We start from the raw sequence: 71,680 nt of genomic DNA, 5'->3' as shown, positions 1-71,680 counted from the left end.
TTATCGTTGATGACTTTTCCCGCTTCACTTGGGTGTTCTTTTTGCAGGATAAGTCTGAAACCCAAGGGACCCTCAAGCGCTTCCTAAGGAGAGCTCAAAATGAGTTTGAGCTCAAGGTGAAGAAGATAAGGAGCGACAACGGGTCCGAGTTCAAGAATCTTCAAGTGGAGGAGTTCCTTGAGGAGGAAGGGATCAAGCACAAGTTCTCCGCTCCCTACACACCACAGCAAAATGGTGTGGTAGAGAGGAAGAACAGGACGCTAATCGATATGGCGAGGACGATGCTTGGAGAATTCAAGACCCCCGAGTGTTTCTGGTCGGAAGCCGTGAACACGGCTTGCCACGCCATCAACAGGGTCTACCTTCATCGCCTCCTCAAGAAGACTTCGTATGAGCTACTAACCCAATGTATCTTACTTTCGTGTATTTGGGAGCAAGTGCTACATTCTAGTAAAGAAGGGTAGAAATTCTAAGTTTGCTCCCAAAGCTGTAGAAGGGTTTTTGTTAGGTTATGACTCAAATACAAAGGCGTATAGAGTCTTCAACAAATCATCGGGTTTGGTTGAAGTCTCTAGCGACGTTGTATTTGATGAGACTAATGGCTCTCCGAGAGAGCAAGTTGTTGATTGTGATGATGTAGATGAAGAAGATGTTCCGACGGCCGCTATACGAACCATGGTGATTGGAGAAGTGCGGCCACAGGAACAAGATGAACGAGATCAACCTTCTTCCTCAACAACGGTGTATCCCCCAACTCAAGACGATGAACAGGTTCATCAAAAGGAGGCATGTGATCAAGGGGGAGCACAAGATAATCATGTGTTGGAGGAAGAAGCGCAACCGGCACCTCCAACCCAAGTTCGAGCGATGATTCAAAGGGATCATCCCATCGACCAAATTTTGGGTGACATTAGCAAGGGAGTAACTATTCGATCTCGATTAGTTAATTTTTGTGAGCATTACTCCTTTGTCTCTTCTATTGAGCCTTTCAGGGTAGAGGAGGCCTTGCTAGATCCGGACTGGGTGTTGGCCATGCAGGAGGAGCTCAACAACTTCAAGCGCAATGAAGTTTGGACACTGGTGCCTCGTCCGAAGCAAAATGTTGTGGGAACCAAGTGGGTGTTCCGCAACAAACAGGACGAGCACGGGGTGGTGACGAGGAACAAGGCTCGACTTGTGGCAAAAGGGTATGCCCAAGTCGCAGGTTTGGACTTTGAGGAGACATTTGCTCCTGTGGCTAGGCTAGAATCAATTCGTATCTTGCTAGCATATGCCGCTCACCATTCTTTCAGGTTGTTCCAAATGGATGTGAAGAGCGCTTTCCTCAACGGGCCAATCAAGGAGGAGGTGTACGTGGAGCAACCCCCTGGCTTCGAGGATGAACGGTACCCCGACCACGTGTGTAAGCTCTCTAAGGCTCTCTATGGACTTAAGCAAGCCCCAAGAGCATGGTATGAATGCCTTAGAGACTTTTTACTTGCTAATGCTTTCAAGGTTGGGAAAGCCGATCCAACTCTGTTCACTAAGACATGTGATGGTGATTTGTTTGTGTGCCAAATTTATGTCGATGACATAATATTTGGTTCTACTAACCAAAAGTCTTGTGAAGAGTTTAGCAGGGTGATGACGCAGAAATTCGAAATGTCGATGATGGGCGAGTTGAACTACTTCCTTGGGTTTCAAGTGAAGCAACTCAAGGACGGCACCTTCATCTCCCAAACGAAGTACACGCAAGATCTGCTAAAGCGGTTTGGGATGAAGGACGCCAAGCCCGCAAAGACTCCGATGGGGACCGACGGACACACCGACCTCAACAAAGGAGGTAAGTCTGTTGATCAAAAAGCATACCGGTCAATGATAGGGTCTTTACTTTATTTATGTGCTAGTAGACCGGATATTATGCTTAGCGTATGCATGTGTGCTAGATTTCAATCCGATCCTAAGGAGTGTCACTTAGTGGCGGTGAAGCGAATTCTTAGATATTTGGTTGCTACGCCTTGCTTCGGGCTCGGTCTACCTTTGACTTGGTTGGATACTCAGACTCCGACTATGCTGGATGTAAGGTCGATAGGAAGAGTACATCAGGGACGTGCCAATTCTTAGGAAGGTCCCTTGTGTCATGGAACTCTAAGAAACAAACTTCTGTTGCCCTATCCACCGCTGAGGCCGAGTACGTTGCCGCAGGACAGTGTTGCGCGCAACTACTTTGGATGAGGCAAACCCTCCGGGACTTTGGCTACAATCTGAGCAAAGTCCCACTCCTATGTGACAATGAGAGTGCTATCCGCATGGCGGAAAATCCTGTTGAGCACAGCCGCACAAAGCACATAGACATCCGGCATCACTTTTTGAGAGACCACCAGCAAAAGGGAGATATCGAAGTGTTTCATGTTAGCACCGAGAACCAGCTAGCCGATATCTTTACCAAGCCTCTAGATGAGAAGACCTTTTGCAGGCTGCGTAGTGAGCTAAATGTCTTAGATTCGCGGAACTTGGATTGAAATGTAGCATACATGTGTTTATGCTTTTGATCATGTTCCTTTTTGCATTTTGTTGCTTATTATGGTGCTCAAGTTGTACAAACACTCCCTGGACCTCACAAGTCCGTTGCAAAGTGATGCACATGTTTAGGGGGAGATATGTTACAACTTGACCCTTTGAAGACTAACCATATGCTTGAGTTTGATGATTTAGTCTCGAAGATGGATTGAAAGGGAAAAAGGTGGACTTGGACCATGAAAGACTTCCATTGCACTCCGATGAGAGGGTAACTTATTCCAAGTTCATCTTTAGACTCTTATTGTCTATTTGCTCTTAATTGAAAATTTTGGTGAGGCAATGGGGTTAAAGGGCCAAGATTGATCCCGTTTTGGTGCTTGATGCCAAAGGGGGAGAAAATAAAGGCCAAAGCAATAAATGGATCAGCTACCACTTGAGAAACTTTGAAAACAGTAGGATAGAGCTCTTGGTTTGTCAAAACTCTTGCATTGTCTCTTTTGTCAAAAGTTGGCCTCTTGTGGGGAGAAGTGTTGATTATGGGAAAAAGGGGGAGTTTTTGGAATCTTGAATCAATTTTCTTTGGAAAACCTCTCTTTATGTCTCTACAAGTGGATTTGACTTAGAGATAGGATTTTGTGTTTGATTTGCAAAAACAAACCAAGTGGTGGCAAAGGATGATCCATATATGCCAAATTGAATCAAAATAAATTTGAGTTTTTATTTTGAAGTGATATTGCACTTGTTCTAGTTGCTTGAAGTTGTGTTGGCATAAATCACCAAAAAGGGGGAGATTGAAAGGGAAATGTGCCCTTGGGCCATTTCTAAGTATTTTGGTGATTAAGTGCCAACACAAGTGCTTAAATGTGAATCTATGCCCATGAATGGACAAAGTGCAAATCAAGAGCAAAGGTATGTTTCTATGTCTTAGTACATTGGTTTTGTGTACTAATATACTTGTCTAAGTATCAGAAACAGGAAGAAGAAGAAAAGAGGAGAGTTGGCTGTGTACAGCCAAGAGGCTGTTTCGGTCTGGGGCACCGGACTGTCCGGTGCGCCAGGTTGCCTCGAGCGAAGTGGCCGCTCTCGGGAATTTGCCGACGGCGTACGGCTAAAATTCACCGGACTGTCCGGTGTGCACCGGACTGTCCGGTGAGCCAACGGTCGGCCGGGCCAACGGTCGGCCGCGGAATCTGCGCGCGACACGTGGCCGAGCCAACGGTCGGAAGGGGGCACCGGACTGTCCGGTGTGCACCGGACATGTCCGGTGCGCCAACGGCTCCCAGATCTGCAACGGTCGGCTGCGCTGTTTAAGGAAGGAGATCGGGCACCGGACAGTGTCCGGTGTGCACCGGACTGTCCGGTGCGCCCGATGACAGAAGGCAAGATCAGCCTTCCTGGATTGCTCTCAACGGCTCCTAGCTGCCTTGGGGCTATAAAAGGGACCCCTAGGCACATGGAGGAGCACACCAAGCATTCCTACAACATTCTTAAGCACCAAGACATCGATTCCACGCATTTGGTTCATTGTGATAGCATCTAGAGCTCTTGTTGAGTTGTGAACTCATTGAGTTGTGTTGCGAGCTCTTGTTGCGACTTGTGTGCGTGCTGTTGCTCTGACTTTGAGTCTTGTGTGCGTTGCTAGTTTCTTCCTTACTCCGTATTTCTTTGTGAATCTTAAGTGTAAGGGCGAGAGGCTCCAAGTTGTGGAGATTCCTCGCAAACGGGATATTGAAAGGCAAAGCAAAACACCGTGGTATTCAAGTTGGTCTTTGGACCGCTTGAGAGGGGTTGATTGCAACCCTCGTCCGTTGGGACGCCACAACGTGGAGTAGGCAAGCGTTGGTCTTGGCCGAACCACGGGATAAATCACTGTGTCATCTCTGTGTTTGATCTCTTGTGGTATTGTGTTTTGTTGAGACTCCTCTCTAGCCACTTGACAATTATTGTGCTAACACTTAACAAGTTTTTGTGGCTATAAGTTTAAGTTTTCACAGGATCACCTATTCACCCCCCCCCTCTAGGTGCTCTCACCAACAAGAGTTGGGTACCTAAAACCCAAGCCTAATTTGCCTTGCAGGTTTATGCATCTGGGGGCTCAAGCTGGATTATCGACAGCGGATGCACAAACCACATGACGGCGGAGAAGAAGATGTTCACCTCCTACGTCAAGAACAAGGATTCCTAGGATACAATCATATTTGGAGATGGGAATCAAGGCAAGGTCAAAGGTTTGGGAAAAATAGCCATCACTAGCGAGCACTCTATTTCTAATTTATTTTTAGTAGAGTCGCTAGGCTATAATCTCCTGTCTGTAAGTCAATTGTGCCACATGGGCTATAATTGTTTATTTACAAATGTTGATGTATCTGTCTTTAGAAGAAGTGATGGTTCATTAGCGTTTAAGGGTGTACTAGATGGCAAACTCTACTTAGTTGATTTTTCGAAAGAGGAAGTCGATCTAGATGCATGCTTAATCGCTAGGACTAGTATGGGATGGCTGTGGCATCACCGTCTAGCACATGTTGGGATGAAGAACCTTCACAAACTTCTAAAGGGAGAGCATGTGTTAGGACTAACCAATGTCTGCTTCGAAAAAGATAGACCTTGTGCAGCTTGCCAAGCAGGGAAACAGGTGGGAAGCGCTCATCACAACAAGAATGTGATGACAACATCAAGACCACTGGAGCTTCTCCACATGGACCTCTTCGGACCCGTCGCCTACCTTAGCATCGGGGGAAGTAAGTATGGTCTAGTAATTGTTGATGATTTTTCCCGCTTCACTTGGGTATTCTTTTTCCAGGATAAATCAGAAACCTAAGGGACCCTCAAGCGCTTTCTAAGGCGAGCTCAAAACGAATTTGAGCTCAAGGTGAAAAAGATTAGAAGCGACAACGGGTCCGAGTTCAAGAATCTGTAAGTGGAGGAGTACCTTGAGGAAGAAGGCGTCAAGCATGAGTTCTCCGCTCCCTACACACCACAGCAAAATGGTGTGGTAGAGAGGAAGAACAGAACGCTTATCGACTTGGCGAGGACGATGCTTGGAGAATTCAAGACGCCTGAGCGGTTTTGGTCAGAAGCTGTGAACACAGCTTGCCACGCCATAAACCGGCTCTACCTACATCGCCTCCTCAAGAAGACCTCGTATGAACTTCTTACCGGTAACAAACCCAACGTCTCATACTTTCGTGTATTTGGGAGTAAATGTTACATTCTAGTGAAGAAAGGTAGAAATTCTAAATTTGCTCCCAAAGTTGTAGGAGGGTTTTTACTAGGGTATGACTCAAATACAAGGGCGTATAGAGTCTTCAACAAATCATCGGGTTTGGTTGAAGTCTCTAGCGACGTTGTATTTGATGAGACTAATGGCTCTCCAAGAGAGCAAGTTGATCTTGATGATGTAGATGAAGATGATGTTCCAACGGCCGCAATACGCACGATGGTGATAGGTAATGTGCGACCACAGGAACAACAAGTGCAAGATCAACCTTCTTCCTCAACAATGGTGCATCCCCCAACTCAAGATGATGAACAGGTTCCTCAAGAAGAGGCGCGTGATCAAGGGGGAGCATAAGAAGAACTAGCTATGGAGGAAGAAGCACCACGGGCCCCTCCAACTCAAGTCCGAGCAACGATTCAAAGGAATCATCCCGTCGACCAGATTTTGTGTGATATAAGCAAGGGAGTAACTACTCGCTCAAGATTAGCTAACTTTTGTGAGCATTACTCGTTTATCTCTTCTATTGAGCCTTTCAGGGTAGAAGAGGCCTTGTAGGATCCGGACTGGGTGTTGGCCATGCAGGAAGAGCTCAACAACTTCAAGAGGAACGAAGTTTGGAGCCTGGTGCCTCGTCCCAAGCAAAATGTTGTGGGAACCAAGTGGGTGTTTCGCAACAAGCAAGACGAGCACGGGGTGGTGACAAGAAACAAGGCTCGACTTGTGGCAAAAGTTTATGCCCAAGTCGCAGGTTTGGATTTCAAGGAGACTTTTGCTCCTGTGGCTAGGCTAGAGTCTATTCGAATATTGTTAGCCTATGCCACTCACCATTCTTTCAGGTTGTTTCAAATGGACGTGAAGAGTGCTTTCCTCAACGGGCCAATCAAGGAGGAGGTGTACGTGGAGCAACCCCCTGGCTTTAAGGATGAAAGGTACCCCGACCATGTGTGTAAGCTCTCTAAGGCGCTCTATGGACTTAAGCAAGCCCCAAGAGCATGGTATGGATGCCTTAGAGATTTCTTAATTGCTAATGCTTTCAAGGTTGGGAAAGCCGATCCCACACTTTTCACTAAGACTTGTGATGGTGATCTTTTTGTGTGCCAAATTTATGTCTATGACATAATATTTGGTTCTACTAACCAAAAGTCTTGTGAGGAGTTTAGCAGGGTGATGACACAGAAATTTGAGATGTCGGTGATGGGCAAGTTGAACTACTTCCTTGGTTTCCAAGTGAAGCAACTCAAGGATGGCACCTTCATCTCCCAAACAAAGTACACTCAAGATCTTCTCAAGAGGTTTGGGATGAAGGACGCCAAGACCACAAAGACACCAATGGGAACCGACGGACATGTCGACCTCAACAAAGGAGGTAAGTCCATTGATCAAAAGGCATGCCGGTCTATGATAGGGTCATTACTTTATTTATGTGCTAGTAGACCGGATATTATGCTTAGTGTATGCATGTGTGCTAGATATCAATCCAACCCCAAGGAATGTCACCTTGTGGCCGTTAAGCGGATTCTTAGATATTTAGTTGCTATGCCTTGCTTCGGGATTGTCACACCCGGTTTTGGAAGGCAAACCGAATGCGAACTATGTACGTGCCAGGATCAGAACTCACGTACACAGCGATTACATAAATGAACATCATCACACAATGCTCGAATAATAACATAAAAGGGGTACTTATTACATCATAGAGTCATAGACATCCACATATTCATTGTCTTAACAAGTAAATCAAAGTACTAGCGAAACGCAGTAAAGATAAGGCCTCCACAGGCAGCTGACTGGGGGTTGCCGCCAACCCACACCTAGAACTCGTCGTAGTCTTGGAACTCCTGGAAGTCTCCTTCCACGACTTCATCTCCTCCTGAGCAGTGGTTGCAATGCGGACAACCTGGTGTTTTGTGGTAAAGCAAGGATGAGTACACATCAACGTACTCAGCAAATGTCCCGTTTGGCTGAAGTGGACTAGCTTTATGTGGGGTTAGGCTCCAGCAGTTGCTTTTAGTTGGTCAAGTATTTATCATTAGTAGAAGCCAGATTTTAGCATTTAACAACCCATAAACCATTTCCTCATCGAGGAACAACATCATCATAGTCGAACCAAAACCATAACATAATCCTTGGCAGGGGGTACTTGTTCTTGACAGTGACTTCATTCAAGGCTCTGTAGTCTATGCACATCCTTTTGGTACCATCTTTCTTCTCTACAAACAACACTGGAGCGGCCCAAGGCGAGGTGCTTGGCCTGATGTAACCCTTCTCTAACATCTCACCTATCTGCTTCTTGAGTTCCACCAATTCTGGTCCCGACACTCGATAGGCTCTCTTGGAGATGGGGGCGGTACCAGGGATAAGCTCTATGGCAAATTCGACTTTTCTCTCGGGTGGCATGCCCGTTAGCTCCTCGGGAAACACATCCGGAAAGTCCGACACAACCTTGATAGTCTCGAGCGGGTTGGGCTCCTTACTATCAACTGAAATCTGGTGACAGACTCCCTCTTCTGATTTAGGCATCCTTAGCTCGGCCACTACCTCTTCTCCTGACAGGGACTTCAATGTTACGGTCCTCTTGTCACAACTAACATTTGCTTCATACTTCATTAACCAGTTCATCCCTAGGATGATATCTACCCCAAGGGTGTCTATTACTATTAGATCACTGGGGAACCCTATCCCCCTTATTTCCACCCTTACATTTGAGCATATTTTATCTGTTTGCACCTTGCCACCAACCGAATTAATCCTCATGGGCGGCATCATTGCCTCTACTGAGATGTTATGCAATTCTACCCATGTTGTAGTGACAAACGAATGAGTTGCACCAGTATCAAATAGCACTTTTGCGGGATGAGATTCGACTGAGAACATACCTACTGCCACATCTGGTGCATCCTGGATCGCTTCAGCCTCCAAGTGGTTCACCTTTCCACGGTTGTACGCTTGGTTACGATTGCCTGCTGCTGGCTGCAGTACACCTTGCCTTGTTGGAGCATTGGGGTTGGTCTGCTGCTGCGCCAACTTCTTTGGGCACTGCATCGCCCAGTGGCCTTGATCTCCGCAGTGGAAACATCCTCTGCCTCCTCCTTGTGCTGGGGCTGCTTGGTTGCTCTGATTCGCTGCTGGGGCAGGAAGGCGACGTGCCTGGTTGTTCTGCTTCTGATACTGATTACTTCCCTGCTGGCTGTGCTGACGATACTGCTGCTGCTGCTGCGGGTACTGCCTCTGAAACTGCTGCTGATGCGGACGCTGATTCTGATTCTGATATCCCTGTGGGTGACCAGGCCTGCCTTGCTGAGACGAACTGCCTGAGAAACGTGGACGGCTGATGCCTCCGGACTGGGGTCCACTCATCTTGCGCTTCCGATCTTCCATATCCTTACGCTTCTTCTCAGTCATAACTTCCCTATCGATCAGGTGCTGGAAGGTGGGGAAGGTGTGATTCATCAGCTGGTAATGCAGGGGATCCACCAAACCTCTCATGAACCTGTACTGCCTTTTAGCATCAGTGTTGACGTCCTCAGGTGCATAACGAGACAGCTGCAGAAACTTATCTCTGTACTCACTAACAGACAGGGGTCCCTGCTTCAGAGCCAAAAAATCCTCCTTCTTCACGATCATCAGTCCCTCCGGCACATGGTACCTGCGGAAACTCTCGCTGAATTCCTCCCAGGTGATGGCTTCGGGGTTAGCATGGGTGGCGAGGTAGGACTCCCACCAGGACTGGGCTGCTCCCCTCAGCTGACGGTGGCCATACAGAACCTTCTCCCTGTCGTCACATTGGGCGGTGCGCAGTTCCCTTTCCACTGCACGCAACCAGTCTTCTGCATCCATGGGGTCGGCAGAATGGGCGAAGGTAGGAGGGTGCCCTCTCATGAACTCACCATGCTTATCTCGTGGCATCTGGGGCATCTGCACTTGCAATTGGGGTTGGGGTTGCTGTTGAGCCTGCTGCATGGCTGCCAGAGTCTGCCCAATGGCCTGCACTGCCTAGGTCTGCATCAAGAACATCTGCTCCACTGACATCGGGGGTGGTGGAGGAGGCTGCCTCTATTGTTCCTCCTGCTGGTCATGCTGCTCCAGCTGAGCACGCCTGTTGCATCGGCGCCTGTTGTCAGACATCTGTGGAAGACATTCATACATCAGCATTGATCTTACAACCCTTCAGCATAAGAAAAGAGAATACAGAATCCTTCATGACACTGAGTGAACAAAGAGCTTCACTAATCCTCATTATGATTCAACACAGCTTCTCAGATAAGAAAGGAAAGTAAGAGTAAATGGTTTCCCAACTAAACAACTGACTTCATTAACATTACTAGCTAGGCCAAACTGCAGGGGAAACCCACAGGTTGGCAACAGTCATTACAAAGATTCAAATTCAGCACAAGTTCACCATAACAAGCAATAAAGCAACTGATAAGCAAACTAAACTAAATGGAAGCAACTGATAAGCAAACTAAACTGACTACCTAAGACTGAGACATCTGACTTAAGGATTATTACAAACTCCGACGCTAACGGTCTAAGGATCCAGATCTATCCTGGTCTTACAGACAGGGGAACCATAAGTGTGGTGACCACGTGGCGGTGAGCGGTATGGGTGCTGAGTCCCAACAGGAGCGGGGGAACCACCCTCCTGGTGATGGCGTTCTGCCAGCTCAGCACGCAACTCCGCAATCTCCGTTCGAGCCCTGCTTAGCTCGTCCAGAGAGTGGTCCAGCTCAGTGTTAAGCACTGCGACTAGGTTGACTGTGCTGCTCAACCTAGGGTTAGCCTCACCAACAGGTGAGACAACCACACTCTCTGTGCTGCCAGTAGGGCGGCGGGGGTAGTACCGAAGGTTAAGACCGTCGGCCACCCCACCGAACAAGGAACAGTACTGGGAGAGTGCACGTCGTGCTGCATCCTGCATAGCCGCCTCTGCAGTGTCCCTCTCGGAGATGGAATAGTGCTCTGAAACGGCCTCCGCACCCCGGAGGTCATCTTCCGGACGGCGAACTAGGCAGGTAGCCTCCCAGCGGTCCGGGTACCTCCCGCGACTGTGCTGGTAGACTACACAACGATACTCGATCGACCAGGTGTGCCGGTCGAAAGCCTGGCGCAGCAAGGTGTCGAGTGCGTCGTGGAAGTGACAACCGCGAGCGGCGTCACGGGTGATGGGTCGGGCGACCCATCCTTCCGCCTCCTGCGGCTCAGAAGACTCCATGCTGTGGTCTGAGTCGTCGTCGTCAGGGTCTCCTCCAGGATCTCCTCCAGTAGCTCCTCCAACAGCCGGGACGTCCCGCGGTGGTGCAGGGGGCGCCTCCAGCTGGGCAACAGAGGAACGGGGCCTCACGGACTCCACCTCTCGCTGGGGTGGGGAGGAAGAGCCCTGCTGCTCTCTGTGCTGACGCCGGCGCTCCTGCTCCTCACGCAGGCGGTGGTGCAGTCTCTCCAGGTGACTCGACTGTCCGGACACGGTGCGGTGCAGAGGACGCTCCGCAAGTCGAGACGGCAGGAAAGGAATCACCGACTTACGTGCAGTGTGTCTAAGACGAGCCATCTACAAAAGACACCGTAAGCACAAGAGTAAGAACAGAACTAATATGACAAGTGAGTAAACCATAAGCAGAATGAGATAAAAAATTTTAACAAGGTATAGTATATATAGACAGTAAAACATAGGGTTGGTCGAGGTGACCGACTTTTGAAGTAACAACAGAGGTCAAGGTGAGGGGGAGGGTCAATAGTCCTTAGTATGACCAGGGCTACTCTAGGTCAGCGGTCCTACAGTCAGCATGGGTTCTGATACCACTTATGTCACACCCGGTTTTGGAAGGCAAACCGAATGCGAACTATGTACGTGCCAGGATCAGAACTCACGTACACAGCGATTACATAAATGAACATCATCACACAATGCTCGAATAATAACATAAAAGGGGTACTTATTACATCATAGAGTCATAGACATCCACATATTCATTGTCTTAACAAGTAAATCAAAGTACTAGCGAAACGCAGTAAAGATAAGGCCTCCACAGGCAGCTGACTGGGGGTTGCCGCCAACCCACACCTAGAACTCGTCGTAGTCTTGGAACTCCTGGAAGTCTCCTTCCACGACTTCATCTCCTCCTGAGCAGTGGTTGCAATGCGGACAACCTGGTGTTTTGTGGTAAAGCAAGGATGAGTACACATCAACGTACTCAGCAAATGTCCCGTTTGGCTGAAGTGGACTAGCTTTATGTGGGGTTAGGCTCCAGCAGTTGCTTTTAGTTGGTCAAGTATTTATCATTAGTAGAAGCCAGATTTTAGCATTTAACAACCCGTAAACCATTTCCTCATCGAGGAACAACATCATCATAGTCGAACCAAAACCATAACATAATCCTTGTCTCTCGAACCATCTGTATCTCTAATCAAAGAGGATCCCAAGGCTGCTCTTAACCGTGAGCACGGCTGATATACCAGTTTCACTACCCTCTGCAGAGGTTGCACACTTTACCCATGAGTCATGATTCCCTTTCTACCTGGGGAGAGCTAATCCCCATTGACCACTACCTAGGTGGTCCGGCAGGGCATCACTACGTAGCTTTTACAAAGATTCCCTAGAGATCATAGCTGCCCGTTAGGTTTCTCCAGTTTGATAAACACAGTACCCCTCCCCGCAGGAGAGTGACTAACAAAGAGCAAAACGAAAGAACCTCGGCACTCAGCCTCGGCAGAGCAAGCACTGTGCCTGGACCCCATTGACGGCACGACGGCTAAGCAACTACACCTCTAGTTCATCCAATTAATCAGCTAAGGGCATCCCATTTCACCCTCATGGTTGCACTGTTATCCCGGGTGGTCTCTCAACGAACCAGTCCTTACGGAGAGGTACTCAGGAAACAGCCTGAGCCCCCTAGGGTATCACAAGATCATCAACATCATCAGGATAACAGTATCATAAATAGTCACATCATGTTCATTGATTAAGTTAAGGCAATAGCAGAGTGCTAACCATAACAACCCATATGGTCATCAAGGATAAAGTAAAGTGTAAAGCTAGTCAATCCTTAGGTCTCAAGTAAGTAATGCGGGGTAGTAAGTTATAAATGAATAGGACATAATGGGACAGAGGACACTTGCCTTCACCAAACTGCTGATCAGGGACTTCCTCTGCAACTGCCTCGGGAAACACAGACTGCTCGTTGTCTACGTAAAGCAATCATTCACACTATGCACTTGGGAAAATAACAAACAAAAACAATATACCAAACATATGCAGCAGAGAGAGGTCACATGTTCATAACAGAAAAGGGATAGGCACTCTAGTGTTCCCTAGGTCTGGGGTAGAGGACTATACAAAGTGATTCATTATCCACTAATCAGGTTTAAGCCAGTGGTGGAATTAAATCATTACCTGGTTTTAAGTTCCTAAACTTAAGTGTTTGAGTCCATAAACTTAAGTGCTCCAACTTTTATTAAAGTCTACTATCTTTTATTTATCTCAAATAGGGTTCCCATAACATTAACTTTATCCTAATGATTAACCATTAGTTGGGACATGGAAACAGCAGGGAAACATTGCATAAACAGATAGATAATAATATTATGAACATTTTGCAATTTGAAGCACCTAATTTGGAGTTCATATGACAAAGTTATGAATTTTACAAGTTTAGGGGTTAAAATTATACCCTAAGGACCTATTTTGAATTAAATAAAAGGTCCGAGGACCTAACTGCGAGAAACCAGGGACGGCGGGCGCAATTTCCAGAAAACAGGGGGGTTCTTTAAGAAAATGCGCGGGCGAAGGGGTATCGGGCGCCTACAGCCGTTGGATCTCAGATCGACGGCCAGGATTAGATCCCGCGGCGGGCGCGCGGGCGCGCGGCGGCGTGAGCGGCTGACAGGAGGGGCCGGGCGGGCAGCGCGGGCGCGGGCGACTGGCAGGCGGGGCCGGGCGGGCAGCGCGGGCGCGGGCGACTGGCAGGCGGGGCCCAGTTGGCAGGGAGGCGGGGCGCGGGGGAAACGGCTCTGGGCCGTTGGATCTTGGGCGGACGGTTGAGGTTGGGTCCGGGTCATTTGAATCCGTGTCGTCCGATCTAATATAGACGGCGGGGATGGGGTGGCTGGCTCCCGTCTCCTTCGGCTAGCTGGGGCGGCGGCGCTCGTCCCCGCGGCGGAGGAGCTCGCCGGAGACGAGGGGCGCGGGGGCCCTGCGGGTCCTTGGGGCGATCCGAGTGGCCGGGGAGGTTAGGGAGGGCACGGGGAATCCATTGGTGGGGTCTGGGTCGGGGCAGGGGCACCGGAGGGGGGGTGGCTCACGGCGGAGTGGCTCGGCGGCAGCGGTAAGCAACTCCAACGAGCAATCAAACGCAGCAGAGAGCAAAATAAAGGCCAATAGGGGCGGGAGAGGTTCTTTACCTCAAGGCGGGCTCCGGGGACTCCTCGGCGGCGACGGAGACGCGACGGTGGCCCGGGTCGACGGTGGCGGCTGCACGGCGGACGGCGGGTGAGCGCGGGCAGAGAGAAATAGGGAGGGGAAGGGGAAATTGGTGCGCGTTCCGGGTTGCGGACGTCGGGGCGAAGCTCACCGTGGCAATGGACACGGCGGAGCTCCAACGGCGGCCGGGAACCGAGCTCGGAACGGCGGGGTTTACGGCGGCGGCGCTCTGGCGTGCGCACAGCGAGGGAGAGGTGGAAGAGGGGGGCCGGTTGGTGCGCAAATGAGGGAGGGGGAGATGGCGAGCAAGGCTCGGGGCTCAAGTGGCCGAGGGCGGGGTGGGGCGAGCCCCACGCGCGACATGGGCGCGGAGACCGCGGCACGCACGGCGGCGGTTACGCGAAGACGGAGAAGCTGACAAGCCGGGCCCGCGGCGCAGAGAGAGAGAAGAAAGCGGGTGCGGGCGCGAGGGAAGCGGGGCTGACGGGCCGGGCCCACGGGCAGAGAGAGAGGGAGGCGGGTGCGCGGAAGGCGGCCGCGCCGACAGGCCGGGCCCGCTGCGCAGAGAGAGGAGGGGGGAGAGGCGCGCGCGCGAGGTGGGCCGACTGGGCCGAAAGGCCGAGGGGGGCGGGGGAAGTGGGCTGCTTTGCCTTTTTCTTTTATTTTGGAATTGTTTTCTCCTTTTCTTTTATTTATTCTATTTGATTCAAATTCAAATGAGCCCCAAATTCAAATTAGACTTTTTGAGAATTATGCACCAAACAAAAGTGAAATCTAGGGTTCAACATGATGCAACAATTCATATTCCCTTAGGGTTTGAGCTAATAGACTATAATTACAAATAAAATAACCACTTTTCTCCTATAGAAATGAGAAAGAGAAGATTGGGAAAGGATGAAAAAAGGGAAGTAACACCTGAATTTGTGAATATGAGCAAAGAAATTTTATACCCCCAAATTCAGGGTGTTACAGGGATCTGGTATCCAAAGGGGTCTACCTTTGACTTAATTGGATATTAAGACTCCGATTATGCTGGATGCAAGGTTGATAGGAAGAGTACATCAGGGATATGCCAATTCCTAGGAAGGTCCCTGGTGTCTTAGAGTTCAAAGAAACAAACCTCCGTTGCCCTATCCACTGCTGAGGCCAAGTATGTTGCCGCAGGACAGTGTTGCGCGCAACTACTTTGGATGAGGCAAACCCTCTGGGACTTTGGCTACAATCTGAGCAAAGTCCCACTCCTATGTGACAATTAGAGTGCAATCCGCATGGCGGATAATCCTGTTGAACACAGCCGCACAAAGCACATAGACATCCGACATCACTTTCTGAGAGACCACCAGCAAAAGGGAGATATCGAGGTGTTCCATATTAGCACCGAGAACCAGCTAGCTGATATCTTTACCAAGTCGTTAGATGAGAAAACCTTTTGCAGGTTGCGTAGTGAGCTAAATGTCTTAGATTCACGTAACTTGGATTGATCTATAGCATACATGTGTTTTATGTCTTTGATCATGTTACTTATGCAATTTATTGCTTATTTATGGTGCTCAAGTTGTGCAAGGGATCCCTGGACCTCACAAGTCCATGTGTGAATGATGCACATATTTAGGGGGAGAAGTGCTACAACTTGACCCTTTGAGACTAATCCTTGTGTTTGAGTTACTTGATGTAGTCTCAAAGGTGCATTGAAAGGGAAAGGTGAACTTGGACCATGCAAAGACTTCCACTGCACTCCGGTATTAGTGTACTCAACTCCAAGTTCATTCTTATGCTCTTATTGCCTTTTGCTCTTAATTGACATTTTTGGTGAGGCAATGGGATTATAGGGCCAATAATGATCCCGTTATGGTGCTTAATGCCAAAGGGGGAGAAATTAAGACCAAAGCAAATGGATCAGCTACCACTTGAGAATTTTGAAAATAGTAGAGTTAGAACTTTTGATTTGTCCAAAATACTCTAATTGCAAAATTTGGTCTCTTATGCGGGAGAATTTTGATTATGGGAAAAAGGGGGAGTTTTTGGCTCTTGATCATTCTCACTCTTGGATTATCTCTTTTGATGCCCAAACAAGTGAGTTTGAATTAGAGATAGGAAAATGAATTTGATTTGCAAAAACAAACCAAGTGGTGGCAAAGAATGATCCAAATATGCCAAATTTGAGTCAAAAACAATTTGGTCTTCAATTTGAATCGATGTTGCGTGGTTTGCATTGCTTTTGGATGTGTTGGCATAAATCACCAAAAAGGGGGAGATTGAAAGGGAAATGTGCCTTTGGGCCATTTCTAGTATATTTTGGTGATTAAGTGTCCAACACATACTAAGTGAGTTGATTATGTGCCAAACAAGCAAGAAGGGCAAATCATGTAACAAGGTATGTTTCTAGACTTAGTACATTGGTTTTTGTGTGCTAATGTATTTGTCTAAGTGTTAGAAACAGAGAAAAGAAGAAAAGAAAAGAGATGCAAAAGACTTGGTTTGGTACAGCCAAATTCCAGCTCGGCTTGGCACACCGGACTGTCCGGTGGTGCACCGGATAATGTCCGGTGCGCCAGGCGAGTCCAAGGTGAACTGGCCGCTCTCGGGACTCGACGGCGGCGTACGGCTATAATTCACTGGACTGTCCGATGAGTCGTCTGCGGCGAAGTCGTCATTCTCGGGAAAAGGATCAGCGACGTACGGCTAAAATTTACCGGACTGTCCAGTGGGGCACCGGAGTGTCCAGTGAGCCAATGGTCGACTGTGCAACGGTCAGTCGCGCAATCCGCGGGCGACGTGTGGCCTGCGCCAACGGTCGGCAGGGGGCACCGGAATGTCCGGTGAGCACCGGACAGTGTCCGGTGCGCCAACTGCCACGGCGCTGCAACGGTCATCTGCGCCAGAAAAGGAAACAAATCCGCACCGGACCATCTACAGTGACTGTCCGGTGGTGCACCGGACTGTCCGGTGCACCACCCGACAGAAGGCAAGATTAGCCTTCCAAGATTGCCTCCAACGGCTCCTAGCTGTCTTGGGGCTATAAAAGGGACCCCTAGGCGCATGGAGGAGTCACCCAAGCACACTCTAAGCATTCTAAGACTTCTAGTCCTCACTTTCACGTAATCGTTCATCGTTCTTGAGATTGGAGCACTTTTCGAGTTGTAAACTCCTTGCGCGTGTTTTGTGTGGTCATCTTCTCACTTGTGTGCGTGTTTGCGGTGTGGATTTAATTCTAGTATGTGTTGCTCTTCCCAACCTTACTCCATGCTTTCTTTGTGAATAATCTTGTAAGGGCGAGAGGCTCCAACTTGTGGAGATTCCTCGCAAACAGGAAGAAAACTATAAGAACACTGTGGTATTCAAGTTGATCATTGGATCACTTGAAAGGGGTTGATTGCAACCCTCGTCCATTGGGACGCCACAACGTGGAAGTAGGCAAGTGTTATACTTGGCCGAACCACGGGATAAAAACACTGTGTCTCTTGTGTTGTCTTTCTCTGTGATTATTGTGATTCGCAAGAGCTCGCTCTATAGCCACTTGGTTCTATTGCACTAACATCTTTATAACCAAGCTTGTGGCTATTTAGTGTTGAATTTTACAGGATCACCTATTCACCCCCCTCTAGGTGCTCTTAGAGGCCATGAAGCAGAGGGAGGAGGTCGTCACAAAGCTCCAGGCCAAGCTGAGTGCCTTCAACGAAATCCTGGAGGAGCAGCGGGTCCAGCAGACCGCGGCTGTGGAGAGCTTGCAAAAGCTGCAGCGAGAGCTCGAGGGCAAGGCCCACGACGCCGCCCTCGCCGAGGAGAAGCTTAAAGTGAAAGGAGAGTCCTTGGATAGGCGGGAGACGGACCTCGCTAGGTGGGAGAAGGATCTCGCCTTCAAGGAGGAAATGCTTGAAAGGCGGGAGAAGCTGCTGGCCGAGCATGAGCTCGAGGCGGAGGAGAAGGAGCGGACGCTGGAGGAGTGGGTCCGCCGGTTCCAGGCGACGTAGGTGGCGCAGACAGCACTGGGCCCCCAAGCGGTGGAGGCGATGAAGAAAACGCTTGAAGATCTCCAGGCGAAGCATCGCACCGGAGTCCAACGCATCGCCGCATGGGCCAGCGAGGCAAGCACGGCACTGGTGCCGCTAGGGGTGAGCCCCATCCTGGTGTTGGAGTTGTCGACGTCCATATCCGACACGCTCCCGGTGCTGGACTCCGTCACGAACCGCCTCCGACGCCTGGACCAGATTCTTGGCGCCTGCCTGGAGGCCGAAGGTGGCAGGCTCTGCTGGGCAGTGATCGAGTACATCCTGACGTGCTTCCGGAGCCACGACCCGGCCATCTCCTTGGAGCCGGTGATCGCTGGTCCGGTGGCTGACACCGAAGACGCCGCCCGGGAGGGCGTACAAGATATTGTGGAGGTGGTGGCTAAGCGCTTCCAGCGGAATCCTGCTGATTAGTAGTCCATTCTGTAGAGACAGAACAAGGGTTCCGCTGGGGTGCGGCTTGTAAGATACTCTTGAGAAGTATTAATCTAACAGTGACAGAACTTATTTGTATGCTATTTGTCTTTGCTGTGTGCGTCGTTACCAACTTCTCTCTGGTACTTGGCCCCCCTGGGATGTAGGCTCGACGTGTCGAGGCTGGATGCTAGTATACTTAAGAAAGAATTAGTGACCTGGCCCCCAGGAGGTAGTCTCGACTGGGACCTACACACAGCCTTGGCTAGGAAGTTTTAGTAGCGCACCCATAGGTCCCACTAACCGGTATCTTTTATCCTTTGATTCACGCAACAGGACCTGCAGGATTTAGACTGGGAAGCCAATTCATGTGTTCGGTTCCCCTGGATCACAGCTCCAAATACTAGGACACCCGTCGTAGAGTGGTGGAGCGTCTAGGCTTAGGGTAGGGGACCAGGCTAAGCGGCTACATAGCTCCGGACCACCCCAGGAGACGTGTGTCCATTCTCTAGAACCGGACCCCAGGTTGCCAGATCCAAAGGACTATAGTTCCAAATACTAGGGTACCCATCACAAAGTGGTGGAGTGTGCAGGCTTAGGGTACGTGACCAAGTTAAGCAGCTACACGGCTCCAGACCACCCTAGGAGACAAGCACCCATTCTCTAGAACTAGCCCCCAAGCTGTCGGACCCCCCTGCCGAGGGGTCCCAAACTGCAAGCCTGGCTACTCAATTCGGATGTCATTATACCAGCAAGGGTGGGAACTGTATGGGTGGGTTAGATAAAAATGATGCTCGTAAATTGAAGCAAAATAAGACCATCACCAAAACAAATCTGGGGGTGAATCTTTTCTTTATAACTTAATATACATGAGTGTAGGCCAACAGACCAGGTTTATGAGGGCGGACCTCACCGGGCTGGCGTACATATATGCGCAACCTAGTTATAAAGGAAGAAAACTGAATCCCCAGGTTTGTTTTTATGGGAAAAACTTACAGAGATGCTCTATGTTCCAGGGATTGGGAAGAGGCTCTCCTTCAGTTGTAGCAAGGCGGACACACCCAGGTCGGCATATTTCTGTCACCTTGAAGGGTCCTTCCCAGCTGGGGGAGAGTTTGTGGAGCCCTTCTCGGTTCAGTACTCGCCTCAGGACCAAGTCCCCGACCCTAAGCTCCCTACTATGCATGAACCGTTGGTGGTAGCGCCTGAGCGCCTGGTTGTACCGTACCATGCATTTCGGATCGTTGCTTGCCATCTGCGCTCGTTGATGAAGTCCACGTCCTCACGTCGTAGCTGTTCCTACACAGACTCATCGAAAGCTTGGACTCGTGGGGAGCCCATAATGATTTCTGGGGGAAGGCAGGCTTTGACCCCGTAGACCAGGAAGAACAGGGTCTCCTCGGTGGCTCGGCTAGGTGTGGTCTGGTTCCCCCAAAGCACGGACGGAAGCTCATTGACCCAATTTGCACCATGCTTTTTTAAGCAGTCATAGGTGTGTGTCTTGAGTCCCCTAAGGATTTCTGTGTTTGCCCTCTCCACCTGGTCGTTGCTCCTAGGATGAGCCACAGACGCAAAAGCAGAGCTGGGTGCCGATGCCCTAGCAATACTCCTAGAAAAGCCGACTTGTAAACTGGGTCCTGTTGTCCGTAATGATATGGCTTGGGACCCCAAATCTACAGACAATCGACTTGAGGAAAGCAACAGCAGCACCCTAGGTGATGTTGACCACAGGGGTGGATTCTGGCCACTTGGTAAACTTGTCGATGGCGACGAAGAGGTACCGGTACCCGCCGATGGCCCTAGGGAATGGTCCCAGGATATCCACCCCCCATACAGTGAATGGCGAGGAGGGTGGAATCATCTGCAGAGCCTGAACTGGTGTGTGTATCTGCTTTGCATGGAACTGACACGCCTTGCAGGACTTTACCATCTCAGCTGCATCCTGGAGGGCGGTTGGCCAGTAGAAGCCATGCCGGAAGGCCTTACCGACCAGTGTGTGGGATGAAGAATGACTTCCGCACTCACCTACATGGATCTCCGTGAGCAACTCACGGCCCTCCTCCTGGGTGATGCACCGCATGAGAATGTCGTTGGTGCCACGGCGGTAGAGATCCCCTTCCACCATCGTGTGTCGTTTAGCCAACCACACTATGCGCTCTGCGGACACATGATCTTCAGGAAGGATATTTTCCTTCAGGTAGTCTTGGATCTTAGAGATCCATGCATCGGGACCACTCTGAGATACTGGCTATGGCGCTAAGGGATAGGCAGGACCCCCTATAGCACACACAGTCTTCGGTGGGTTCTATAGATGGGATGCCACCGGGACCGCTAGCTTCGAGGTGCTAGTCTTGCCCCCTTCGCGCAGTTCGGTAGGCTGGGCGGTGGGTCTCAGCAGCTGTCTTTCGAAGACGCCCTCGGGCACGGGTGCCCAAGTTGATGCCCTCACGGAGAGTTCATCTGCCACCGAGTTATTAGCCCGAGAAACATGTTGCAGTTCCAGGGCCATGAATTCTTTTTCCAGCTTCCTTACGTGGAGGAGGTAAGCTGCGAGCCTGGGCTCGTTGCAGCTACATTCCCCGTGGACTTGCTTGATGATCAGCTGGGAGTCCCCCTTCACGAGGAGCTGGCGGATTGAGAGCACCTAGAGGGGGGTGAATAGGTGATCCTGTAAAAACTTGAAACTTAAAGCCACAAACTTGATTAAGCGTTAGAGCAATAAAGCCAAGTGGCTAGAGAGGAGTTCTTGCTAAACATGATAACCACAAGGAAATCAATAGAGAGAGGCACAGTGGTTTATCCTGTGGTTCGGCCAAGTCCAATACTTGCCTACTCCACGTTGTGGCGTCCCAATGGACGAGGGTTGCACTCAACCCTTTTCAAGCGGTCCAAAGACCCACTTGAATACCACAGTGTTTTGCTTTCGTTTACTATCTCCCGTTTGCGAGGAATCTCCACAACTTGGAGTCTCTCGCCCTTACAAATGATGATCACAAAGAAACACGGAAGTAAGGGAGGGAGAGCAACGCACACGAGACACAAAATCAGAGCACAAACACGCACACAAGTCACAACTTTGAGCTCGCAACACAACTCGAAGAGTTCTCTACTCAAATGGAGCTCTAGTTGCTATCACAAAGAATCAAATGCGCGGAAATGGAGTCTTGGTGCTTCGAATTGATCAAAGAATGCTTGGTGTACTCCTCCATGCGCCTAGGGGTCCCTTTTATAGCTCCAAGGCAGCTAGGAGCCGTTGAAGCAATCCAGGAAGGCAAATCTTGCCTTCTGTCGGGTGGCGCACCGGACAGTCCGGTGCACCACCGGACAGGCACTGTACACAATCCGGTGCAGATTGCTTTCCTAATTTGGCGCAGCCGACCGTTGAAGATTTGGAGCCGTTGGCGCACCGGACACTGTCCGGTGCACACCGGACAGTCTGGTGCCCCCATCCGACCGTTGGCGCGCCCGACCATTGGCTCACCGGACAGTCCGGTGCACCACCGGACAGTCCGGTGATTTTTAGCCGGACGCAGTTGACTGGTTTCCGGAGAGCAGCGACTTCGCCACAAATGACTCACCGGACAGTCCGGTGCACCACCAGACGGTCCGGTGATTTATAGCCGTACGCCGCCATCGAGACCCGAGAGCAGGCTGTTCACCGGGACTGGTCCTGGCGCACCGAACACTGTCCGGTGCACCACCGGACAGTCCGGTGCACCCAGACCGAGCAACCTTTGGCTGAACACAGCCAACTTATCTTCAAGGCGATTTCTCCTGTTTCTAGCACTTAGACACAATACATTAGTCTTCAAAACAATGTACTAAGTCTTAAAAACATACCTTTAATCTTGATTTGCACTTCTTGAGTCTTTGGCACAAATATCACTCAAGGCTTTTGTGTTGAGCACTTAATCACCAAAATCTTATAGAAATGGCCCAAGGGCACATTTCCCTTTCAATCTCCCCCTTTTTGGTGATTTATGCCAACACAACAAAAAGCAACTAAAGAAGTGCATCATCAATGCAAATGAAAACAAAAATTTGTTTTTGATTCAAACTTGGCATATTTGGATCATTCTTTGCCACCACTTGGTTTGTTTTTGCAAATCAAACTCAATTTCCTATCTCTAAGTCAAATTCACTTGTTGAGGCATAGAGAGAGGTATTCCAAGAGAAATTGATCAAAGATTCAAAAACTCCCCCTTTTTCCCATAATCAAACATTCTCCCCACAAGAGACCAACTTTTGATAATTAGAGACAATAAGAGTATTTTGACAAAACAAAAACTCTAACTCTACTATTTTCAAAATTCTCAAGTGGTAGCTAATCCATTTCTTGCTTTGGCCTTAATTTCTCCCCCTTTGGCATTAAGCACCAAAACGGGATCATTGTTGGCCCTTAAACCTCATTGCCTTACCAAAATCTTCAATTAAGGCAATAAGAACACGGAGATGAACTTGGAGTAAATTACCCTCTCATCGGAGTGTAGTGGAAGTCTTGCATGGTCCAAGTTCACCTTTTCCCTTTCAATCCTCCTTTGAGACTAAATTAAGAAAACTCAAGCACACGGTTAGTCTCAAAGGGTCAAGTTGTAGCATTTCTCCCCCTAAATACGTGCATCATTCACACAAGGACTTGTGAGGTCCGGAGGATCCCTTGCACAACTTGAGCACCTTAAATAAGCAACAAAATGCATAAAGGAACATGATCAAAAGCATATAACACATGTATGCTCTATATCAATCCAAGTTACGCGAATCTAAGACATTTAGCTCACTACGCAGCCTGCAAAAGGTCTTCTCATCTAAAGGCTTGGTAAAGATATCGGCTAGCTGGTTCTCGGTGCTAACATAAAACACTTCGATATCTCCCTTTTGCTCTTGGTCTCTCAAAAAGTGATGCCGGATGTCTATGTGCTTTGTGCGGCTGTGTTCAACAGGATTGTTTGCCATGCGGATTGCACTCTCATTGTCACATAGGAGTGGGACTTTGCTCAGATTGTAGCCAAAGTCCCTGAGGGTTTGCCTCATCCAAAGTAGTTGCGCGCAACACTGTCCTGCGGCAACGTACTCGGCCTCAGCGGTGGATAGGGCAACGGAGGTTTGTTTCTTAGAACTCTAGGACACCAAGGACCTTCCTAGGAATTTGCACGTCCCTGATGTACTCTTCCTATCGACTTTACATCCAGCATAGTCGGAGTCTGAGTATCCAATTAAGTCAAAGGTAGACCCCTTTGGATACCAGATCCCGAAGCAAGGCGTAGCAACTAAATATCTAAGAATTCGCTTAACGACCACAAGGTGACACTCCCTTGGGTCGGATTGAAATCTAGCACACATGCATACGCTAAGCATAATATCCGGTCTACTAGCACATAAATAAAGTAAAGACCCTATCATAGACCGGTATGCCTTTTGGACAATGGACTTACCTCCTTTATTGAGGTCGACATATCCGTCGGTTCGCATTGGAGTCTTTGCGGGCTTGGCGTCCTTCATCCCAAACCGCTTGAGCAAGTCTTGCATGTACTTCGTCTGAGAGATGAAGGTGTCGTCCTTGAGTTGCTTCACTTGGAATCCAAGGAAGTAGTTCAACTCGCCCATCATCGACATCTCGAATTTATGTGTCATCACCCTGCTAAACTCTTCACAAGACTTTTGGTTAGTAGAACCAAATATTATGTCATCGACATAAATTTGGCACACAAATAGATCACCATCACAAGTCTTAGTAAAAAGAGTTGGATCGGCTTTCCCAACCTAGAAAGCATTAGCAATTAAAAAGTCTCTAAGGCATTCATACCATGCTCTTGGGGCTTGCTTAAGTCCATAGAGCGCCTTAGAGAGCTTACACACGTGGTCGGGGTACCGTTCATCCTCAAAGCCAGGGGTTGCTCCACGTACACCTCCTCCTTGATTGGCCCATTGAGGAAAGCGCTCTTTACGTCCATTTGGAACAACCTGAAAGAATGGTGAGCGGCATAGGCTAACAAAATACGAATCGACTCTAGCCTAGCCACAGGAGCAAAAGTCTCCTCAAAGTCCAAACCTGCGACTTGGGCATAACCTTTTGCCACAAGTCGAGCCTTGTTCCTTGTCACCACCCCGTGCTCGTCCTGTTTGTTGCGAAACACCCACTTGGTTCCCACAACGTTTTGCTTGGGACGTGGCACCAGTGTCCAAACTTCATTTCGCTTGAAGTTGTTGAGCTCTTCCTGCATGGCCAACACCCAGTCCGGATCTAGTAAGGCCTCTTCTACCCTGAAAGGCTCAATAGAAGAGACAAAAGAGTAATGCTCACAAAAATTAGCTAATCTAGAGCGAGTAGTTACTCCCTTGCTAATATCACCCAAAATCTGGTCGACGGGATGATTCCTTTGAATCATCGCTTGAACTTGAGTTGGAGGGGCCTGTGGTGCTTCTTCCTCTTCAACTTGGACATCTTGTGCTCCCCCTTGATCATACGCCTCATCTTGAGGGACCTATTTGTCATCTTGAGTTGGGGGGTGCACCGTCGTTGAGGAAGAAGGTTGATCTTGCTACTTGCGTTCCTGTGGTCGCACGTCTCCAATTGCCATGGTACGAATTGCGTCCATTGGAACATCATCCTCATCTACATCATCAAGATCAACTTGCTCTCTTGGAGAGCCATTAGTCTCATCAAATACAACGTCGCTAGAGACTTCAACCAAACCTGATGATTTGTTGAAGACTCTATACGCCTTTGTATTTGAGTCATAACCTAATAAAAACCCTTCTACAGCTTTGGGAGCAAATTTTGAATTTCTACCTTTCTTCACCAAAATGTAGCATTTACTCCCAAAAACTCGAAAATATGAAACGTTGGGTTTGTTACCGGTTAGAAGCTCGTATGACGTCTTCTTGAGGAGTCGATGAAGGTAGACTCGGTTTATGGCGTGGCAAGCTGTGTTCACAGCTTCCGACCAAAACCGCTCGGGCGTCTTGAATTCTCCAAGCATCGTCCTCGCCATGTCTATAAGCGTCCTGTTCTTCCTCTCTACCACACCATTTTGCTGTGGTGTGTAGGGAGCGGAGAACTCGTGCTTGATTCCTTCCTCCTCAAGAAACTCCTCCACTTGCAGGTTCTTGAAGTCGGACCTGTTGTCGCTCCTTATCTTCTTCACCTTGAGCTCAAATTCGTTTTAAGCTCTCCTTAGGAAGCGCTTGAGGGTCCCTTGGGTTTCAGATTTATCCTGCAAAAAGAATACCCAAGTGAAGCGAGAAAAATCATCAACAATAACAAGACCATACTTACTTCCCCCGATGCTAAGGTAGGCGACGGGTTCGAAGAGGTCCATATGCAGTAGCTCCAGAGGTCTTGATGTAGTCATCACATTCTTGTTGTGATGAGCGCTTCCCACCTATTTACCTGCTTGACAAGCTGCACAAGGTCTATCTTTTTCGAAATACACATTTGTTAGACCTAACACATGTTCTCCCTTCAGAAGCTTGTGAAGGTTCTTCATCCCCACATGTGCTAGACGGCGATGCCACAGCCATCCCATGCTAGTCTTAGCGATTAAGCATGCATCTAGATCGGCCTCCTCCTTCAAAAAATCAACTAAATAGAGTTTGTCGTCTAGTACACCCTTAAACGCTAATGAACCATAACTTCTTCTAAAGACAGACACATCTACGTTTGTAAATAAGCAGTTGTAACCCATATTACATAATTGACTAACGGACAACAAGTTATATCCGAGCGATTCTACTAAAAACACATTAGAAATGGAATGCTCAGAAGAAATAGTTATTTTTCCTAGTCCTTTAACCTTGCCTTGATTCCCGTCACCGAATATGATTGAGTCTTGGGAATCTTTGTTCTTGACGTAGGAGGTGAACATCTTCTTCTCCCCCGTCATGTGGTTTGTGCATCCACTGTCGATAATCCAGCTTGAGCCCCCGGATGCATAAACCTGCAAGGCAAATTAGGCTTGGGTTTTAGGTACCCAACTCTTGTTGGGTCCTACAAGGTTAGTAACAATAGCCTTAGGGACCCAAATGCAAGTTTTATCTCCCTTGCATTTTGCCCCCAATTTCCTAGCAACCACTTTCTTATTTTTATATGAAAGTACAAAATCAATGTTGCAGGTATGAAAAACAGTAGCAGATTTGTTTTGCATTTTCTTAGGTACATGCTGAACAACATGGTTCCTAGACATATTTCTACCATGCACAAAGGAAGAACTTGAACCAAACATGGCATGTGAATCATAAGCATTAAAACACCTATTAGGATGAGCATTCCTAGAATATTTCCTATCATGATACAAGAAAGCATGATTTTTATGAACACTATTAGCCATAGGGGCCTTCCCTTTCTCCTTGGCGGAGATGGGAGCCTTATGACTTGTTAAGTTCTTAGCTTCCCTTCGAAAGCCAAGCCCATCCTTAATAGAGGGGTGTCTACCACTAGTGTCCCTTGCAAATTTTAGTTTATCAAAATAATTTTTGCTAGTCTTAAGTTGGGCTTTAAGACTAGCACTTCATCATTTAATTTAGAAATGGAAATTAAATGTTCATTGCAAGCATCAATATTAAAATCCTTACACCTATTGCAAATTACTACATGCTCAATACAAGAACTAGATTTATTTGCAATTTCTAGCTTAGCATTTAAGTCATCATTCAAAATCTTCAAGCTAGAAATAGATTCATTGCTAATAGACAATTCAGAGGATAGTAATTCATTCCTTTTAATCTCTAAGGCAAGAGACTTTTGAACATTAATAAATTTATCATGTTCCTCATACAAGATGTCCTCTTGCCTCTCTAGTAGTCTATCTTTTTCATTCAATGCATCAATCAGCTCATTAATCTTTTCTATCTTAGCTCTATCTAATCCTTTGAACAAGCTAGTGTAATCAATTTCATCATCATCACTAGAGTCCTCATCACTAGAAGTAGAGTACTTAGGAGTTTCTCTAGTGATTACCTTCTTTTCCTTTGCCATTAGGCAAGTGTGGTGCTCGTTGGGGAAGAGCGACGATTTGTTGAAGGCCGAGGCGGCGAGTCCCTCGTCGTCGGAGTCGGACGACGAACAATCTGAGTCCCACTCTTTGCCGAGATGTGTCTCGCCCTTTGCCTTCTTGTAGGCCTTCTTCTTTTCCTTCTTCCCGCCTTTCTCTTGCTCCTGGTCATTAGTATTGTCGGGACAATTCGCTATAAAATGACCATACTTACCACACTTGAAGCAGGAGTGCTTTCCCTTTGTCTTGCTCTTGTTTGGGTGCTCCTTTCTTCCTTTAAGCGCTGTCTTAAAGCGCTTGATGATGAGGACAATTTCTTCCTCGTTAATCCCGACCGCCTCAACTTGCGCCACCTTGCTAGGTAGCGCCTCCCTGCTACTTGTTGCTTTGAGAGCAACAGTTTGAGGCTCGTGGATTGGGCCATTTAGCGCCTCATCAACATATCTCGCCTCCTTGATCGTCATTCGCCCGCTCACAAACTTCCCAAGTATTTCCTCGGGCGTCATCTTGGTATACCTAGGATTTTCACGAATAGAGTTAACAAGATGAGGATCAAGGATAGTGAAGGACCTTAGCATAAGCCAGACGACGTCGTGGTCCGTCCATCTCGTGCTTCCATAGCTCCTTATTTTGTTGACCAGGGTCTTGAGCCTGTTATATGTTTGGGTTGGCTCCTCCCCCCTAATCATTGCGAACCTTCCTAGTTCACCCTCCACCAACTCCATCTTGGTGAGCATGGTGACGTCATTTTCCTCATGCGAGATCCTGAGGGTGTCCCAAATCTGCTTGGCGTTATCCAAGCCGCTCACCTTATGGTACTCTTCCCTGCACAAGGATGCTAAAAGAACAGTGGTAGCTTGTGCATTTTTGTGAATTTATTCATTGATAAACATGTGATTATCCGAACTATCAAAATGCATTCCATTCTCTACTATCTCCCATATACTTGGATGAAGAGAGAACAAGTGACTACGCATTTTGTGACTCCAAAATCCGTAGTCCTCTCCCTCAAAGTGTGGAGGTTTACCAAGAGGAATGGAAAGCAAATGTGCAATTGAATTATGCGGAATACGAGAGTAATCAAAAGAAAAGTTTGAGTTGACCGTTTTCTTTTTCTCGTAGTCGTCGTTGTCCTTTTGGGAAGAAGAAGACTCGTCGCTGTCGTAGTAGACTATCTTCTTGATGCGCCTCTTCTTCTTCCCATCTTTCTTTTTGTGACTCGAGCCAGAGTCGGCGGGCTTATCGTCTCTTGGCTCATTGAAGGTAGACTCCTTCTCCTTATCGTTGACCACCATCCCCTTTCCCTTAGGATCCATCTCTTCGGGCGATTAGTTCCTTGCGTGAAGAGAACGGCTCTGATACCAATTGAGAGCACCTAGAGGGAGGGGTGAATAGGTGATCCTGTAAAACTTGAAACTTAAAGCCACAAACTTGATTAAGCGTTAGAGCAATAAAGCCAAGTGGCTAGAGAGGAGTTCTTGCTAAACACGATAACCACAAGGAAATCAACACAGAGAGGCACAGTGGTTTATCCCGTGGTTCGGCCAAGTCCAACACTTGCCTACTCCATGTTGTGGCGTCCCAACGGACGAGGGTTGCACTCAACCCCTTTCAAGCGGTCCAAAGACCCACTTGAATACCACGGTGTTTTGCTTTCGTTTACTATCTCCCGTTTGCGAGGAATCTCCACAACTTGGACTCTCTCGCCCTTACAAATGATGATCACAAAGAAACACAGAAGTAAGGGAGGGAGAGCAACGCACACGAGACACAAAATCAGAGCACAAACACACACAGAAGTCACAACTTTGAGCTCACAACACAACTCGAAGAGTTCTCTACTCAAATGGAGCTCTAGTTGCTATCACAAAGAATCAAATGCGCGGAAATGGAGTCTTGGTGCTTAGAATTGATCAAAGAATGCTTGGTGTACTCCTCCATGCGCCTAGGGGTCCCTTTTATAGATCCAAGGCAGCTAGGAGTCGTTGGAAGCAATCCAGGAAGGCAAATCTTGCCTTCTGTCGGGTGGCGCACCGGACAGTCCGGTGCACCACCGGACAGGCACTGTACACAGTCCGGTGCAGATTGCTTTCCTAATTTGGCGCAACCGACCGTTGAAGATTTGGAGCCGTTGGCGCACCATCCGACTGTTGGCTCGGCCACGCGTCATGCGCGGATTGCACGGCCGACCGTTGGCGCGCCCGACCGTTGGCTCACCGGACAGTCCGATGCACCACCGGACAGTCCGGTGATTTTTAGCCGGACACAGTTGACTGGTTTCCCGAGAGCGGCGACTTCGCCGCAGACGACTCACTGGACAGTCCGGTGCACCACCAGACGGTCCGGTGATTTATAGTCGTACGCCGCCGTCGAGACCCGAGAGCAGGCTGTTCACCGGGACTGGTCCTGGCGCACCGGACACTGTCTGGTGCACCCAGACCGAGCAACCTTTGGCTGAACACAGCCAACTTATCTTCAAGGCAATTTCTCCTGTTTCTAGCACTTAGACACAATACATTAGTCTTCAAAACAATGTATTAGTCTTAGAAACATACCTTTAATCTTGATTTGCACTTCTTGAGTCTTTGGCACAAATATCACTCAAGGCTTTTGTGTTGAGCACTTAATCACCAAAATCTTATAGAAATGGCCCAAGGGCACATTTCCCTTTCACGGATCCCTAGGGATAGAGCCACAGACAAGCTGAAGATAAGTGCCTCGTACTCTGCCATGTTGTTAGTGGCCTTGAACTCGAGGTGCACCATGTACTTCACTTGATCTCCTTTTGGGTCAATGAGGACCACCCAGACCTGCCAACTTGTTGACGGGTGGATCCGTTGAAGAAGAGCGTCCAGTGGGGCTCGGTGAAGACCGGACCCCTGGGCTTTGCAGGTGTGGGGTCTGAATCGGGATTCGGACCCCCAGGAGCGCTTGGGGGAGGTGTCCACTCCACGATGAAGTCAGCCAGGACCTGGCTCTTGACGGTGTGGTGAGGCTGGAAGTCCAGCTAGAATTCGTTGAGCTCCACGGCCCACTTGGCGATGTTGCCTGTGGCGTTAGAGTTGTGGAGGATGGCCCTTAATGGAAAAGAGGTCACCACCACAACCCTGTGTGCCTAGAAATAGTGGCGCAGCTTCCTGGACGCAACAAGTACAGCATAGAGAAGCTTGTGTGTCTCAAGGTACCTGGTCTTTGCCTCATGGAGGACCTCGCTGATGTAGTAGACTGACCTATGAATGGTCCGGACCCCTATAGCTAGTCCCGAGCCCTCAGGTTCTTGGTCTCCTTGTGCTGTCCTTTTGGCGACTAGCACCATGCTCACCACTTCTGTGGCCGTGATGTATAAATACAACGGCTCCCCAGGTTCTGGAGCTACGAGTACTGGTAGGGACACCAGGTGCTGCTTCAACTCTTGAAAGGCTTGTTCTACCTCTTCTGTCCAAGAGAATGGATCGGACTTCCGCAGGAGCTTGAAGAAGGGTAGCACCCTCTCAGCCAGCCGTGAGATGAAGCGGCTAAGGGCGGCTAATGACCCCGTAAGCTTCTGGACGTCCTTGATATGGGTCGGAGGCCTCATCGCCTCGATTGCCTTGATCTTCTTTGGGTTTGCTTCAATGCCCCGGTATGAAACCAGGAATCCCAGCAACTTCCCAGCGGAGACGCCAAAGACACACTTGTCCGGGTTCAGCTTCGTGCGCGCCGCCCGCAGCTTGTCAAAGACTAGGGTTAAGGCTTACACTAGGGTCGACCCTCTCCTAGTCTTGACCACGATGTCATGGACATATATCTCTACTCTGTCCCTAATCAGGTCCCCGAAGGTCTTACTCATCGCCCGTACAAATGTTGGCAAGGCGTTCTTCAGACCGTAGGGCATTACAACATAGCAGTAGAGCACATCCACTGTTACAAAAGCGGTATGCTTCCTATCTTCCCGAGCCATCCAGATCTGATGGAAACCAGAGTAGGCATCTAGAAAGGACAAGAGGTCGCACCCGAAAGTAGAGTCCACGATCTGATCTATGCGTGGAAGTGGATACGGGTCCTTGGGACAAGCCTTATTCAGGCTGGTGTAGTCGATGCACATCCGAAGCTTCCCGTTCGCCTTTGGAACGCTGACTAGGTTGGCCTGCCAAACTGGGTGATGAACCTCTTCGATGAAGACGGCGTCAAGCAGCTTTCGTACCTCCTAGCGAATGAAGTCATGCCGCTCAATGGACTGTCTCCGAGGCTTTTGACTCATCGGCTTGGCGTCGGGGTGGATCTTCAGATGGTGCTCAATCACCTCCCTGGAGATCCCAAGCATCTATGACAGTTCCCATGCGAAAACGTTGACATTTGCCTGGAGGAAGGCAACGAGCGCGAGTTCCTATTTCTCCTCTAGATTGCTCGCGATGCGGGTGGTCTGGGAGGAGTCCGTGCCAACCTGGATGGTCTTCACGGCTCCGTCGTTTGCTCCGGACGGCTGCACCTTTAGTACCTTGGCAGGCGCCTTGGTACCGGAGGTCGAGGGGTCCCTCCCCTCGCCGTCCGGGTGAGCAGTCTCTGCCGCTAGGGCGTGCAGCTTCTTGACAGCCGTCACTGCAGTGGCGCGGTCCCCCCGCACGGTAAGGACCCCAGCCGGGGACGGCATCTTGAGGACCAAATACCCGTAATGGGCAATGGCTATGAACCGGTACAGGGTCGGCCCGCCAATGATGGCATTGAAGGGGAGGTTAACCTCCGCGACGTCAAATTGGACGTTCTCGGTGCGGAAGTTTTCCTCGGTCCTGAATCTTACCGAGAGGACGATGCTCCTTAGGGATACACCGGTTGTGGGCCCACTCTAGAGAATGGACGAGAGGGTCCCAGTCAGGACCCCGGGATCTGCAGCTGCTTGAATGCAGCATGGCTGATGACGTTGAGGCATGCCCCACCGTCGATCAGCACATGGTGCAGCCGCATGTTGGCGATGACAGGGGCGGTGATGAGCGGTAGTATACCGGCCCCTACCATGTTGTCGGGGTAGTCGGATGCCCCGAAGGAGATGGTGGTGCTCCTCCACCGCTGGTGCGGAGCAGCCTTCGGGACCCCTGGGGTCACCGACAGGACCTCGCGGCGCAGGGATTTGACGTTCCTGCGGGAGGTGAGCTCCCAGCTCCCACCGCACATGACGTACAACTTCTTGCAGCGGTCGCTCTCACCACCGGAGTCGGAGTCCCCAGTGAAGACGTCCTTAAGGACCCCCTCGGGTGACTGATACCCGAGGTCCCGCTCTCTGGTGGCTACGTCATCGTCGTCAACCCTCTCCTTGCCAGGTCGGCGACGAGGTGGGGAGCCATCCTTGGAGGTCTGCTCACGCTGCTCGCTGATGCACTTTGCAAGCTTGATGATCTCGTGGCACTCCGCGGCGCTGTGGCGACTGTTGGGGTGCACCGTGCATAATGCATGAGCCGCTGTTGCCTCCCGGGGGCCGTGGGTGCTTGTTGCGCTCGCTCCGGCCCCTAGCCACAATCGCGACGACTGGAGCAGCAGTTTGCGGCCTCTCGTGGCCGCGGTTCTTCTTCTTTTTCTTCTTGCTGTCCTGGGCGACGGCACCCAAGCCACCCGTCTGGGCAACCCCGGTCTGTGGTGCCGAGTGTCATGCATGACCCTCGGTGGCTCTAGCACACTTGTCGGCCAGAGCGAAGAGCGTGGTGATAGTTTCCACGTTGTGCGTGGCCAACTTCTCCAGCATTTTCTCATCACGTACCCCCTGGCGGAAAGCAGTGATGATGGAAGCATCGGAGATATGAGGTATAGTTTCTCGTACCTTAGTGAAGCGGGAGATGAAAGCCCGGAGAGTTTCCCCGGGTTCCTGCCTCACCGCATGGAGGTGAGCCTCCATGCCATGCTGTTGATAAGCGCTGGCGAAGTTCGCTGTGAACCGAGCGCAGAGCTCTTCCCAGGAGTAGATCGATCCTAGGGTGAGGTTCATGAGCCAGGTCTGGGCCGGCCCAGACAAGGCTACATGGAAGTATGTTGCCATTACAACAGTGTCTCCACCTGCTGCCGTAATGGCGGTGACGTATACCTGTAGAAATTTCAACGGGTTTGACGTACTGTCATACTTTTCTGGCAGGTGTGTCCAGAACTTGGATGGCCAAGTCGTCGCGCGGAGATGATCCGCCAGTGCGGCGCAGCCCACGCCGGCCAATGGGATACCCACTTGAATTCGGGCGCCCGTTGGAGTTTGCGGTGCGACCGCGGTGAAGTCTAGGTCAAGGGCGACCCTCGATATTCTATCGGTGCTCATGCGCCCTCTCTAGGGAGACACGGACATCCTCGCCCGCACGCCGACGGTTGAGTTCTACCCGTAGGTCATCAGGCCTCTCCAGAGAGACCGGAGCGTCCTCTCCCGCACGCTTGCGGTTGAGCTCTGCCCGTAGGTCCTTAGTCGGTGTGGCCTTCACCGAGGGTGAGCGCACTGACGCCGATGCCTCGTGTTGACGCCGGGATGACCGAGGCCTGGGCCTGGCTGAGCCAGAATGCGCCATGCCGAGCAGACAATAGACATCGTCACGCCACTGCTTCATGGCCCCTAGTGAGGTCGTGGAGCTAGGAGGGTGGCGTAGCAACTCTCTGGCTACAGACAAGGCCCCAGGCGCAGCCCTCGACGCTCTGGATGTCTGCGCAGGAGTGTGCTGCCGCGTAGAGCGCACAGCAGCAGCACCCGGCGCAGGGCAGCTGGAGGCCCGTGGCGTGGAAGACGCAGCCTCTTCCTCCATCGGGAAATCCTCGGGAATGAAGTCATGGTGCTCGATGTTATGGACCATGGTGCCGAGCAGGAAAACAAGCAAAAACCTAATGCCAAGACCCCCTACCTGGCGCGCCAAATGTCGGAGAGAAAATTCTCCGGCCGGGTGGCGGAACGCACCCGCCCTAAATCCAAAGATGAGGAGAGGCCTAAGCGTTTTGCCTGTCTGCTAGATGGTCGAAGAACACGAGTGAACATGAGAGTTTAGATTGATTTAGGCCGCCGGAGCGTAATACCCTACTCCACTGTGTGTTGTATTGAGTGTCTGAGCACTTGAGCTTGTGTGAGTCTGAGGGTGTTGTTGAAAGCACCTAGAGGGGGGTGAATAGGTGATCCTGTGAAACTTAAAAACTTAAGCCACAAAACTTGGTTAAATGTTAGCACAGTTAATGCCAAGTGGCTAGAGAGAAGATCTTGCACAATACGATAACCATAAAGAGTTCAACACAGAGAAGACACAGTGGTTTATCCCGTGGTTCGGCCAAGTACAAAACTTGCCTACTCCACGTTGTGGCATCCCAACGGACGAGAGTTGCACTCAACTCCTCTCAAGTGATCCAATGATCAACTTGAATACCACAGTGTTATGCTTTTCTTTTCTTATCCCGTTCGCGAGGAATCTCCACAACTTGGAGCCTCTCGCCCTTACACTTTTGATGTTCACAAAGAATCACGGAGTAAGGAAGGGAAGCAACACACACAAATCCACAGCAAAATGCGCACACACACGGCCAAGAATCGAGCTCAAATGACTATCTCAAAGTTCTCACTAGAACGGAGCTCGAATCACTGAGAATGACAAACGAATGCGCAAAGACTGAGTGTGGATGATCAAGAATGCTCTAAGGTTGCTTGGTATTCTCCTCCATGCGCCTAGGAGTCCCTTTTATAGCCCCAAGGCAGCTAGGAGCCGTTGAGAACAAATCTGGAAGGCCATCCTTGCCTTCTGTCGTCGGGCGCACCGGACAGTCCGGTGCACACCGGACACTGTCCGGTGCCCGATTTCCTTCCTTAAATGGCGAAGCCGACCGTTGCAGATGCGGGAGCCGTTGGCGCACCGGACATGTCCGGTGCACACCGGACAGTCCGGTGCCCCCTTCCGACCGTTGGCTCGGCCACGTGTCGCGCGCGGATTCCGCGGCCGACCGTTGGCCCGGCCGACCGTTGGCTCACCGGACAGTCCGGTGCACACCGGACAGTCCGGTGAATTTTAGCCGTACGCCGTCGGCGAATTCCCGAGAGCGGCCACTTCGCTCGAGGCAGCCTGGCGCACCGGACACTGTCCGGTGCACCACCGGACAGTCCGGTGTGCCAGACAGAGCTAAGTCTTGGCTGTACACAGCCAAGCCTTTTTCACCTCTTTTCTTTTCTTCTTCTTTCTGTTTCTAACACTTAGACAAGTATATTAGTACACAAAACCAATGTACTAAGGCTTAGAAACATACCTTTACTCTTGATTTGCACTTTGTTCATCCATGGGCATAGATTCACATTTAAGCACTTGTGTTGGCACTCAATCACCAAAATACTTAGAAATGGCCCAAGGGCACATTTCCCTTTCAATCTCCCCCTTTTTGGTGATTTATGCCAACACAACATAAAGCAACTAGAACAAGTGAAACTCAGATTTATTTTGATTCAATTTGGCATATATGGATCATCCTTTGCCACCACTTGGTTTGTTTTTGCAAATCAAACTAAAAATCCTATCTCTAAGTCAAATCCACTTGTAGAGACATAAAGAGAGGTTTTCCAAAGAAAATTGATTCAAGATTCCAAAAACTCCCCCCTTTTCCCATAATCAACACTTCTCCCCACAAGAGGCCAACTTTTGACAAAAGAGACAATGCAAGAGTTTTGACAAACCAAAAGCTCTATCCTACTGTTTTCAAAGTTTCTCAAGTGGTAGGTGATCCATTTATTGCTTTGGCCTTTATTTTCTCCCCCTTTGGCATCAAGCACCAAAACGGGATCAATCTTAGCCCTTTAACCCCATTGCCTCACCAAAATCTTCAATTAAGAGCAAATAGGCAATAAGAGTTGAAAGATGAACTTGGAATAAGTTACCCTCTCATCGGAGTGCAGTGGAAGTCTTTCACGGTCCAAGTCCACCTTTCCCTTTCAAACCTTCTTTGAGACTAAAACAATCAAACTCAAACAAACGGTTAGTCTCAAAGGGTCAAGTTGTAACACATCTCCCCCTAAATATGTGCATTACTGGCACCAGGACTTGTGAGGTCCGGGGAGTGCTTGTACAACTTGAGCACCATAATAAGCAACACAATGCAGAATGAATATGATTAAAGGCATAACCACATGTATGCTATAAATCAATCCAGGTTCCGCGAATCTAAGACATTTAGCTCACTACGCAACCTGCAAAAGGTCTTCTCATCTAGAGGCTTAGTGAAGATATCGGCTAGCTGGTTCTCGGTGCTAACATGAAACACTTCGATATCTTCCTTTTGCTGGTGGTCTCTCAAAAAGTGATGCCGGATGTCAATGTGCTTTGTGCGGCTGTGTTCAACAGGATTTTCCGCCATGCGGATAGCACTCTCATTGTCACATAGGAGTGGGACTTTGCTCAGATTGTAGCCAAAGTCCCGGAGGGTTTGCCTCATCCAAAGTAGCTGCGCGCAACACTGTCCTGCGGCAACATACTCGGCCTCAGTGGTGGATAGGGCAACGGAGGTTTGTTTCTTAGAGTTCCACGACACCAGGGACCTTCCTAAGAATTGGCATGTCCCTGATGTACTCTTCCTATCGACCTTACACCCAGCATAGTTGGAATCTGAGTATCCAACCAAGTCAAAGGTAGACCCCTTTGGATACCAGAGCCCGAAGCAGGGCGTAGCAACCAAATATCTAAGAATTCGCTTCACCGCCACTAAGTGACACTCCTTAGGATCGGATTGAAATCTAGCACACATGCATACGCTAAGCATAATATCCGGTCTACTAGCACATAAATAAAGTAAAGACCCTATCATTGACCGGTATGCTTTTTGATCAACGGACTTACCTCCTTTGTTGAGGTCGGTGTGTCCGTCGGTCCCCATCGGAGTCTTTGCGGGCTTGGCGTCCTTCATCCCAAACCGCTTTAGCAGATCTTGCGTGTACTTCGTTTGGGAGATGAAGGTGCCGTCCTTTAGTTGCTTCACTTGGAACCCAAGGAAGTAGTTCAACTCGCCCATCATCGACATCTCGAATTTCTGCGTCATCACCCTGCTAAACTCTTCACAAGACTTTTGGTTAGTAGAACCAAATATTATGTCATCGACATAAATTTGGCACACAAACAAATCACCATCACATGTCTTAGTAAAAAGAGTTGGATCGGCTTTCCCAACCTTGAAAGCATTAACAATTAGAAAGTCTCTAAGGCATTCATACCATGCTCTTGGGGCTTGCTTAAGTCCATAGAGCGCCTTAGAGAGCTTACACACGTGGTCGGGGTACCGTTCATCCTCGAAGCCAGGGGGTTGCTCTACGTACACCTCCTCCTTGATTGGCCCGTTGAGGAAAGCGCTCTTCACATCCATTTGGAACAACCTGAAGGAATGGTGAGCGGCATATGCTAGCATGATACGAATTGATTCTAGCCTAGCCACATGAGCAAAAGTCTCCTCAAAGTCCAAACCTGCGACTTGGGCATAACCTTTTGCCACAAGTCTAGCCTTGTTCCTTGTCACCACCCCATGCTCATCTTGTTTGTTGCGGAACACCCACTTGGTTCCCACAACATTTTGCTTGGGACGAGGCACCAGAGTCCAAACTTCATTTCTCTTGAAGTTGTTGAGCTCCTCCTGCATGGCCAACACCCAGTCCGGATCTAGCAAGGCCTCTTCTACCCTGAAAGGCTCAATAGAAGAGACAAAGGAGTAATGCTCACAAAAATTAACTAATCGAGATCGAGTAGTTACTCCCTTGCTAATATCACCCAGAATTTGGTCGACGTGATGGTCCCTTTGAATCATCGCTCGAACTTGGGTTGGAGGTGCTGGTTGTGCTTCTTCCTCCATCACATGATCATCTTGTGCTCCCCCTTGATCACACTCCTTTTGATGAACCTGTTCATCGTTTTGAGTTGGGGAATGCACCATTGTTGAGGAAGAAGGTTGATCTTGCTCCAATTGTTCCTGTGGTCGCACATCACCAATCGCCATGGTGCGCATAGCGGCCGTTGGAACGTCTTCTTCATCTACATCATCAAGATCAACAACTTGCTCTCTTGGGGAGCCATTAGTCTCATCAAATACAACGTCGCTAGAGACTTCAACCAAACCCGATGTTTTGTTGAAGACTCTATACGCCTTTGTATTTGAGTCATAACCTAACAAAAACCCTTCTACAGCTTTGGGAGCAAACTTAGAATTTCTACCCTTCTTTACTAGAATGTAGCACTTGCTCCCAAATACACGAAAGTAAGATACATTGGGTTTGTTACCGGTTAGTAGCTCATACGAAGTCTTCTTGAGGAGGCGATGAAGATAGACCCTGTTGATGGCGTGGCAAGCCGTGTTCACGGCTTCCGACCAGAAACACTCGGGGGTCTTGAATTCTCCAAGCATCGTCCTCGCCATATCGATTAGCGTCATGTTCTTCCTCTCTACCACACCATTTTGCTGTGGTGTGTAGGGAGCGGAGAACTCGTGCTTGATCCCTTCCTCCTCAAGGACAGGGGCGGATTTACGACCGGGGCTGCCTGGGCTGCAGCCCCGGTCGCGGCCCAATAACGAGAGGCCCAGCTTTTCAGCCGCCAGCCCAGCGCGGCAGCGTCCTCAGCCGTCAGCCCCGCATCTTCTCTACCCTAACCAGCCGTCCAGCTGCCGCCGCGTCGAGGAGAGCCAGAGCCGCAGCAGCAGGCGCACACGGCCACCGCCCACCGCGGCACGCCGGCACCGTGCGTGCGCGTCTGCGCCACCGCCCAGGCACCCAGGCGCGAGGCGCCCACGGCTGACGGCTCCACGCGGCCATGCCCCGACCCGACGCCCGGAGCACCGCCGCCGGTCGCCGCACGCCCGCTGCCCGCTGGCCCGCTGCCGCACCTCGCCTAGTCGCCTGGAGCCGCCGCCCGCCGAGGCCGAGCCGGACAGCCGCCGAGGCCGAGCCGGACAGCCCGAGCAGGCGAGCAGCCGTGCGTGAGCGGTGAGCTCTTCTGCCCGAGAAAGATTTGAATTGCTTTGATTTAATTATTTATTTATTTGCTTAATTGCTTTAATTTAAAGTTTTGATTTGATTATTTATTTGGTAGTAGTCCCATGTTTATAGGAATAAGATGGAAAATTTTCTCATCAAAAACCAGAAAAAAGATGTTTAAATTATATCTTGTTTCTTGTGTCATATTAAACATCAATTATAATTTTTGTTTGGTTTAAAAAAATTATAGTCTTAGCTGACTAGCCCCCCTCTTGGATCAATCCTGGATCCGCCACTGCTCAAGGAACTCCTCCACTTGAAGGTTCTTGAACTCGGACCCGTTATCGCTCCTTATCTTCTTCACCTTGAGCTCAAACTCATTTTGAGCTCTCCTGAGGAAGCGCTTGAGGGTCCCTTGGGTTTCAGACTTATCCTGCAAAAAGAACACCCAAGTGAAGCGGGAAAAGTCATCAACGATAACTAGACCATACTTACTTCCTCCTATGCTCAGATAGGCGACGGGTTCGAAGAGGTCCATATGTAGCAGCTCCAGGGGTCTTGATGTTGTCATCACATTTTTGGTGTGATGAGAGCCTCCCACCTGTTTCCCTGCTTGACAAGCTGCACAAGGTCTATCTTTTTCGAAATGAACATTGGTTAGACCTATCACGTGTTCTCCCTTTAGAAGTTTGTGGAGGTTCTTCATCCCCACATGTGCTAAGCGGCGATGCCACAGCCAGCCCATGCAAGTCTTAGCCATTAAGCATGCATCTAGACCGGCCTCTTCTTTTGCAAAATCAACTAAGTAAAGCTTGCCGTCTAGAATACCCTTAAAAGCTAGTGAACCATCACATCTTCTAAAGACAGACACATCTATATTTGTAAACAAACAGTTATATCCCATATTGCATAATTGACTAACAGATAGCAAATTATATCCAAGAGACTCTACTAAAAACACATTAGAGATAGAGTGCTCATTTGAGATTGCAATTTTACCTAACCCTTTTACCTTGCCTTGATTCCCATCACCGAATATTATTGAATCTTGGGAATCCTTATTCTTGACGTAGGAGGTGAACATCTTCTTCTCCCCCGTCATATGGTTTGTGCATCCGCTGTCAATAATCCAGCTTCAACCCCCGGATGCATAAACCTGCAAGGCAAATTTAGGCTTGGGTCTTAGGTACCCAACTCATGTTGGGTCCTACAAGGTTAGTGCAAATATCCTTAGGGACCCAAATGCAAGTTTTGTCTCCCTTGCATTTTGCCCCTAACTTCCTAGCAACTATTTTCCTATCCTTTCTACAAATAACAAAGGAAGCATTTAAAGCATGATAAATTGTAGAAGGTTCATTCATTACTTTCCTAGGAGCATGAATAATATTCTTTCTAGGCACATGATGAATAGCACTTCTCCTAGACATATTTCTACCATGCATATAGGAAGAACTAGAAGCAAACATGGCATGAGAATCAAAATCATCATAAGCATTATAACTCCTATAAGCATTTCTAGTTTGTCTCCTATCATGGTACATAAAAGCATGGTTCCTTTTAGCACTACTAGCCATAGGAGCCTTCCCTTTCTCCTTGGCGGAGATAGGAGCCTTATGGCTTGTCAAGTCCTTGGCTTCCCTCTTGTAGCCAAGTCCATCCTTAATTGAGGGGTGTCTACCAATTGTGTAGGCATCCCTTGCAAATTTTAGCTTATCAAAATTACTCTTGCTAGTCTTAAGTTGAGCATTAAGACTAGCCAATTCATCATTAAGTTTGGAAATTGAAACTAGGTGTTCACTACAAGCATCAATGTCAAAATCTTTACACCTATTACAAGTTTCAACAATTTCTACACAAGAATTAGATTTACTAGCTACTTCTAGTCTAGCATTTAAATCATCATTAAAACTCTTTAACTTAGCAATAGTTTCATGACAAGAAGATAGTTCACTAGAGAGCATTTCATTTCTCTTAATTTCTAGAGCAAGAGATTTCTGAGCTTCTACAAATTTATCATGTTCTTCATACAACAAATCCTCTTGCTTTTCTAAAAGTATATTCCTATCATTCAAGGCATCAATCAATTCATTAATTTTGTCTACCTTGGTTCTATCTAATCCCTTGAATAAGCATGAGTAATCTATCTCATCATCATCACTAGACTCATCCTCACTTGAAGAAGCATAAGTACTAGTATTATGAGTGCTTACTTTCTTCTCCCTTGCCATGAGGCAAGTGTGTCGCTCGTTGGGGAAGAGGGATGACTTTTTGAAGGCAGTGGCGGCGAGTCCTTCATTGTCGGAGTCGGACGAAGAGCAGTCCGAATCCCACTCCTTGCCAAGATGAGCCTCGCCCTTTGCCTTCTTATAGTTCTTCTTTTTCTCCCTCTTGTTCCCTTGATCCTGATCACTATCATTGTCGGGACAGTTAGCAATAAAATGACCAAGCTTACCGCATTTGAAGCATGAGCGCTTCCCCTTGGCTTTGGTCTTGCTTGGCTGTCCCTTGCGACCTTTAAGCACTGTCTTGAATCTTTTGATGATGAGAGCCATCTCTTCATCATTAAGTCCGGCCGCCTCAATTTGTGCCACCTTGCTAGGTAGCGCCTCCTTGCTTCGTGTTGCCTTGAGAGCAAGGGGTTGCGACTCGTTGATCGGACCATTCAAGGCATCGTCCACGTACCTCGCCTCCTTGATCATCATTCGCCTGCTAACGAATTTCCCAAGAACTTCTTCGGACGACATCTTGGTGTACCTGGGATTTTCACGTATATTGTTTACCAAATGAGGATCAAGAATGGTAAATGACCTTAGCATTAGGCGGACGACGTCGTGGTCTGTCCATCGCGTGCTCCCGTAGCTCCTTATTTTGTTGATAAGGGTCTTGAGCCTGTTGTATGTTTGTGTCGGCTCCTCGCCCCTTATCATCGCGAACCGTCCAAGCTCGCCCTCCACCAACTCCATTTTGGTGAGCAAGGTGATGTCGTTTCCCTCATGAGAGATCTTGAGGGTGTCCCAGATCTGCTTGGCATTGTCCAAGCCGCTCACCTTGTGATACTCGTCCCTGCACAAAGAGGCTAGCAGCACAGTAGTAGCTTGTGCATTTTTATGAATCTGTTCATTAATAAACACAGGGCTATCCGAGCTATCAAATTTCATTCCACTTTCCACAATCTCCCAAATGCTTGGATGGAGAGAAAACAGGTGAGTACGCATTTTGTGGCTCCAAAATCCGTAGTCCTCTCCATCAAAGTGAGGGGGCTTGCCAAGTGGAATGGGGAGCAATTGAGCATTTGAACTATGCGGAATGCGCGAATAATCGAAAGAAAAGTTTGAGTTACCCGTCTTTCGTCTATCGTAGTCATCGTCGTCCTTTTGGGAGGAGGAAGATTCGTCGCTGTCGTAGTAGACAATTTCCTTGATGCGCCTTGTCTTCTTCTTCCTCCCATCTTTTCTTTTGTGGCCCGAGCCCGAGTCGTTGGACTTGTCATCCCTTGGCTCGTTGACGAAGGACTCCTTCTCCTTGTCGTTGCACACGATTCCCTTCCCTTTAGGATCCATCTCTTCGGGCGGTTAGTCCCTTTGTAAAGAGAACGGCTCTGATACCAATTGAAAGCACCTAGAGGGGGGGGTGAATAGGTGATCCTGTGAAACTTAAAAACTTAAGCCACAAAACTTGGTTAAACGTTAGCACAGTTAATGCCAAGTGGCTAGAGAGAAGATCTTGCACAATACAATAACCACAAAGAGTTCAACACAGAGAAGACATAGTGGTTTATCCCGTGGTTCGGCCAAGTACAAAACTTGCCTACTCCACGTTGTGGCGTCCCAACGGACGAGAGTTGCACTCAACTCCTCTCAAGTGATCCAATGATCAACTTGAATACCACAGTGTTATGCTTTTCTTTTCTTATCCCGTTCGCGAGGAATCTCCACAACTTGGAGCCTCTCGGCATTACACTTTTGATGTTCACAAAGAATCACGGAGTAAGGAAGGGAAGCAACACACACAAATCCACAGCAAAATGTGCACACACACGGCCAAGAATCGAGCTCAAAAGACTATCTCAAAGTTCTCACTAGAACGGAGCTCGAATCACTGAGAATGACAAACGAATGCGCAAAGACTGAGTGTGGATGATCAAGAATGCTCTAAGGTTGCTTGGTATTCTCCTCCATGCGCCTAGGAGTCCCTTGAGAGCACCTAGAGGGGGGTGAATAGGTGATCCTGTGAAACTTAAACTTATAGCTACAAAAACTTGTTAAGTGTTAGCACAATAATTGCCAAGTGGCTAGAGAGAAGGTCTTGCATAATGCGATAATCACAAAGAATTCAACACAGAGAAGACACAGTGATTTATCCCGTGGTTCGGCCAAGTACAAAACTTGCCTACTCCACGTTGTGGCGTCCCAACGGACGAGAGTTGCACTCAACTCCTCTCAAGTGATCCAATGATCAACTTGAATACCACGGTGTTTTGCTTTGCTTATCTTTATCCCACTTGCGAGGAATCTCCACAAATTGGAGTCTCTCGCCCTTACACTTAAAGTTCACAAAGAAGCACGGAGTAAGGGAGGGAAGCAACACACACAAATTCACAGCAAAGTGCGCACACACACGGCCAAGAATCGAGCTCAAAAGACTATCTCAAAGTTCTCACTAGAACGGAGCTCGAATCACTGAGAATGACAAACGAATGCGCAAAGACTGAGTGTGGATGATCAAGAATGCTCTAAGGTTGCTTGGTATTCTCCTCCATGCGCCTAGGAGTCCCTTGAGAGCACCTAGAGGGGGGGTGAATAGGTGATCCTGTGAAACTTAAACTTATAGCTACAAAAACTTGTTAAGTGTTAGCACAATAATTGCCAAGTGGCTAGAGAGAAGGTCTTGCATAATGCGATAATCACAAAGAATTCAACACAGAGAAGACACAGTGATTTATCCCGTGGTTAGGCCAAGTACAAAACTTGCCTACTCCACGTTGTGGCGTCCCAACGGACGAGAGTTGCACTCAACTCCTCTCAAGTGATCCAATGATCAACTTGAATACCACGGTGTTTTGCTTTGCTTATCTTTATCCCACTTGCGAGGAATCTCCACAAATTGGAGTCTCTCGCCCTTACACTTAAAGTTCACAAAGAAGCACGGAGTAAGGGAGGGAAGCAACACACACAAATTCACAGCAAAGTGCGCACACACACGGCCAAGAATCGAGCTCAAAAGACTATCTCAAAGTTCTCACTAGAACGGAGCTCGAATCACTGAGAATGACAAACGAATGCGCAAAGACTGAGTGTGGATGATCAAGAATGCTCTAAGGTTGCTTGGTGTCCTCCTCCATGCGCCTAGGGGTCCCTTTTATAGCCCCAAGGCAGCTAGGAGCCGTTGAGAGCAATTCTGGAAGGCTGATCTTGCCTTCTGTCATCGGGCGCACCGGACAGTCCGGTGCACACCGGACACTGTCCGGTGCCCGATTTCCTTCCTTAAATGGTGAAGCCGACCGTTGCAGATCTGGGAGCCGTTAGCGCACCGGACATGTCCGGTGCACACCGGACAGTCCGGTGCCCCCTTCCGACCGTTGGCCCGGCCACGTGTCGCGCGCAGATTCCGCGGCCGACCGTTGGCACGGCCGACCGTTGGCTCACCGGACAGTCCGGTGCACACCGGACAGTCCGGTGAATTTTAGTTGTACGCCGTCGTCGAATTCCCGAGAGCGGCCACTTCGCTCGAGCCAGCCTGGCGCACCGGACATTGTCCGGTGCACCACCAGACACTGTCCGGTGCACCACCGGACAGTCCGGTGCCCCAGACCGAAACAGCCTCTTGGCTGTACACAGCCAACTCTTCTCTTTTCTTCTTCTTTCTGTTTCTGATGCTTAGACAAGTATATTAGTACACAAAACCAATGTACTAAGACTTAGAAACATACCTTTGCTCTTGATTTGCACTTTGTCCATTCATGGACACAGATTTACATTTAAGCACTTGTGTTGGCACTCAATCACCAAAATACTTAGAAATGGCCCAAGGGCACATTTCCCTTTCAATCTCCCCCTTTTTGGTGATTTATGCCAACACAACATAAACCAACTAGAACAAGTGCAAAATCACTTCAAATAAAACTCAAATTTATTTTGATTCAATTTTGGCATATATGGATCATCCTTTGCCACCACTTGGTTTGTTTTTGAAATCAACTCAAAATCCTATCTCTAAATCAAATCCACTTGTAAGGACATAAAGAGAGGTTTTCCAAAGAAAATTGATTCAAGATTCCAAAAACTCCCCCTTTTTCCCATAATCAACACTTCTCCCCACAAGAAGCCAACTTTTGACAAGAGAGACAAAAAGAGTTTTGTCAAAACAAAAAGCTCTATTCTACTATTTTCAAAATCTCTCAAGTGGTAGCTGCTCAAGTGGTAGCTGATCCATTTATCGTTTTGGCCTTTATTTTCTCCCCCTTTGGCATCAAGCACCAAAACGGGATCAATCTTGGCCCTTTAACCCCATTGCCTTACCAAAATCTTCAATTAAGAGCAAATAGGCAATAAGAGTTTAAAGATGAACTTGGAATAAGTTACCCTCTCATCGGAGTGCAGTGGAAGTCTTTCACGGTCCAAGTCCACCTTTTTCCCTTTCAATTCTCCTTGGAGACTAAAACAACCAAACTCAAGTACATGGTTAGTCTCAAAGGGTCACGTTGTAGCACAGCTCCCCCTAAATATGTGCATCACTTGCAAATAGGACTTGTGAGGTCCAGGGAGTGTTTGTACAACTTGAGCACCACAATAAGCAACAAAATGCAGAATGAACATGATCAAAAGCATAAACACATGTATGCTACATTTCAATCCAAGTTCCGCGAATCTAAGATATTGAGCTCACTATGCAGCCTGCAAAAGGTCTTCTCATCTAGAGGCTTGGTAAAGATATCGGCTAGCTGGTTCTTGGTGCTAACATGAAACACTTCGATATCTCCCTTTTGCTGGTGGTCTCTCAAAAAGTGATGTCGGATGTCAATGTGCTTTGTGCGGCTGTGTTCAACAGGATTTTCCGCCATGCGGATAGCACTCTCATTGTCACATAGGAGTGGGACTTTGCTCAGATTGTAGCCAAAGTCCCTGAGGGTTTGCCTCATCCAAAGTAGTTGCACGCAACACTGTCCTGCGGCAACGTACTCGGCCTCAACGGTGGATAGGGCAACAGAGGTTTGTTTCTTAGAGTTCCACGACACCAAGGACCTTCCTAAGAATTGGCACGTCCCTGATGTACTCTTCCTATCGACCTTACATCCAGCATAGTCAGAATCTGAGTATCCAACCAAGTCAAAGGTAGACCCCTTTGGATACCAGAGCCCGAAGCAAGGCGTAGCAACCAAATATCTAAGAATTCGCTTCACCGCCACTAAGTGACACTCCTTAGGATCGGATTGAAATCTAGCACACATGCATACGCTAAGCATAATATCCGGTCTACTAGCACATAAATAAAGTAGAGACCCTATCATTGACCGGTATGCTTTTTGATCAACGGACTTACCTCCTTTGTTGAGGTCGGTGTGTCCGTCGGTCCCCATCGGAGTCTTTGCGGGCTTGGCGTCCTTCATCCCAAACCGCTTTAGCAGATCTTGCGTGTACTTCGTTTGGGAGATGAAGGTGTCGTCTTTGAGTTGCTTCACTTGGAACCCAAGGAAGTAGTTCAACTCGCCCATCATCGACATCTCGAATTTCTGCGTCATCACCCTGCTAAATTCTTCACAAGACTTTTGGTTAGTAGAACCAAATATTATGTCATCGACATAAATTTGGCACACAAACAAATCACCATCACATGTCTTAGTAAAAAGAGTTGGATCGGCTTTCCCAACCTTGAAAGCATTAACAATTAGAAAGTCTCTAAGACATTCATACCATGCTCTTGGGGCTTGCTTAAGTCCATAGAGCGCCTTAGAGAGCTTACACACGTGGTCGGGGTACCGTTCATCCTCGAAGCCAGGGGGTTGCTCCACGTACACCTCCTCCTTGATTGGCCCGTTGAGGAAAGCGCTCTTTACATCCATTTGGAACAACCTGAAAGAATGGTGAGCGGCATATGCTAGCAAGATACGAATTGATTCTAGCCTAGCCACAGGAGCAAACGTCTCCTCAAAGTCCAAACCTGCGACTTGGGCATAACCTTTTGCCACAAGTCGAGCCTTGTTCCTTGTCACCACCCCGTGCTCGTCCTGTTTATTGCGGAATACCCACTTGGTTCCCACAACGTTTTGCTTGGGACGAGGCACCAGTGTCCAAACTTCATTGCGCTTGAAGTTGTTGAGTTCTTCCTGCATGGCTAATACCCAGTCCGGATCTAGCAAGGCTTCTTCTACCCTGAAAGGCTCAATAGAAGAGACAAAGGAGTAATGCTCACAAAAATTAACTAATCGAGATCGAGTAGTTACTCCCTAGCTAATATCACCCAGAATTTGGTCGACGGGATGATCCCTTTGAATCATCGCTCGAACTTGGGTTGGAGGTGCCGGTTGTGCTTCTTCCTCCATCACATGATCATCTTGTGCTCCCCCTTGATCACACTCCTCTTGATGAACCTGTTCATCGTTTTGAGTTGGGGGATGCACCATTGTTGAGGAAGAAGGCTGATCTCGTTCATCTTGTTCCTGTGGCCGCACTTCTCCAATCGCCATGGTTCGTATAGCGGCTGTCGGAACATCTTCTTCATCTACATCATCACAATCAATAACTTGCTCTCTTGGAGAGCCATTAGTCTCATCAAATACAACGTCGCTAGAGACTTCAACCAAACCCAATGATTTGTTGAAGACTCTATACGCCTTTGTATTTGAGTCAAAACCTAACAAAAACCCTTCTACAGCTTTGGGAGCAAACTTAGAGTTTCTACCCTTCTTTACTAGAATGTAGCACTTGCTCCCAAATACACGAAAGTAAGATACATTGGGTTTGTTACCGGTTAGTAGCTCATACGAAGTCTTCCTGAGGAGGCGATGAAGGTAGACCCTGTTGATGGCGTGGCAAGCCGTGTTCACGGCTTCCGACCAGAAACACTCAGGGGTCTTGAATTCTCCAAGCATCGTCCTCGCCATATCGATTAGCGTCCTGTTCTTCCTCTCTACCACACCATTTTGCTGTGGTGTGTAGGGAGCGGAGAACTCGTGCTTGATCCCTTCCTCCTCAAGGAACTCCTCCACTTGAAGGTTCTTGAACTCAGACCCGTTGTCGCTCCTAATCTTCTTCACCTTGAGCTCAAACTCATTTTGAGCTCTCCTGAGGAAGCGCTTGAGGATCCCTTGGGTTTCAGACTTATCCTGCAAAAAGAACACCCAAGTGAAGCGGGAAAAGTCATCAACAATAACTAAACCATACTTACTTCCTCCTATGCTTAGATAGGCGACGGGTCCGAAGAGGTCCATATGTAGCAACTCCAGGGGTCTTGACGTTGTCATCACATTTTTGGTGTGATGAGAGCCTCCCACCTGTTTCCCTGCTTGACAAGCTGCACAAGGTCTATCTTTTTCGAAATGAACATTGGTTAGACCTATCACGTGTTCACCCTTTAGAAGCTTGTGGAGGTTCTTCATCCCCACATGTGCTAAGCGGCGATGCCACAGCCAGCCCATGCAAGTCTTAGCCATTAAGCATGCATCTAGACCGGCCTCTTCTTTTGCAAAATCAACTAAGTAAAGCTTGCCGTCTAGAATACCCTTAAAAGCTAGTGAACCATCACATCTTCTAAAGACAGACACATCTATATTTGTAAACAAACAGTTATATCCCATATTGCATAATTGACTAACAGATAGCAAATTGTAACCAAGAGACTCAACTAAAAACACATTGGAGATAGAGTGCTCATTAGAAATTGCAATTTTACCTAACCCTTTTACCTTGCCTTGATTCCCATCACCGAATATAATTGAATCTTGGGAATCCTTACTCTTGACGTAGGAGGTGAACATCTTCTTCTCCCCCGTCATATGGTTTGTGCATCCGCTGTCGATAATCCAGCTTGAACCCCCGGATGCATAAACCTGCAAGGCAAATTTAGGCTTGGGTCTTAGGTACCCAACTCATGTTGGGTCCTACAAGGTTAGTGCAAATATCCTTAGGGACCCAAATGCAAGTTTTGTCTCCCTTGCATTTTGCCCCTAACTTCCTAGCAACTATTTTCCTATCCTTTCTACAAATAGCAAAGGAAGCATTTAAAGCATGATAAATTGTAGAGGGTTCATTCATTACTTTCCTAGGAACATTAACAACATTTCTCCTAGGCATATTATGAACAGCATTCCTACCAACATTTCTACCATGCACATAAGAAGAAGCAAACATGTCATGAGAATCAAAAGCATCATATGTGTTACATCTCCTATAAGCATTTCTAGATTGTCTCCTATCATGGTACATAAAGGCATGGTTCTTTTGCACACTACTAGCCATAGGGGCCTTCCCTTTCTCCTTGGCGGAGATGGGAGCCTTATGGCTTGTCAAGTTCTTGGCTTCCTTCTTGTAGCCAAGTCCATCCTTAATTGAGGGGTGTCTACCAATTGTGTAGGCATCCCTTGCAAATTTTAGCTTATCAAGATTACTCTTGCTAGTCTTAAGTTGAGCATTAAGACTAGCCAATTCCTCATTTAATTTGGAAATTGAAACTACATGATCACTACAAGCATCAACATCAAAATCTTTACACCTCTTACAGATTGTAACATGCTCTACACAAGAATTAGATTTACTAGCTACTTCTAGTTTAGCATTTAAATCATCATTAACACTTTTTAAAGAGGCAATGGTTTCATGACAAGAAGATAACTCACTAGAGAGCATTTCATTCCTTTTAATTTCTAAAGCAAGAGATTTCTGAGCTTCTACAAATTTATCATGTTCTTCATACAACAAATCCTCTTGCTTTTCTAACAGTATATTCCTATCATTCAAGGCATCAATCAATTCATTAATTTTGTCTACCTTAGTTCTATCTAATCCCTTGAATAAACATGAGTAATCTATCTCATCATCATCACTGGACTCATCCTCACTTGAAGAAGCATAAGTACTAGTATTAGGAGTGCTTACTTTCTTCTCCCTTGCCATGAGGCAAGTGTGACGCTCGTTGGGGAAGAGGGATGACTTGTTGAAGGCGGTGGCGGCGAGTCCTTCATTGTCGGAGTCGGATGAAGAGCAGTCCGAATCCCACTCCTTGCCCAGATGGGCCTCGCCCTTTGCCTTCTTATAGTTCTTCTTTTTCTCCCTCTTGTTCCCTTGATCCTGATCACTATCATTGTCGGGACAGTTAGCAATAAAATGACCAAGCTTACCGCATTTGAAGCATGAGCGCTTCCCCTTGGCTTTGGTCTTGCTTGGCTGTCCCTTGCGACCTTTAAGCACCGTCTTGAATCTTTTGATGATGAGAGCCATCTCTTCATCATTAAGTCCGGCCGCCTCAATCTGTGCCACCTTGCTAGGTAGCGCCTCCTTGCTTCGTGTTGCTTTGAGAGCAAGGGGTTGCGGCTCGTTGATCGGACCATTCAAGGCGTCGTCCACGTACCTTGCCTCCTTGATCATCATTCGCCCACTAACGAATTTCCCAAGAACTTCTTCGGGCGACATCTTGGTGTACCTGGGATTTTCACGTATATTGTTCACCAAATGAGGATCAAGAATGGTAAATGACCTTAGCATTAGGCGGACGACGTCGTGGTCCGTCCATCGCGTGCTCCCGTAGCTCCTTATTTTGTTGATAAGGGTCTTGAGCCGGTTGTATGTTTGCGTCGGCTCCTCCCCCCTTATCATCGCGAACCGTCCAAGTTCGCCTTCCACCAAATCCATTTTGGTGAGCAAGGTGACGTCGTTTCCCTCATGAGAGATCTTGAGGGTGTCCCAGATCTGCTTGGCATTGTCCAAGCCGCTCACCTTGTGATACTCGTCCCTGCACAAAGAGGCTAGCAATACAGTAGTAGCTTGTGCATTTCTATGAATCTGTTCATTAATAAACATAGGGCTATCCGAGCTATCAAATTTCATTCCACTTTCCACAATCTCCCAAATGCTTGGATGGAGAGAAAACAGGTGAGTACGCATTTTGTGGCTCCAAAATCCGTAATCCTCTCCATCAAAGTGAGGGGGCTTGCCAAGTGGAATGGGAAGCAATTGAGCATTTGAACTATGCGGGATCCGCGAATAATCGAAAGAAAAGTTTGAGTTAACCGTCTTTCGTCTATCGTAGTCGTCGTCCTTTTGGGAGGAGGAAGATTCGTCGCTGTCGTAGTAGACAATTTCCTTGATGCGCCTTGCCTTCTTCTTTCTCCCGTCTTTTCTTTTGTGGCCCGAGCCTGAGTCGGTGGGCTTGTCATTATTGGGCTCGTTGACGAAGGACTCCTTTTCCTTGTCGTTGATCACCATCCCCTTGCCTTTAGGATCCATCTCTTCGGGCGGTTAGTCCCTTTCTTGAAGAGAACGGCTCTGATACCAATTGAGAGCACCTAGAGGGGGGGTGAATAGGTGATCCTGTGAAACTTAAACTTATAGCTACAAAAACTTGTTAAGTGTTAGCACAATAATTGCCAAGTGGCTAGAGAGAAGGTCTTGCATAATGCGATAATCACAAAGAATTCAACACAGAGAAGACACAGTGATTTATCCCGTGGTTCGGCCAAGTACAAAACTTGCCTACTCCACGTTGTGGCGTCCCAACGGACGAGAGTTGCACTCAACTCCTCTCAAGTGATCCAATGATCAACTTGAATACCACGGTGTTTTGCTTTGCTTATCTTTATCCCACTTGCGAGGAATCTCCACAAATTGGAGTCTCTCGCCCTTACACTTAAAGTTCACAAAGAAGCACGGAGTAAGGGAGGGAAGCAACACACACAAATTCACAGCAAAGTGCGCACACACACGGCCAAGAATCGAGCTCAAAAGACTATCTCAAAGTTCTCACTAGAACGGAGCTCGAATCACTGAGAATGACAAATGAATGCGCAAAGACTGAGTGTGGATGATCAAGAATGCTCTAAGGTTGCTTGGTGTCCTCCTCCATGCGCCTAGGGGTCCCTTTTATAGCCCCAAGGCAGCTAGGAGCCGTTGAGAGCAATTCTGGAAGGCTGATCTTGCCTTCTGTCATCGGGCGCACCGGACAGTCCGGTGCACACCGGACACTGTCCGGTGCCCGATTTCCTTCCTTAAATGGCGAAGCCGACCGTTGCAGGTCTGGGAGCCGTTGGCGCACCGGACATGTCCGGTGCACACCGGACAGTCCGGTGCCCCCTTCCGACCGTTGGCCCGGCCACGTGTCGCGCGCAGATTCCGCGGCCGACCGTTGGCCCGGCCGACCGTTGGCTCACCGGACAGTCCGGTGCACACCGGACAGTCCGGTGAATTTTAGCCGTACGCCGTCGTCGAATTCCCGAGAGCGGCCACTTCGCTCGAGCCAGCCTGGCGCACCGGACATTGTCCGGTGCCCCAGACCGAAACAGCCTCTTGGCTGTACACAGCCAACTCTTCTCTTTTCTTCTTTCTGTTTCTGATGCTTAGACAAGTATATTAGTACACAAAACCAATGTACTAAGACTTAGAAACATACCTTTGCTCTTGATTTGCACTTTGTCCATTCATGGGCATAGATTTACATTTAAGCACTTGTGTTGGCACTCAATCACCAAAATACTTAGAAATGGCCCAAGGGCACATTTCCCTTTCATCCCTTTTATAGCCCCAAGGCAGCTAGGAGCCGTTGAGAACAAATCTGGAAGGCCATCCTTGCCTTCTGTCGTCGGGCGCACCGGACAGTCCGGTGCACACCGGACACTGTCCGGTGCCCGATTTCCTTCCTTAAATGGCGAAGCCGACCGTTGCAGATGCGGGAGCCGTTGGCGCACCGGACATGTCCGGTGCACACCGGACAGTCCGGTGCCCCCTTCCGACCATTGGCTCGGCCACGTGTCGCGCGCGGATTCCGCGGCCGACCGTTGGCCCGGCCGACCGTTGGCTCACCGGACAGTCCGGTGCACACCGGACAGTCCGGTGAATTTTAGCTGTACGCCGTCGGCAAATTCCCGAGAGCGGCCACTTCGCTCGAGGCAGCCTGGCGCACCGGACACTGTCCGGTGCACCACCGGACAGTCCGGTGTGCCAGACAGAGCTGAGTCTTGGCTGTACACAGCCAAGCCTTTTTCACCTCTTTTCTTTTCTTCTTCTTTCTGTTTCTAACACTTAGACAAGTATATTAGTACACAAAACCAATATACTAAGGCTTAGAAACATACCTTTACTCTTGATTTGCACTTTGCTCATCCATGGGCATAGATTCACATTTAAGCACTTGTGTTGGCACTCAATCACCAAAATACTTAGAAATGGCCCAAGGGCACATTTCCCTTTCAGTTGTGAACCTATGAGCTTGCCTTGTAACGTTATGTGCCTTCCCTTTTATAGCCCAAGGGAGGCACATACAAGGATGCTGAGCCCCGACATGTGGGCCCAGGAACATAATGGATGAAATACCTGGAGTAACTAATGGAAGTAACGCATGTGCTATCTCCTGGCGCCATGATATCCGCAACCCGGGCAGTATTGATACGCGACGGCTGTTTCCTTAGTATGTACGAGCAATGATGGGTGTAGTGCACGCGACAGTATGGGCGTGCTGCCTGCCAGTGGAATGGACAGGCACGCCGCCTGCGGAATGGACAGGTCGCCGCCTGCCAGCAGAATGGACAGGTCGCTGCCTACCAACGGAATGGACAGGTCTCATTAAATGCTAAGGCGGCATATCGCCTGTCAGCGAGATGGACAGACGGCGCGCCTTATCCGCAATAAATGCAGGGGACGCGTAACCCGGAGGCCTTACGTCAGGCTCCGCCAGTTGGCTTATGTCACGCGCAGTAGGCCACGTGGCAGCATTGGGTCTCCGCCTGGGTGGGGAGCAGAAGCGTACGCGGACAGGTCCGCACCAAACTAGGTCTGGACACGTGTCGGTACCGGACCCCCGCCTGGGTCCTGTTCAAGGTCCGGGTATGTTCTGTCCTGTGACCTTGGGACCCCCCTGTGGGCGGCCCGGACCCCATATAGGGGGGGGGGGGTCTGGATCCCATTCCAGGGGTCCGGCTTACACATGTGGAGGTCCGGGATCAACCTTGGGGGTGCAGACTGTATATCTAAGGGTCTAGGACAAACCTTGGGGTCCGGACTGTACATCCGGGGTCCGACGCTCTCCCATGGGGGTTCGGACTCACTGTTGATGCTTTGGAGTATTCCACCTTCTCTGGACACGTGGCGGCTTCGAACCCGCCCAATTGGTGGGATCGGGCGCTGTTGTGGACCCAGAATAGCCGCCTAAGATTGGGGCAAGCCGTGGCTTGGTCCCACACACAGCACTTCTACCACGCGACTAAGGGATAGTCGTGTGGGTTCTTTGTCTTTGTACAGTAGCAGGGGTACCCTAGTTTCAGGGTACCGACAAAGAGATAGATAAAAGACTGCATGATACAATTGTGAGCCTTTAAATCATAGATACATTTAAAGAGACAATATGTTAGAGACGAACTCTTTATAAAGAACACTTCTCTTGTATTTTTTTATTAACACCCTAGAGGCCTTTAAGAAATCTTTCTTCTGACTAAAGTTTAGTTCGTATTCCATCAAATATTTGAGTATCAATTATAAATATTAAATAGATGTTTTATAATTTCATCTCGTATCTTTACTAAACTTCAAGAGAAAATCCCTTCAATGCCATCCAATCTTATATCAATCCCTCCAATGCAATCATAATTTATAGCTTCCCTTCAATGCCATCGAATTTAAATTTTAATCCCTGCAATGCCATTACCGTTAGTTTGGAGCTAACGCCGTTAGTCCAATTTAAAGTCTATCTCTCCAATACCACTAAAATCTATACTGATCCCTTCAATGTCACTAGAAATTGGTTCGATCTATTTGGGTTTAAAAATTCCAGAATCAAAAAATATGGATCAGATTTTTAAAATTCCACGATTTTTAAAAACTTCAGTCCATTGAAGAAATTGACATTGGAGATATTGACTTTAAATTGAACTAACAGCGTTAACTTCAAACTAACGATAATATCATTCAAGAGATTAAAATTTAAATTTGATGTTATTGAAGGGAAGCTATAAATTCTGATGACATTGAAGAAATTAATATAAATTTGGATGTCATTGAAGGAATTTTCTTTTAACTGAGGCTAACAAAACACCCACATGCCCGATTTCAAATCCATCTGCTATCACTCCATCCGAGTGACAGTCGTTGCCGCGCGCCTCATGTCACCTGACGCTCGTGCAGGAGCGGGCCCCGCGGCCTCTTCGGCGACACGCCGACACGCCTTGTCGCTCCCCACGCCCCGCCGCCCTGTGTGTCTCGTGAGTCGTGACGTCCGTCCAGAGGTCCAGATCCATCCCGCCCGCGCCCGCGCCCGCCAGCGCCAGTTCTTACCCGCGCCCGACGCACGAAAGGACGTCACGTGGCCAGCGAGGCACGCGGGCCCACGGGTCGGTAACTCAGGCAGCTTTGCGGTCCGTGCGAGATGAATCATTTCCCTTTCGGCCCCGCGCCGGTCAGTCCAGCGCGTCCAGGCTGTCTCGCGGCGCGGCGCCGGAGCCCGGAGACTTACGACCAGGGCGGCACAGGGCCCACCATCACACCGGCAGGCAGGTAGGCCTGACAGGTGGAGCAGGCTGTCCAGTCCCCACAAGTCGTGAGCCGTGACGGCCTCTGAATTCGTCGATGGCTACGCCTCTGCCTGTCCGGTGGGCCATACGACCACATGCACCGCGCGGGACTAGGGCTGCCATCGTGGCGCCGACACGCGTCACCATATCATTGGGCCGCGGGACTCGGCGACAGGCCTTTTGTAGACCGCAGCCGGCACCATCTCTTGCCGCACCCCCCATTCGAACGCCGGAGCTCGACAAGGACGACCGACGACGCACGCGGAGGTTACCTCTCGCCCCCCCTCTCCTCCGTCCCTCGGAGTCTCCTCCTGTCTTGATTTCGGGTCGCTGCTGTTTCGATCCCCTTTCCTCCCTGACGATTTGCTTATTTTTGCGTTGGATTTGTAACCTAAACATCTCGTTTCCGCACCGTTTTGGGGCCGCGTCTACTGGTGGTTGGGTCCCTTTAGATCGAGTAGGCGCGAGGATGGGGACACATCCCCGATTGATCTGACGTGATACGCGTACGGATCCGTCAAAGCCTCTACTCCAGTTTAACCAGATGATTATGTGTCATGCTTATTAAGCGGCGTGTTTTTTACCGCTGGAAGTTCGTACATAGGTACTCAGATCTGTCCCTTTTCAAGGTTAGAGGAAGTGTTGGAAGCTAGGATACATGGTTTCAGCTAGGTTTAGTTTGTGGTTTATTGCAGGCAAAATTCGCCAAGCAAATACTCTAGTACTCTTTTTTCATACAGTTAATGATAAATTGCCGTTACCTGACCATGAATTTCCGTGATTTATGCTGAGAATTTTGCATTACCCCTGGAAATCCCCCGTCTGAATTTGACTAGCTAGTACCTATTCGTGCCACAGATCAATAAAGTGTTGTCCCATATATTGATGTATATTTGCAGATCCGGCGTACTGCAAATTTTGAAAACTGAACTGTAAGATGGCATCAGCAGAGCTTTCCCGTGAGGAAAATGTGTACATGGCGAAGCTCGCTGAGCAGGCGGAGAGGTACGAGGAGATGGTTGAGTTCATGGAGAAGGTAGCCAAGACTGTTGACTCGGAGGAGCTCACTGTGGAGGAGCGAAACCTCTTGTCTGTTGCATACAAGAACGTCATTGGAGCCCGCCGCGCCTCATGGCGCATCATCTCCTCCATCGAGCAGAAGGAGGAGGGCCGAGGCAATGAGGACCGAGTAACACTCATCAAGGATTATCGTGGCAAGATTGAGACTGAGCTGACCAAGATCTGTGATGGCATCCTCAAGCTGCTTGAGACCCATCTTGTGCCGTCTTCCACTGCCCCCGAGTCCAAGGTCTTCTATCTCAAGATGAAGGGTGATTACTACAGGTAATATGATTGTATGGATCCCAGTAAGACTTTCTCATATGCTGTGAGATTACGTTTCTGTTTGACTGATTCAGTTGTCATGATTAGATACCTTGCTGAGTTCAAGACTGGAGCTGAGAGAAAGGACGCCGCTGAGAACACGATGGTGGCATACAAGGCTGCCCAGGTCAACAATTTTTTGTTTCATTCTTAATCAGTGTGCAATTTTGTTCATGAAGCAATATGCTTGTAGTTTTTTTTCACGTCATATTTTATTACAAGTTTGCTGAAAAGGGGTTTGTGGTGCATTCAGGACATTGCTCTGGCTGAGCTTGCTCCAACTCACCCTATTAGGCTTGGACTGGCACTTAACTTCTCAGTGTTCTACTATGAGATTCTGAACTCACCTGATCGCGCCTGCAGTCTTGCAAAGCAGGTTTGTTTTTCAGCACCATTTGATGTTTTCTTAGTATATTATATATGTGGACGTGCAGTGCTTGTGTAGGGAATTGTTTGTCTGTTTTTGATGATATGCTGTACTTATGAAATGACAAGCCTAGTGTGACCTTTGTTAATTGAGCAGTAAGGGGAAAATGGCATCTGGGACATTACTGTCATAATACTATCACTAGAGGACCATATTTGCTATGTTGCCTTTTCTCATTTGATTCATCTCTAGACTCAATGCTACAACCCTATACTTTGCTGAGACTTTTAAATTATTTTTTCTGGTTATGAACTATGAAGCCCTCCAGATATTAGATATTAGTATGCCCTGTGTTTTTGCATGCATGTTAGTTTTATCCTATGTCAAATATTTCTCTCTTTGACCACCAATTTTGTAAAAATTAATACTCCCTCCGTTGTTTTTTATTTGTCACGTTTTAGTTAAAAAATAAACTAGCGGGCGACAAATATTCGAGAATGGAGGTAGTAAATTATATAGGCTAACAACATAAGTTTATGTTTTTGGATTCATTATGAGAAAGACTTTCATAATATGCGGTTCACATGTTGTGACACTACATGTTTTCTTTTTGAAAATTAATGGTCAAAGTTAGAAACATTTGACTTAAGGCAGGCCTAATACAACATGTAAAAAATTGGAGGGGCTAATTGTTTTTTGTTGTCACACCTGCTGTCATAAATGTGTACTTTTTATACAAGGATTGGTTTGTGCACAATTTGTGATATGGACAGGAAACCTAATATTATGGTTATTCACTATTCTGTCATTGACTTATATACAACACTGGAAATTTCTTGGAATCGGTCTTTTGGGAGACAGCATCTTTTAATGGCAGTCAACTGTTGTGCTGAGTGCGTGCACACTAGAGCATCCTATTGGGTGTACCTAACCTTTTGTTATTATGTGACTTTGGTTGACTGCTACTTTGTATTAAGTTATGCCGTTGAACAGTTATGCAAATCCTTTTAGTTCAATGTCAAAGTCCCTTTAGGAGAATAAAATATCACAGTATATTCTGCACTGGTTGAAATTGTTTGTTCTAACTTTAGGTTGTAGGTCCTTAGTGGCTCATAAAAAGTTGGGCATTTAGCTACCTTGGTATTCTGTATTTTGGGGGTATATGAATTTGGGTTTTTTTTTGTCTGTGAATAGACTTCGTGTACTTTGTTTTGCTATTAAATTGCAATGTGTTTGATCTTTTCAAATGTTTTCTGGCCTATCTGGTGTTCTGAAGTTTTTTCACAGCTGAAAGAAGAATGAACATCTTAATTGTTTAGAGTTTAGTTGTTTATTGAGAGTTGAGACAATTGACATGTGAAAGACATCATGCTGATGTTCCCTCCTGGGCGATTTGCAGGCTTTTGACGAGGCCATCTCGGAACTGGACACCCTGAGCGAGGAGTCCTACAAGGACAGCACTTTGATCATGCAGCTCCTTCGTGATAACTTGACCCTATGGACCTCTGACATCTCGGTGAGACCCATGTCCCTAACACTAAGTTTTCTTCGCACTCTTGAATTGGATCTTCCTGAAATCAGCCTCCCCCCTGAACAATTGTATTTCTGGTGCTTGGCTGCAGGAGGACCCTGCTGAAGAGATTAGGGAGGCGCCCAAGCGGGACTCGAGTGAGGGGCAGTAAAGCCGGCTTTATGTGCCTAGAAACTAGTAGCTAGTGTTTGCTGCTGTCGAATGACACTATGCAATGTGATCTGGAACCTGGTTTCTTGGGTGCGACGCTTGTAGCCGTGTTATGACTGTCGTCCGTAAAATTTGGGGGCTCCCCGTAAGGGATGCTGCCTGGCAAGGCCTCGGTGTCCCACCTCGTCTGTGGCGTGGGGCGCTGGAGCCCGGTCTGGTTGGGTTGGGAAGCCCTTTAAACTGTTGTCACTTGCATTTTACCTTTTCCATCGCTGTTTATTGTGAGTGGTCCTATATCAATGGCTGGTCTCAGTGGTCTATACGTATGCTTTTTGGTTCTCTTGATTCCTCACAGGGTGAGTGGGGGCATGAGCATTTCTCTGTCTCATCTCAATGATGTAAGTTTTCTGTTTGGTGTCTCGTTCCAAGATGACTTCAGAATCCGTAAATCTCTGAAGTCTAAACGCTCTATCTAAACCTTTGGATTCGATTACAATTGTAGATATAGAAATCTGTAGAAGGGTGCAATTCAGAATACTTTGCCATGAAATGAATATCCTTCTTGTGAGACTCTGTATTAAGACTAAAACAGCTCAAATTGATAGAGATTCTGTGATTCCTTCCCTACACGATGAGAGCCTTTGATATATGTGCATATTCCATCTTTCTAGAAGGAATTCTCGATCTTTGAAATGTCAATTAGAATTGTGATAAAAAAAAAGTCGATTAGACTTAGGTTTAATTATATTTTACATAAATAGTATAGGTATCTCTAAATACATCTAATATAAAGATAAAATTCATAATTAATATAGTAATATACTTATTATGTACCCCATCTAAAAGAGTGCAATCTTAAAATAGTACCAAACTAAATTTCATAATTAATATAGATACTTTAGTACATGATGTATTTAAAATTGTGTTTTATATGATGTATTTTTCACATACCTTATTAATATAGATACTTTAGGTTTAATTATTATTATTATTTCACATACCTTATGATTAGCCTAATGGTATACTCCGTCCTAAAATAAGGGCTAGTTTAACATGATTTTAGCTTCTCATGTGGAGGTGGAGCAGCTTATTGATGAAACTATGTAGCATTTGATATGGTTTTACAATATTATATTTTGCAATTGTCATTGATAATATTGTAGTTTTGGCCGGCTCCAAAAAAATACCATGGTTTGGAGATACAATGTTTGGATACAATATTATAAACCATAATATTAGGCAAAATGTAGTCATGCCCTAAAAACATTATGTTGAAGTATAGTTTCCAATACTCTAAAAATACTATGTTACAAAGAATACAATCATGATAGTTTTCAGGAATGCAACCAACATCTAATATCGATTATTATCTCCGTTCTCGAATATTTGTCATCTGTTAGTTTATTTCTGGACTAAAATGCGACAAATGGGAGTATGTTATTACTAAAAATCATAGCATTGCCTAAAAACTCTAGAAAAATACTTTGCATCTAAACAATCCCTTAATATGGATTACTCGCTGATACGTTCGTCTAGCTCCCTTCATCTTCACCTAGTTTCTGTGCATGCGTATGCCCTAGGGCAATGATCTGCTGTCAATCACTCCTTTTGTTAAAAAAACGGAAGTGTCGCTTACTGTGAAGTTAAATCAAGTTTAACTATAGATTATCTATATCTGAATGTTCGACAAGATTTATTTTAAGATGTTTTTTAAGATTAGTCAAAATATAGATTTTTGATGAATCTTCAACTATATTTATTTTAAAATATATTTTATGAATAATCAAAATATATAGTGCCTCCGTTGTCGCCTGCTAGTTCATTTTTAAATTAAATCGTGATAAATAAAAAAAATGGAAGAAGTATTTTTTACTCCACGAGATGTGAAACTACCATTCTTTTGGGGCACAGGAAGTAGCTGGTCTTTTCCTCACACCGAGCATTCAAAGGATCAGGCATTCAGGTTCCACCAGCTCCAATAGCTAAGGGTGAGGCTCCCCCAGACCCATTGTTCTTCTTGATGATACCACCATTCAAAAAAAAAAAAAAAACTGCACCTTCTTCCTCCAAACAGAAATCTGGTTTGGCAGTCACAAGAAAGATTGTGTACATTGGATATTGAGGTAAAGCTGGAGATCGAGATCCGAGTATCTGACAGTCAGCCTCTGTAACTCCAAACGATTGCACAAGAACGTTTACAAAGCAGGACTTCGGGCAGTACAACGTTAGAGGCACGGCTGTTCTACAGTCTTGTGTACAGATCAAATTACCTCTGCTACTCAAACGCGGCAAGACACGGTGTGCTGAGCGTCGTCTATTCTGTTCAAAATTACATTTGCGCTGCATCTACACCAGTTCGAGTAAAACATGTTTCAGGTCTCATTGTAGCTGGACAAGTGGCTGGACGGCAGTTCTGAAGAGGAGAACGTAGGCTTTGTCGACGGAGAAGTACAGGAAACCCCCCAACGAGTGAGTGACGTAGGAGCCAAAGCTTGTGCCGACAATGCAGTGCCATGCGGGCCCGTATGTTGTATCGAAATCCTTCGAATGTAAAAAAGAAGAAGGAAAGAAAGAATCAGTCATCAGATATCATGAGCACTTGAACAGTGAGGATCGAAGAACACAATGATGGAAATGAAGTCATTGATACTTCCAAACTAAACACAACAGCGGGTCATCATGCACATCACACAGGGCACTTCACATGCATAAGCAGTTAAGTGAGACCAAGTAGACGATGGAGGGGGGGACACAGAATGAACATAAATAGCAACAACTGAGATTGTTTGCTCAATATTGTGGGCAGAACCAACCAAATCTTATCACCTTACTATCATGACTGGTAACCAACTTATGCCACAAAGGGTGCAGATAAGAAATAAGGAAGAACATAAATACATTATACATATAAGGATCCACTAATGGTTTTGTTGTAACAAATAAATAAATTAATAATGGAAGAAGTTTTTGGTCAAACTTTGTCTAGCATCACCATTTTGATCAGATCAATAAAGCCATAATGTGCATAGTTGAATGTTGTCTTGCCAACTTGACAAGAAAACATGGAGATGGAGTAACACTCAGGTGCTATTTGGTTCATATATTTGTAACGTAATAGATAACTGATAATGTTAAACCATGTTTGTTTAAGTACAACCATAATTAGCACTAGAAACTGATACCGACATATTCAAATTTATTACCGCTAGTACTCGAGTGTGAATCATTACTGTTGGCATTTACGTTACATTTCATGAACCAAACGGGACCTTAGTGGTAACGGGTACAACGACATCACTGCTGTGAGAAATTGAGCACTTTCCATATGAATATGATTTCAGCTGTGTGACTCCATAATCATATGACTTACTAGGACATAATATATGTTCTGCCAGCCAACCATCACCGATCCTCACATTAACTGGTCAATGCGCCCACCCCCGCCTCCTCTATTTACTACGTGTATGTCGTAAATAGGGTTATTTGTTGTAAGTTTTGAACCGTCTGGTCTGGCAACGTCTCTGCCCCCGTTTCATTTTGGGCCAGGGCAGCATGAGCATCGAATTTGAGAGCTAAACATCTACTTGAATCCTTCCTACGCTCTAGATCTTATTCTGAATCGAATATGCCATAAATCCGTGTTTCTATTTGTCTCCGATTCGTGGCCATACAGACATGGATGAAATAAACATGCTTTTTTTATAAAAAAAAATTGACATTGTAACAGTTGAGATATTTTGTTTAGCCGCGCGCAGAAACAAATCCACAAACAAACACTAGCGGCTGAAATAAACAAGAGGGAGAAGCTTTGTGCCCACGGTTATAGGTACCTTCTTGAGCGCGAGCGCGAGGCGCTTGCTCTCGAGCCGCGGCATGGCGGCGACGGCCTCGAGGGCGATCCTCACCGCGCGCCGCTGCAGCGGCAGCGGCATGTCCGCCGCCCGCACGCACACCGCCACCTTCCTCCCCTCCGCCTCCGCCGCCGCCGCTTCCCCCCTCGGCTTCTTCATCGGCGTCCTCTCCTCCGCCTTGGCCTCATCCTTCCCTCCCTTACCCTCACCGCCGACGTGCGGCGGCGCCTTCAGCTGAGGAGGCTCCACGTCCGCCTTGGCCTCCGGCTCGGGCTGGGGCGGGTCGGCGAACTTGGTGCGGCGCACGAGCGCGCTGAGGTAGCGGCTGCGGCGCTCGAGCTCCTCGCAGGCTGGGTCCATGGGGGCGCCGGACCGACGCGTGCTCCAGCGTCCTCGGCCTCTGAAGTCCGGGAGAGTGAGAGAGAGTGGTGTTCGGCTGGGGGCTTTTTCGTTTTCCTCGGGGTTTTGGTTGCTGCTCCAGGAATTCGTGGGAGCAGCTTTTGAGACGAGGCGTGAGTTCCCTTTTCCTTCCCCAGGCGAATTTCGTTTCGTTTTTTTTTTGCTCCGTTGTTTGAGAAGCGACTGATGCTGATCGACGACAGGAGGAGCGTTCGTTGATTAGCGTTGCAAGGGCCATCACCACATGGTCCCGCCGCACCTTGCTTTACTGTCCGTTCGATTCGGCTCAGGCATTTGACAAACTGTCGGCCGGGCGACGCGAGCAGCATCCACCGCCGGCTCGGCTGTGCACGTCAGGTTTGACTTGTCGTGGGGTTAGACCGTTAGAATCTGTGTGACTGTCGACGTTCTGGTTGGTAACAAGATATTTGTCACGATTTTATCAATCTCAAAAAATTATCGGTCTAGTTTTATTAAAAATATTTATATATGACTTACGTTCATATAGATAACTTTACGTGGATTATGAGGTATTATCTCCATTCTCGAATATTTATCGTCTGTTTAGTTAATTTTAAAACTAAAATACGATAAATAAAAAATGATAGAAGAATATGTTATGAGCTGTCTTTATTATACTGTGTATTAAAAAAAAAGTCCACCGTCGGCTGCCGCGTCGCATCGGCGTCGCCCTGTCAGTCTATCTGTCACTTCCGACGCAGCGGGTGGTGCACACGACTCCAGCCAGCCGCGATGGGCCATTTGAACTGCCCCAGGGGTTCCGGTGAGACGGGTCAGTCCTACTGTCTCTTCGGTGGAGTGGTGCTGGACTGACTGCTGGTGCGTGCAAAAGAAGAGAATAAGGCTGTCCGCAGCGGTTCACTCTAAATTTTTCCCTCTATATGCTACTATGCAGCCACGTCAGCGAAATTTTCTCCTCTATATTTACTCATCCCGCAACGGTTACCTCTACATATTCCCCTATCTCCTACCCTACATATAAAATACACATTTCATTCCAACTAACTTCAACTACCTCTTTTTTTATTTATTTTGTTTTTAACGTATGACTGTAAAAAACAATGCGTTTAGCAATTTATTTTTAATTTCTAGTAATTTGAGTCAACATTTCTGTTAACCAATAATTAAGAATTTCACTTTGCACGCATGGGACATGGATCCAAATTCGTCCTCCAAGCTTTTACTGTCCAGACTGTATCGTTGCCTCGGTAGGTAGCAGTGGCACTCCGTCCTCCTCGCCGGGGCGCCGCAGCCGCTGGCGTCGGACCCGTCGATGGACGCGCCGCAGCGCGCGCAGCTGGAGTGGGCGATCGGGGCGACCACCATCGTGCTCTTCGTCGCCACCGTGTCGTACGTCGCGCTCAGCGCCATCTTCAGCTGCCTCTGCACCGGCGGAGGGTCGTCCCGACGGCGGCAGCAACCCGACGGTGGCGATACCGGGCCGCAGCTGAAGATTGCCTCGTCTCGTCCTGCGCTGGGTCGTTGCCAAAGCCACTCGGCGGACGCGGTCCTGACTTCCGTTGGCGGCGATTGCCTCGGCGGACGGCAGTCGGCGGCTGCTCCTCTGCCCGTCGGTGTTGGATTGGATAGCGGCGGCGCGACACAACGCAGTCGAGGAAACTGGATCCGGTCGTTTCTTCTAGAGCGCGCGCGTGGTTGCGTCCTCTAGAAGCAACTGCGAGGGGGTGAACAGCAGTCCACAGTCCTCTTGATGTGGCGTGAGAGAGAAGAGGATCGCCACCAAGAGTGCTCTGTAGCGATCGCCGTTGCGGGAGATATGGGACGACTGTTGCCCCTACCACATAAATAGTAATAGGGGAGGGAGGCCGTAGCGTCTACCGTTGCAGGTAGTCTAAGCATAGGGTCGTCAATGAATGAACAATTCATGTACTGCAATTCACAAGACCTATTACTTATATCACCACATAAACTAATCAACAGATGAGACACCAACAAAATATTACAATGTCATAACCTATTTAAGATGACAGGGCCATGTCACAAGCGAGTAATCAACCCATAAGGCATGCCTTACAAAACATCTCAATGTGCCATGAAAACCTATTTCAGGTGACACGACCCTATAACTGCAACATAGCCAGGTGGTGCAAGTCCAATAGACTCGTTCTAGCTACACCAATAGCTTTTCAATCAAGACCTAACTAGAGCACTTCAGAACAAAGATGAGAAAACAGCATCCTACAAGTCAGACAACTACAGGCTCAACAACACACTAGCGGTCAGAGGATATATATATGCTTAAGGCCCCCTTTGGAACACAGGAATGTGAAAACATAGGTATAGGAAAAACAAAGGATTAGAGTTGGCTATGAATTGCAATCCTATATGAATTGGGAATGCACGAAAATTTCTCACCTGGCATTTGGATGCTGTGCAGGAATTTGAATAGAGAGATAAGAGTCATAGGAAAGTTTCCAAGAGGTTGGACCTCTTGTTATTTTCCTCCAAAATTTGTATGGAGGAAAGCAATCCATAGGAATTTCAAAGGATTTGATAGGATTGAATCCTGTGTTCCAAAGACTCACACAGGAATTTTTCTTGTAGGGAAGGAATCCTTCAAAAATCCTTCATATTTCCTGTGTTCCAAAGGGGGCCTAAACGGTCACAACATATAGAAGAATATTAGCAGCACTAGTTGTAATGCATGAACAATATCAGAAAGAGGCAGCAGACCTACAATTCAAGCAATTTTAGGTATCAATGAATTTGACATGAGAATGCAATGCAAAGGCAATTACAATGCAGGCTCAACACAATATGTCGCATTAACCCTACAATTGTAAATATGCCCATTTGCCCGGAGTCAAGACCAAAAAACTTAATTGGAGCAAGACAAACACGGTTAGTTCTAAGACAACGGAAACTTAACATAGCAAGGGAAAGTTAATAACATTAACTTTGTTAAAATAGGACTCGGAATAAATCACACTTAATTTTAATATCGTTTCTAAGTATTTTTTGTTCTTCTACGTCGCCGTATCTTGTGTACGTGTATATACGTACAGAAGAACAAAAGTATTTTAGATGTAGCTGAAATTAAATATGACAGGTTTTAAGTTCTATTTTTTGTGAAGTTAATGTTACGCCTGACAGTGCCAAACGTATTGTTCATAGTTCCAAAAATTTAAGTTTCCAATGTATTGTTTAGGGACTGTTTGCGGACTAAAATTCTTTTTATTTTAGTCTCTTCTAATTCCTAAATGCCAAACATAAGGATTTGTTGGAGACCAAAAAGAGCAGCGCGGACGGTCCGCGGTCCGGACAGTCCGCGGTGATGGCGCGGACGGTCCGCGCGTGCGCAGAGTCAGTTAGGGTTCCTAGTTTCTCACGAGATTTGTTACCTAAAACTGCGGGATTGACTCGGAAATCAGTTGGAAACGGATCCAGACCTCCCCTTTATATAGATGAAGGGCTACGGCCGATTGAGCCCCCACCAATCGATCAAATCAAGTCTATTTCTCGTTTTTATCTTATGCAATTAGGAGTAGTTCTAGTCTAGTTTTAGTTTAGCCTCTCAATCTCCAAATTCTCCGCCTCTCTTTGACTCTACGTCGATTAGAGGAGTCTAGGTCGGTCTACCCGAGCCTAGACAACTCCTAGGATCTCTCCTCCCCGATGGGGTCCCTCCCGGGAGCGAGATCCAGGCGCCGCCGGCGATCTTCCGCCGCCCCTACGTACGCGCGGACCGTCCGGCCCCAGGGCGCGGACCGTCCGGCCGTCAGGCAGGAGCCCTAGCCTTGCACCAGGTCGCGGACCGTCCGCCCCCTACGCGCGGACCGTCCGCTCTTGTGCAGAGAGCACCGCCACGCCTCGCACCAGGTCGCGGACCGTCCGGCCCTGTGCCGCGGACCGTCCGCGCCTGACCAGAGAGCACCGCCGCCGGTTCTTGTTGAGTGATTGGCGCTCCGAAAAGGCGTCAACATACTTTTTGGCGACTCCGCTGGTGAAGGTGTTTAGATCTACTAAAAATCAGGCCCTCAAATGGTCGGTTCTAAAGATCACACCGATATCTCCCCGGACAATATCCTGAAGCCGGCTGTTGAAAGTCTGACGGCCGATGAGCAACAACAATACGAGGACTACATGCGTCAAGCGAGGGAGAAATTCTTATCACAATACACGGTGGATCGCCACCAGAAAGTTGTCAAACATGGAGAGACCGACGTCGCATCTCTTCTATCTTCGCTTCAAGTCCCCAACGTAAGTAAACCCGATGACATCCAATTTATTAAACACTATGTAGATCATCAGCAGAATCAAATGAAACAACGGATTGGAGGGTTAGAAGAGTCAATTATAAAATTAACGCATACGTTGGAGAAGTCTGTTGCTCCTAGTTTTCCATCATATGAGACTAGCAACAGGATATCTATGTCTAATACATCGGCAACAAATGGGGATTTGCAGACCCAACCATTATATGGTATGCCGATGAACTCATATCCAGGGCAAGTACCACCGTCGCCATCCCTGCTTGGCAGATCGGCGCCCCTGAATACGGTCGGACCGTCCGAGCTTCTGCCCGGACCATCCGGCCCATACGCGGACCGTCCGGCTTGCTCTGCCGGACAGTCCGGGGCCGCTCTAGGACCGCCGCCGTCTTTGTTTGGCAGATCGGCGACCCTGGACGCGGTCGGACCGTCCGAGATGCTACCCGGACCGTCCGACCCTTACGCGGACCGTCCGGCTTTCTATGCCGGACAGTCCGGGGCCGTACCGGGACTACCGCGTGGCGCCCCAATAATGGCGAACACGACCGGCCAGTTCGGATGTACCACCGTACAAACCGGATACACATATGCGGAACCTGTTGTTGCACACCATGCACCAAATTATTACACACCACAACAGCAGTATATTTCGCCTTCTACATATTTAAACCATAATGCACCATATAGTCACAGACCGATCAACACTATCGATCGGTCACGACAAGAAGGTCGGTATACTAATACCCGACCAAATGAGCCCCACAGCCCAGGATCCGGTGGTCTACCACCGGGTGCAATGGAAAAAATTAGGGAAGAGATGACTGAACTATTTCGAGATAAGTTCGGAGTTAATGTAGCCAGAGTAGGGCAATCATACCAAAAGCCATATAATCACCGGTTTGACACTGTCCCATATCCACAAGGGGCAAGGATACCGGAATTTTCTAAGTTTTCTGGTGAGAATTGGAGAAGCACATACGAACACATAGGCCAGTTCCTAGCACACCTAGGCGAATTGGCTGATGGAGAAGCATTTCATGTTCGGTTATTTTCTTTATCGCTTACTGGTACTGCTTTTGCATGGTACGCCGCCCTGCCTCCTAATTCCATTAATTCCTGGAATGGGTTAGAAAATAAATTTCATGAACATTTCTTTGCCGGGGAATATGAATTAGGATTAGCTGACTTAGCTTCAGTCCGACAAGGATGCGAAGAATCGGTTAATGATTATATCCGGAGGTTCCGTGACACTAGAAACCGATGCTTTCGGATCCATGTTGCAGACAAAGAGCTAGTAGGGCTAGCTTCTAATGGGTTGCTATCCTACTTAAGAGACAAATTAGATGGAACCCAGTTCTTTTCGATAGCCCAGCTACATCAGCGGGCTTTAGCCTGTGAAAGCCGATTTAAAGAGACATCAAAATCGGCCGCCCGTACTATACATCTAATAGAGCGTGATAGTTCAGATGATGAATCCGCAGATGTATATACCATTGAGTTTATTTGGCCAACAAAGGCCAAATCTTCAGCATGTTATTCCTTACAGCCAGTTCAAAAGAATCGTCAAGAAGAGATTAAATTTACCTTTAATGTTGCCAAATGCGATAAGATATTTGATGAGCTACTTAAAAATGGCAACATTAAATTAACTCATAATATCCCTCCTATAGATGAATTAAAGAGGCGTGCTTATTGTAAGTGGCATAATTCTTTCTCTCATGCCACCAATGACTGTAATGTTTTTCGTCGACAGGTACAATCGGCCATAAATGAGGGCCTGTTGGCTTTTCAGGAAATGCAAGTGGACACACAACCATTTCCTGTTAATACAATAGATGTCGCATGCGAAAAGATCTTAGTTCGGCCCGAAATGGCCGATAAAAGCAAAAGCAAAGACATCATCATTGACGATCCTCGCACGTCAAATATATCGCAAAAGGAGATTGCTCGAAAGGCTCCGGACGATAAGGCTAAAAAGTCCGGAGGCACCGGGGGGGCAAGCACAATTAATGAGCCAAGCACGACAGCCTGGCCTGAGCATCACAGACGGTATGACACTTGCGTGCGGACGGTTCGGTGCTCAGACAGACGGTTCGGCTAACTCTGCCGGACAATCCGCCTATGGCCAAAGGCGTCAGCCTCCACACAAAGCCTTAAAAGGGAAAGAGACGCAACGGCAAAGCACATATGGTCGGTTGATCAAAACTGACTCTACTTTTGATCAGTTGCTCTCCAAGAATACTAGCAAGAAGACCGTTCTACGTGATCGGTCAACGAAGAAACCTCGGTAACCTGCTAAAACAAAACGGGTAAACAAAACGGCTCGAAAGGCGACACAACAAGCATCGCCTATTCATCCTATGAGACCAAGGTACTTTCCACCCGTTTACTCATCGCCGGTATATTATCATGTTCAAACATGAAATGGTACGATGATGAATCCATGGTATATGTATAGTCCCTTTGTCTATCTAGGCTGGGGGGCACCTCCATTCTATTCCTTTTGATCCATTGATCAAATGGTCATGGCCGAGAAAGATAAAATCCGAAACGGCCTTTATATTGATGCTTTATTGAATGATCTCCATATTGAAAAGTCGGTGACTTACATCAGGTTTAGTTCATATGCTTTTGGTTCGTCAACCTTCACCAAAAGGCAGGGGGGCATATGTTGGAGACCAAAAAGAGCAGCGCGGACAGTCCACGATGATGGCGCGGACGGTCCGCGTGTGCGCAGAGTCAGTTAGGGTTCCTAGTTTCTCGCGGGATTTGTTACCTAAAACCGCGGGATTGACTCGGAAATCAGTTGGAAGCGGATCCAGACCTCCCCCTTTATATAGATGAAGGGCTACGGCCGATTGAGCCCCCACCAATCGATCAAATCAAGTCTATTTCTCGTTTTTATCTTATGCAATTAGGAGTAGTTCTAGTCTAGTTCTAGTTTAGCCTCTCAATCTCCAAATTCTCCGCCTCTCTTCGACTCTACGTCGATTAGAGGAGTTTAGGTCGGTCTACCCGAGCCTAGACAACTCCTAGGATCTCTCCTCCTGAAAGGGAAATGTGCCTTGGGCCATTTCTAAGTATTTTGGTGATTTAGTGTCCAACACAAGTGCCTAAGTGTAAAAAGGTGGACAAAGTACAAATCAAGGATAAAGGTATGTTTCTCAGACTTAGTACATTGTTTTATGGACTAATGTATTGTGTCTAAGTGCTGGAAACAGGAAAAATCCAATTGTAAATGTCTTGGCTCGAGCAGTGTCCGGTGCGCCAGGATGGCTCGAGCGAAGTGGCCGCTCTCGGGAATTCACCGGCGACGTACGGCTATAATTCACCGGACTGTCCGGTGTGCACCGGACTGTCCGGTGAGCCAACGGTCGGCAGGGCCAATGGTCGGCCGCGCGATCTGCGCGGGACACGTGGCCGAGCCAACGGCTAGAAGGGGGCACCGGTCTGTCCGGTGTGCACCGGACATGTCCGGTGCGCCAACGGCTCTCAGGCTGCCAACGGTCGACTGCGTCATTTTTTGGAAAGAAATCGGGCACCGGACAGTGTCCGGTGTGCACCGGACTGTCCGGTGCGCCAGTCGA

At 47.9% G+C, this 71,680-nt stretch overlaps 2 protein-coding genes across 3 annotated transcripts; one reads left to right on the top strand and one right to left on the bottom strand.

Annotated features, from left to right (window-relative positions):
• The first annotated feature begins 56,341 nt into the window (after positions 1–56,341).
• Positions 56,342–59,935, top strand: LOC542291 (general regulatory factor 1). Of its 2 annotated transcripts, none has more exons than NM_001363909.1 (6): positions 56,342–56,426; positions 57,059–57,503; positions 57,591–57,669; positions 57,796–57,918; positions 59,309–59,425; positions 59,532–59,890. In NM_001363909.1, the coding sequence occupies exons 2-6, from the start codon at positions 57,097–57,099 to the stop codon at positions 59,589–59,591; spliced, it is 786 nt and encodes a 261-aa protein (NP_001350838.1). In that variant the 5' UTR covers positions 56,342–56,426; positions 57,059–57,096; the 3' UTR covers positions 59,592–59,890. The 2 variants fall into 2 exon arrangements, with proteins under 2 accessions (NP_001350838.1, XP_020403602.1); XM_020548013.3 differs by having other exon boundaries at positions 56,411–56,763; positions 59,532–59,935.
• A 1,741-nt stretch (positions 59,936–61,676) lies between these two features.
• Positions 61,677–63,896, bottom strand: LOC100285837 (uncharacterized). The gene is made up of 2 exons (NM_001372338.2): positions 63,421–63,896; positions 61,677–62,131 (listed from the first exon to the last, which is right to left on the bottom strand). Exons 1-2 carry the CDS (start codon positions 63,799–63,801, stop codon positions 61,970–61,972), a joined length of 543 nt encoding a protein of 180 aa, NP_001359267.1. The 5' UTR covers positions 63,802–63,896; the 3' UTR covers positions 61,677–61,969.
• Between the last annotated feature and the right edge of the window lie 7,784 nt (positions 63,897–71,680).

The sequence above is a fragment of the Zea mays genome, chromosome 2, assembly GCF_902167145.1.
Source record: "Zea mays cultivar B73 chromosome 2, Zm-B73-REFERENCE-NAM-5.0, whole genome shotgun sequence".
In the NCBI taxonomy this organism is placed as follows: domain Eukaryota; kingdom Viridiplantae; phylum Streptophyta; class Magnoliopsida; order Poales; family Poaceae; genus Zea; species Zea mays.
The sequence above is the reverse complement of the archived record's forward strand: the minus strand, read 5'-3'. Positions and strand labels throughout refer to the sequence as shown.

Excerpts from the sequence above, each read along its gene's own strand:
- LOC542291 (XM_020548013.3), top strand. The coding sequence starts at position 57,097 with ATGGCATCAGCAGAGCTTTCCCGTGAGGAAAATGTGTACATGGCGAAG. Across the intron at positions 57,504-57,590 it reads ATGAAGGGTGATTACTACAG|ATACCTTGCTGAGTTCAAGA; the intron begins GTAATATGATTG and ends TGTCATGATTAG. Across the intron at positions 57,919-59,308 it reads CCTGCAGTCTTGCAAAGCAG|GCTTTTGACGAGGCCATCTC; the intron begins GTTTGTTTTTCA and ends GGCGATTTGCAG.
- LOC100285837 (NM_001372338.2), bottom strand. The coding sequence starts at position 63,801 with ATGGACCCAGCCTGCGAGGAGCTCGAGCGCCGCAGCCGCTACCTCAGC. Across the intron at positions 62,132-63,420 it reads TCGCGCTCGCGCTCAAGAAG|GATTTCGATACAACATACGG; the intron begins GTACCTATAACC and ends TTACATTCGAAG.